The sequence below is a fragment of the Miniopterus natalensis genome, chromosome 7 (genome assembly GCF_054644295.1).
Source record: "Miniopterus natalensis isolate mMinNat1 chromosome 7, mMinNat1.hap1, whole genome shotgun sequence".
In the NCBI taxonomy this organism is placed as follows: Eukaryota; Metazoa; Chordata; class Mammalia; order Chiroptera; family Miniopteridae; genus Miniopterus; species Miniopterus natalensis.
The window spans coordinates 16,106,395-16,177,277 of record NC_142087.1 but is presented as its reverse complement, the minus strand read 5'-3'; the positions used below and the strand labels follow the sequence as shown (position 1 = coordinate 16,177,277).

The 70,883-nt window shown below is 47.2% G+C and overlaps 2 protein-coding genes and 1 pseudogene across 3 annotated transcripts; 2 read left to right on the top strand and 1 right to left on the bottom strand.

Moving 5' to 3' along the window:
* The first annotated feature begins 28,122 nt into the window (after positions 1 to 28,122).
* On the top strand, positions 28,123 to 41,297 carry LOC107539329 (signal-regulatory protein beta-1-like). The gene is made up of 7 exons (XM_087818571.1): positions 28,123 to 28,186; positions 30,258 to 30,569; positions 31,661 to 31,978; positions 33,717 to 34,022; positions 37,657 to 37,983; positions 39,042 to 39,151; positions 39,765 to 41,297. The coding sequence occupies exons 1-7, from the start codon at positions 28,123 to 28,125 to the stop codon at positions 39,780 to 39,782; spliced, it is 1,455 nt and encodes a 484-aa protein (XP_087674697.1). The 3' UTR covers positions 39,783 to 41,297.
* A 1,469-nt stretch (positions 41,298 to 42,766) lies between these two features.
* On the top strand, positions 42,767 to 64,739 carry LOC107539327 (signal-regulatory protein beta-1). 2 transcript variants are annotated; one of them, XM_087818568.1, is made up of 6 exons: positions 42,767 to 42,836; positions 49,637 to 49,996; positions 56,809 to 57,129; positions 57,684 to 58,016; positions 60,741 to 60,773; positions 64,654 to 64,739. In XM_087818568.1, exons 1-6 carry the CDS (start codon positions 42,767 to 42,769, stop codon positions 64,737 to 64,739), a joined length of 1,203 nt encoding a protein of 400 aa, XP_087674694.1. The 2 variants fall into 2 exon arrangements, with proteins under 2 accessions (XP_087674694.1, XP_087674693.1); XM_087818567.1 differs by lacking the exon at positions 60,741 to 60,773 and having other exon boundaries at positions 64,633 to 64,739.
* Positions 46,402 to 49,426, bottom strand: LOC107539328 (L-aminoadipate-semialdehyde dehydrogenase-phosphopantetheinyl transferase pseudogene; annotated as a pseudogene).
* Positions 64,740 to 70,883: the final 6,144 nt, after the last annotated feature.

The window sequence follows — 70,883 nt, the reverse complement described above, 5'->3', positions numbered from 1 at the left end:
GATAGATGGGCTGGGGCAAGTGTGCAGAGACACAGAGCCCGGGGATTAAAGGAGACAGAGGATATGGAGAGGGACAGGAGCTCGCAGACACACAGAGAAAGAGAAGACATGGGAACAGAGAAAGTGGGAGGGTTAGGGGAGGCGACAGGGAGCCAGAGGCAGAAAATGATGCAGAGAGAGAGGCCCACGGAATGGAGACGACACAGATTGACAGGTGGGGTAGAAAAGAGCCATGGGGAGAGACACAGCAGACAGTGACACACAGCAGGGGAGTGGAAGAGATGACAAGGAGACCGAAAGGGCCCGTGCGCTCTCAGGCTGGAGGCCAGCTTGTGCTGGGGATGAATATGTGACTCATGTATGGATGGCATCTGATGCAGGGAACTTACTCATTCCTGGCTCCTCTGGCACCTGCCTCAGTGCATGACTCAGGTCCAGCACTGTTCACCCCTGATATATAAAGGAGGGGTAGGGGCAGAGGGGAGAGGTTGACAGGAGCTAGGCTTAGAGGACATGAGGACCCATGTTCAAGCATCAGCTCTGCCAGTCACTGCTGTGTTACCCTAGGCTCGTTAGGAGCCTTGGTTTTCTCATCTGAAAAATGGGGATAATGATCCCTACATCATGGGGCTGTGCCACCTCCATGAGGCCCACCTGGAAGGAAGGGGCTTGGCACAGCGCCTAGTGATAGTATGCCCTTCACCTCACATGAGTCAGTTGATGTTGCCCATCCTGGAGTCTCTGCTCAACTCCAATCCTGTGATCTTAGAACTGACCAGTGCTGACCTTGCAGACCTGGAGGGAAAAGCTCTACCCCATAGGCATCTCAAAAGGGGAAATCTACCGGAGGAAGGGGTCAGGAGAACAGGAAGACTTTGTGTCTGGAAGAGTTCCTGAGAAGGCTTTCCCAGACAGCAGGGAAAGGTGGGTGCAAGAGGAAGGGGGGGAGGGGGTGGGTGCACATTACTGGCCTCTTACTCCCTGAAGGGGACCTGATAAGGAAGGTAATGCACCGGCCTGTGGCTCCCTGAGTGACCTTGAGTCCTCCAGGGCTTCTGTTTGCCTGTCTGACCAAAAGGGCATCACACTCCAAGCTCTATAGGACCTTGAGACTCTAACATTTAGGGGTTCTGAAAGTGTATGTTTGTAAGCAGCCCGGCCTGGGGTGGGGGTGGGGAGGGTGTCCCCTGTCCCTTTCCCACCTCCCAAAAAAACCTGCAACAGGAACAGAGGCCTGTCGCCTTCTAAAGGATCTGTCACAAAGCGCTGTAGTTGGATACCGGTTACCACATAAGCCAAGCCTTGATCTGCCGTGTTTGAGGAAACCCTTTGTTCCTTTCAAGTCTCTATTCTCTCGGCTGGAGCTGGTGCAGAGACCGAGGCAGTGAGTTTTCTCTTTCCTCCTTTTCTTTTTGGATTTTTAAAAATAACTGGCTTGTGCATGCAGGCAGTGTTCCAGAATTGGGTTCCCAGGATGAGGTTCAGGGCGAGAGACTCCAGCACCCCTTAGTCCCGGGAAGGCTGGCAGAAGGGAAAGCTGAAGGGCTGGGTGGAGGGGAAGGGTACTAAACCTGTGCCCGAGAGAGGCTCAGGCTGGGGAGCACAAACAGAATGGCAGGGGTTCTCATCTTGGCGGCAGCGCCCCCACGCTGGCTGACTCGGTGCCCTTCCATCCCCTTATGACCTCAGTTTTGTTAAGTGTAAGATTAGAGGCCAGAGCAGAGATGCTGGGTCCATGCCAGACATTGCTAATTGATCACCCTTCCCCAGGGAGCTTGGATGAGCCTTGAGAAGCCTTTCAACACAATGCTCTGGGTGTTTACTATAATTGGATTAGGGGTGCAGAATGAGGCCGACCTCCCATCCTGGACAAGATCATCTCCAGGGGGACATTCAAATATTTGTTGGATGCATGAATTTCTTCTTTTTTTTTTAATCCTTACTACATGTCAGGCATTGTTCTAAGCACTTTCTAAACAGTGAGCAAAACAGAGTTCCTGACCTCAATCCAATGTGTGGGGGAGGCAGGCAATCAGCAAGTAAGCAGAGAAATGCATCAGATGTCGGGTGGTGATCAGTGCCAGAGTAAAACAATGGAGAGTGACAGAGTGTGGGTGAGGTGGGGGGCACATTGTAGATAAGGTCACCAGAGAAGGTCTTCTGAGAAGGTGGTATGGGAGCAAAGAACTCAACCAAGTGAGATACCATCAAGATGCCATCACACTAAGACTCTGAGTCTAACCTGGTTTGACCCTAAGGTTCTATTTTCTGTTGCATAAGATTCTAGAATCCCATGAATCTGGGAACCTGTAACAAAAATTACAGATTTTTACTGCTCTAACATTCCACGACAATGAATCTAGAATTGTGTGACTCTGAAATTCTAGGATTCACTGAAGCATCTTTTTGCTTGAATAGGCCAGGATTCATTGCCTACCCTCTTCCCGATACCCCTAGGAAACTGAGCTGAAAATAGAAACCATCAAAACAACAAGCCATTCCCGCTCTGAGTGCCATAGTAAACAAATGGTCCAATGTTGCTCTGATGGTTTAATTGCAGCAGTTCCAAACAAGCTCATTCATGAAGAATCTTCAATTGATGGAGAGGGGGAGTGAGCCCTGGGGGGAGGGTAGCTTGTAGCTAGCCCTGGAGGGAGGTCCTTACCACCAGCCCAATTGAGACTAATGAGATGCTGTGGGGAACCCTTTGGAATTTAACAGCCAAACCCCTGGTTGGCTGGATCAAGCCCCCTTTGCCTTTGAAGATCAAGATGGTAGATATTTTAACTAGGAAGGTAAAGAAAGACCTCTGAGAAGGTGACATTAGAGCTGGACCTAAATACTAAGGGGACGTTAGGTTCACAGACAGCCAAGGGAAGTGAGTCCCAGGCCATTCAAAGGTCCTGAGATCAGAGAGAGCTTGGCTGGTTCCCAAAACAGTTGGATCATAGGAAAATTAGGAGATAAGATCAGAAGGGCAGGAAGGGTCTCAGTCCAATAGGGGTTTGTAAGCTAGGGTTAGGACTGTGGAAGCTACTGGAAGGTTTTAAATAGAGGAGTGACATAATGCAATTCCATATTTAAAAGATTCCTGAGCGCTCTAAATAGAATGGACTATTGAGGGCAAGAATAAAAGATACAAGACAGTAAGAGACTGTGGCATTTGTCTCAGTGAGAAATGATGGTGGCTTGGATTTAGATGGTGGCAGTGGATCCATCTGTTTATCTATTCCTTCTTTCTTCCCTCCCTTCCTTCCCTTCATTTCTCCATTCTTCATCCACCCATCCATCCATCCATCAATCCATTATCCATCCATCCATCCATCCATCCATCCATCCATCCATCCATCCATCCATCCATCCATCCATCCATCATCTATGGGAGTCTGGCACAATGCTGGGATTGCAAGGACGAATTAAATATGGTTCCCAACCATAAGGAGCTCATGAAATGGCACAGTTCACGACACTGCAATGTAATCATATGAATGCTCCAGTCAAGGGACGCATAAAGTACTATGTGAGTTCATGGGAGGAAACTCACTGAGCCTGGGAAGCTAGAAAAGGCCTTATGGAAGAGATGTTGATGTTTGAGTTGGGCCTTCTGAGACATGGAGGAGTTGGTCAGGCAGGAGAATCATGTTCCTGGCAGGGTCACAGCTTGAGCAAGGGCAAGGGGTGAGCATGAGTGAGCACGGTGTACCCCGGAAGTGTGAAGATGTCCAGGTTGGTGGGATCTACAGGTGTGTGGAGGGACACTGCGGAGGGGAGTTTGGGTCAACTTGGGGAGAGGTGGAATACATGCTTGTGACGGGGCCTGCCCCTTTCTGCTCAGCTCCACTTGTCCCAAGCAGAACTGAGTAATTTAATTAAGTACCAGCTCTTAAACAAGATGCAGCTGTTTAGCAGATGTTGCCTTCCACCCCAGATGGAGGTGCATCTTGGCGGCAGGCACAGCATTTCCAGGGTGTCTAATTTGTGAGGCTGCAGAGAGGAAAGAAATTCAAGATGCTGCCGTTATTATTTAATGACCATCATTTATTAAGCACCCTCCTCCCCCTAAGTGCCACTACCACATGTCACGCACTCCTGTTGGCTTGGCCTGGAGATAGAAGGGCGGGCTGGCAGGTGGGCTGGGGAGTTTGACTTGCTGGTTCCCGCTCAGAAAACAAGAGAAAAGTAAGTGAATGGCAAAGTCACCAACCCACAGAGCCCTCAAGAACTTTGATGATGGTGGAAAATGACTTCACCCCCATTTTTCATGAAAGGGGCGCAGATAATAACTGCTACCTGCAGAGCCAGGCGCTGTGCCAGGTGCTTCCCATACCTTGTCTCTGCTTCTCTAATCCTCCCAACAGCTACGCCAGGTCCTGCCTCAGGGCCTTTGCCTTGCTTTCTCCTCTGGCTGGAAATGTTCTTCCTCCAGATGACCACAGGGCTAAGCCCCCAAGTCCATCAGGCCTCGGATTGTGTCACCTCTTCAGAGAGGCCTTCCCTGACTGCCCTACACAAAAAAACTCTCTTCTCCATCATTCTTTACCCCTTTTACCTTTCTTCGTCACCCAATATGTGTATATTCACTGTCCCTTTCTTTCCTCCAGAGTTCAAGCTCCCAGGGGCAAGGATTTTTGTCTGATTTATTCATTGCAGCTTCCCCAGCACTCGGAGGAATGCTTGACTCAAGACAGAACTCTGTAAATATTTGTTCAATGGGTGGCTGAATGATCAATGGATCTCATTGAAAATATGAGAAGAGTGTCAGGGAGATAAAATCACTTTTCCAAGAGTTATACAGCCAGCCAAGGATGATCTGGGATTTGGCTTCAGGTGGGACTCTAGAGCTCTGTCCCGTGCATTAAGGGCATCTTTTCCTTTTCCACACGTGTTTCACCACTTATTTGTGACTCATCTGTGCGTGTGTTTGGTGTCTGCCTCCCCCACCAGAATGGCAGCTCCACTGAGAGCAGAGTTCATCTGTTTTGCACATAGCTGACTCCTCAGCACCAAACAGTGCCCAGCACCCATGAAACACTTCATAAATATATACTGAGTGAGGGCAGGAAGGGCTGGGGACCAGAGGCTGGGGCTCTCCACACCCTGGCTGTGCCTCCAGTTGGGTGGGAGGCTGGGGAGCTCCAAGATGTTTTTCTACTTTCCTGACTCCTCCCACATACATACTTCTTTAATCTTGGAAGCAACTGGGCATTTTACCAAGGGGGAAATTGAGGCTCAGAGAACCGATTTGCATTGCCCAAGGTCATCTGTCTAGTGAGCGAAGAGCTGGGATTTGAACCCAAGCTTCCGGGGACCCCCATTTAACACTTGCTGGCTCTGTCACCCAAACAGTTAGAAGCTGAGCAACCAACCAGGGCCTGTGTTTCCCCCTCAAGGTCAACAGTATCAGGGTCAATGTGAAACTTACCCTTAATTCACAACTCCCTAGTTTTGTCCATTTAAATGAAAACTTTGATGTTATTTTAACCCAAATCCCCTGCGGACTTCAATGGAAGCTTTGAATCCAGGAGGAACATCAGACAGTTTTTGGAGGTGGCACAGGCACCCCCTGGAAATCACATTAGCATACTCATTCTCATCAGGGCCCTTTTAATGTGTTTTCTAGCTGTTCCTTTAAAGTGACTCAGTGACAATGGGTCCTTTCTGTTCCTGGGCCTGAAGCTGGCTGTGGTCAACTGCTGTGTGCTTCTCTGCATTTTCCAAATGGTTACATGACCCATGTTGCGTAGGGTGATGGAAGGAACCTCATCCACCAGGCACGTGGTGTGAATGGAACAGTCTCTGGGTTTGGAAGAAATAACTCCTCAAGTCACGTAGGAGGTGCAATGAGACCTCAGGAGGTGGGCTCAGGTAAAAAATGTTCCTAAACTACCTCCCGAGGAAGCCAGACCCTGTAAATAGGAGGCCCCTGAGTCCAGCAAAGTCAGGGATGAGTCCAGGTTGACTCAACTCTGGAAAGTGCCAGAATCACCTGGGAAACATTTACCAACACTCAGCACCCACACCCCTACATGAGACCATTTGGCTCCAAATCTTGGGGGGACAACTGGGCACCACAGGTTTTTAAGTATGCCCACATGGCTCCAGTATGCCAACAAGCAGCTCGTGAGGGGGCCTAAACTGCTAAACTAAACTGCTCTCTGGTCAAACCAGAACCAGAGGGGAAAAGAGAAGCTGTGGGATGCGTGGTGAGGGGGGGCAATAGGAAGTCCTTTGGGGATGTGTGGGGGAGAAGGAACTTCAGAGAAAACACTTTTTTTTTATAAAGGAAAATTTCAAAATACAGAGAAGTGGTGAGAACAGTACAATGACCCTCTTACCCTGTACCAGCCTCATCAGTTACCAGCATGGAGTCCTTCCCATGGGTGGGGGTGGGGGTGGTTAAGGTGTGGGCCACAGGGAGGTGAGGTGCCCCAGTGTCCCTGGAAACCTCCTGTGAAGCCCACACTGCTCAGTGGTGACTCGGTGACATTGGATCCTTGGCGGGAACACAGAGAGCCAGTGCCAAGCTCTCAGGGTAGGACAAGCTTTGACAGGAGAGCCAACAGCTGGGACACAAGGACTTTTGTATTAAGGGGAAAAAAGTTATATTTAAAAAGAAATCCCCACCTATTGGGACCAATGCCTCCTTGCCTAGTCTCCTTCGTTCTCATGTGTCAGGACAGGGCCTTGGGCTTACCCCTAAAAGGGAACACCCAGGGGTGGTGGCTGGGCTGGTGTGTCTCCAGGAAGTCAAGTCCTCTACGCACCTCTTTTGTCATCTGACAGAGCTTTCCTGTGCACCTACCATGTGCCTGGCATTGTGTTCTAGGTATGGGGACACTGTGTAAACCCAGTGGCTGAAAATGCTCCCCCCCTCGCAGCTTACACTCTAGTGCCCGAGATGGACACTAAAGAGGAAGTGAGATCTATAGTGTGTCAGATAACGTTAAGCTCTACAGAGAAAAATAAAGCAGAGGAGACGGCGGGGGGGGGGGGGGTGCCAGTTAATAATAAGGCGCTCAAGACAGGCCTCTCTGCTGAGGTGACCCAACCCAGGAGAGGGAGAGGCCTGCGGGAGGAGCGCTCCAGGCCGAGGGGACAGCAAATGCAAAGGCCTGGGGGTGAGAGCTCCTTCCAGCAACAGCAAGCGCTTTGTGTGGCTGGAGCAGAGGGGCTGTGGGGGCCAGAGCTGGCAGGTGAGGTCAGGGAGGAGGGTCTGTGAGGAAAACTGGTGAGACCAGAGGGTAAGACCTCGAAGCCCTTCGTGAAGACCTTTGTTTTTCCTCTGAGAAGGGGAGCGATTGGTGGGTTCTGAGCTAGAGCAGTGACTTCCAACCCTTTTCGTCTCATGGCACATATAAACCAATTACTGAAATTCTGCAGCACACCAAAAAATACATTATTTTTTGCCAATCTGACAAAAAAATAGGTATAATTTTTGTTCATTCATACCAGATAGCTACTGTTGTGTTGACCGTTATCATTTTTTATTTTATTTGACAATCTAAGGGAAAAGAGGTCCGTGCCCCTGACTAACTAGTCAGGTGTTGCACGTTTTAAAAATTCTTGCAGCACACCACTGGGCTAGAAGATTGAAAGAACTGGTTTATGTTTTAACAGAACCCCTCTGGCTGCTTGTTGAGCGCAGAACAATGGTAGGAGGTGAAGACAGAAGCAGGAGAAAGCTGCTGCAGTCATCCCAGGTGACAGGATGGCAGCTCAGACCAGGGCGGTCATGCATGGTCAGATGTGGTCATTAATGGATATGTTAGGAAGGTAGAGCCAACAGGATTTGGTGGCTGGAAGAATGTTGGAGCATGAGAGGGGGAGAGAGGTCAGGAATGACACCAAGAGGTTTGATCTCAGCAGTTAGCATGTGGGCTGGCATTTCCTGGAATGGAAATCCTGCAGGAGGGGTGGGTTTTGGAGGGATGGTTGGGAATTCTGTTTTGAGATGCCTGGGCAACACAAAATGCAAATGTCAAGTCATCCACTGGGCAGAAGAGTCTGGAGGGCAGGACAGAGGCCTGGCCTAGAGCCATCCCAGGTGGTCATGAAATCACTAAGGGTGTGATCATAGATGGAGAAGTGGATCGAGGACTGACCTGGGGTCCTGGTGTAGGAGGAATGCAGCCAGGCTGTTTCTCCTGGCCTCCTCCAGCCAGTGGTCAGGCCTGGGGCTTGCTTGGAGGGTCCCAGTGCTATTCCCCCCTTCATTTACCACTTTCAATTCTCAGCATTTACCCCAAGGTGAAAGCTGAGAGCTGAGCTAGCCTCATTTTAATTGAAAAGAGCAGAAACTCTCAGGTTAACTTGAGCCATAGGGATTGTAGTAAAGCTACAGGCGGGATCAGAAGGCAAGAATTTTGACCACACCCTACAGAGTGCAGTTTAACCACCGGGAAATCATTCAGGGCCGATGCTCCAGGGACTGTTAGATCAGGCCGGCTCAGTGCAAGGGTATTCATTCACCTCCTCTAGCTGCTCATTCTCTCTGCCCCCTGAGGTTTTGGCTCACTCATTGCCCCTGCGCCTCCACATTGTCTTTGCGTTATCTGGTCTTGTTAGGTCTTTCAGCTTTGATGCATTTCATGTCCCAACTCTCTGTGATCCAAATTCAGACTGGCAGCCCTGATTGGTGATGATTAGTTTAGCTAATTGCACTCAGCACTGCTGGGTGGAGCTTTTGCACCAGGCAAGCTCACTGGCTGCTGGCCAGCCTATATCTTTGCAGCCCTTGGGTCAGGTGACTTCTACTCCCATCAGCTATTGCCGCAGTTGTGGAGGTGCTATTGGGTAGGGACGATAAGGTCCATCATAGTGGTGGGCAGCAGTAATAAAGACAGCGTGGCATATTGATTAAGGTGGCTGTGAATCAGACAGCCTGGGCTCAGGTTCAAACCCAGCCTCCGCCACTGACTGTGACCTTGGGCAGCTTACTCAACCTAACTGGGCCTCCACCTCTCCGTCTCTAAGTGGAGAACAATCATTAACCGCATCTTAGTGTTGTGATAACGGGTCTAGAAGCTAATCAGTGACACATTTATAGCACAATATTTAATTAGAGCTCACAAAATGTTAACTCTTATTGTGCTATCAGTTGGACAGTTCATCTCACTAATGAGGGACTTTTAAGGCACATTCTCATTCAGTTCTTCACAAAAGGCCGATGACATAGGTTTTCTGTCCCATCATACAGATGTGGAAATGAATGTACAGAGGTTACCTTGCTTGTCCAAGAACCCTCAGCTAGTAAGAGACGGAGTTGGGATTCAGACATAGGTTTGTCTGGCTCCAGAACCATTGTTCTGAATCACTATGGCCTTGACAGGGCACCTATGTGTAAATGTGCACCTTGGGCCACTTCCCCTGTGAGACTGTGGGCAGGAGCCCCCCAGGAGGTGCAGCACTCCCCCTGCCCTTCTCCCTGGCTCTCCCTACCTAACAAAGGGATACTGCCTAGTTCCCTAATACAGTCTGCTGGAGCGGGACTGTGTGCCTCACCGGCTCTGGTCTACAAAGGCAGTTCCTCCCTTGTCCTCGGTGGATAAGTTGGCAGAGTACGGCTTATTCCTCCCATTTGACAGATGCAGAAACTGAGGCTCAATGAAAAGATAGAACCAGGATTTGAATCCAAGTATCTGTCCCTTTCCCCAACTCTAACCCCATCCCTTTGTGAGGCAAAATTGAACCCCAGGGAATCTAGGAGCCCCTAAAGGTACTCAAACAGAGTGAAGTAAAGGCCAGAAGAATCTGGGGTCAGAACAGAGAACCTCAGATCTAGAAGGCACCTCATTTAAGGCCAAGAGTCACTGGGCCTCACTCTGACCACTGCTTAGTAATGTAGGCAGTTTTGCAAAGTCTCCTACTCATGGCCCGAGCTTCCTTCATGGTTTACAGGAAATGAAGTGACATGAATTCTGGGTGTTGGTTTAATTTCATGAAACATGCCTGTCTGACCCTGGGGCTTACGCAGGGTTCCCGACTGAAGGAGCACAGGGAGCACAGAGCATCTGCGGGCTCTTGGCTCACACTTGCCTCTTCTAATACACACCGTGCAGGGCCTTGCCCATGCTCCAGGGCAACAACTAGTAACAGTCCCTGGGCTTCACATGTGGGTGCCTCAGCACATCCCTGGAATCTGACAGATAAAGATTTGAATCTCCACCTTGCACCTACTCACTGTGTGGCTTGGGGCAAGTCACTTAACCTCTCTGGGCTTCCGTTTCCTCATGGGTGATCCTCTTTCATGGAGTTACTGTGAAGGTGGAGTAAGATATGTTCACATAGTGCTTGTTGCAGAGCCTGGCGTATGGCAAATGCTACTATTGTTATTTTAGGCATTAAAATCCCATGGCCCCATACAAAAAACTTCACACACTTGCTGTTGGCATGGGAATGACTAAAATAATCACCTTTTAGGAACATAAAAAATAATTAGAAGGAAAGATTATTTTGGTGACAGTGTGGAGGATGCATGAGAAGGGACACAATTGGAAATAAAACATGTCCATTAGGAATATGTTTCGCTGTTGGTAGCAAAATAATTCAACCGTGGAACAGATTTCTAGTTGTTCCTTAATATCCACTCTCCTCTTCTTTCTTAGTCAATAGAACCCCTAAATTTCAGCTGGGTGCATGGCAGCCTGTAAGGAAGCTGTTCCCTCCTACATCTTAGGTATGGCCATGTGAGTTCTTGCCAACAAGAAATATTTTGTATGACTTCTAGAAAATGCCTAAAGGGGAGAGGGGTGTACACTTTACTTCTCTCTTTCTCCTTGCTGGCTGGAACTGAGATGTGATGACTGGATCTCAAGCAGCCATCTTGGACCATGGGGTAAATTTAAGATGGGTGCTGATTCTCTGACTCTCCTTCCTTTGAGAGGAAGAGTCTATTTGAAAGAGTCTGTTTCCCCTCCAGTTGAAGTTGGACTGGCCTGTGACTTCTTGGACCAATAGAGTATAGTAAAAATAATGCTCTGCCAATTCTGGGCCTAGCCCTTAAGAGGACTGGCAGCTTCTGCCATGGCCTCTTGGATCCATGAGCTGCCGTGGAAAAGGTGAAACCACTCTGCTGGAGAGACCACCTGGAGAGGCCCTGAGACTACATGGAGAGGGAGACGAACCTGTTTGAGCTCAGCACTGCAGTCATCCCCACCACAGCGCAGAGTGCCCCAGGATAGCCACCTTGATCCTCCAGAGGAGCCCAGTCTGAATACAATCAGGTGACTCAATGCCTGTGATCAATCGGAAGGATCCCCAGCTTAGACCTGTCCAAATTTCTGATCCACAAAATTGTAGAAAATAATAAAATGGTGGTTGTTTTGGGGTGGTTTGTTATGTAGCAATAAATAACCAGAACTGACCATAAGGAAGAAGCTGTTTGCTGAGGATGTTGCAACAATCATACCAGCTCTGATCTGGCACTTCTAGATTTCTTGTTATATGAGAAAAGCAGACCCTATTTGTTTGGGCCTTGATGATACCTTGGGCTACTGCTTAGGGCCTCAGTTTCCTCACAATTGTTAAGTGGAACATTAGCTCCTGCCCTATTACCTCCCAAAGTGTCTGAGAGGACAGAGTAAGAATTAAAAAGAGAAGGCCTTTCTTGTGTAATATAAAGAGTACTTATATCCAAAGAGACTGAATGACATGCTCAAGCTGTTATAATATATTTAATGTGTTCATAATGGTTGTGAACTGTCATGAGACAATTGTAAAGGATTTTGGAATCAGATACATTAGGGCTCAAGGCTCATCTCTGTTACTTTCTAATGTGACAAATTGGGTCAGTCACTAAATCTCTCCAAGCCTTAGTTTCCTCATCAATAAAACACGGACGACGCTATTTCCCTTGTAGAGTCTGCACGAGGATTAAATTAAATGAGATTAATTCATCTAAAAGATAAATATCTCTCATGTGCTTGTCCAGACCTGCTCCTGATATTTGTGGGACCCCAGGGCCACTCATACCCCAGATCTAAATATTTTAAAGCTAATACATTGTTTTTAAAATGTCCTGTCGTTCTCTTCAGTGCATGTAACTTCAGAATGACCTGGAAGGCCAGGTTCAATTTTGAAACCTAAGACTCTTCAGACAGCTTTGCTGACATGGAGAGTGGTGGTGGGGAGAGCTGCCCTCATCCACCCCCACCCCCACCCCCACCCCCAGCCTGCTCCCTTCCCTTATCCTCGGCTCTGCCCACACTGTATGGATCCCACATGCAGGTGTGTGGACACCTCAGGCTGCCTGTCCAACTTCCTTTCATCCCAGGCTCCCCACTGCCCTTTGGCTGCATCCTGGGCCCAGTGTTTTACCTCCAGAGAATAGGCCCTGGAAGCAGGCTCGGGACCTTTGGGCAAGGAATGCAGGGATCCTGGGGACCTGAAGTATGCCTAGACAGGGTGCAAAGATGGGGGGTATGGCCTCCTGGCCTTGTGCAGAAGGTATGCAGCTGGAGGAGGGCCAGAGAGAGGCCCTTTGAAGCATGGGACCAGGACCAGGGCAGGGTCCCCCTTGCCTGGATCTAAGGGTGGGCCTAAGCAGGCCTGTGCTGGGGTGGGCGGGTACATCACTGAATAAAGCAGACACCATCCCTGCTTCCTCAATAGAAGGGACTCACTCCTTCAGGCTGGACCTCAGTCTGACTCCCGTCCGTAAGATAAGGGCTTAGCTGGTGGACATCTCCAAGTCTGTGTTGGAGACCAAAGGCTGGGACTGCAAATAAATTTCCTAGATGCCAAGAGATCAGATGGGAGGGGGCATATTTAAGACCTGAGTCACAAACTTCCTCCTCCAACCCAAGCCTGGCACAGCTGAAAGGGCCTCCGCTATCTAGTCCAACCCATTCAGCCACACAACACCTTCAGCTGTCACAACAACAACATGACTTCCCATTGCGCCCGGAATTCAAAGCTCCATGCCAAGCCTGCCCCACCAGCCTCTGATCATCTCCACTCTCCTCGCCCATCACTCTAGCCGTTGCTCACTGAGCTCCTGCCCCCTTGACCCTCCTTGTGTTTATGAAATACTCGGAGTCCGTGCATGCCACCCACCTCAAGGCCTTGCTCTTGCTGTTCCCTTTGCCTGGAGCACCCAACTCTTTGCATGGCTGGATCCTCTCCTCATTCAAGCCTCAGCTTAAATGACCCTATGGCATAGAGAAGGTCACAGACACTCCCTTGAGAATAACTCTCCTCTAGGCCCAGCGCTCTCTTCATAATGTCACCATTTTATGTCTTTCTTAGCACCGACAGAAGTGGTAGAGTTGGAGTAATTAGGAGGCCTCAGTTGGAGCCCAATTGTCTGAGTCCAAATTTGGTCTCCTCCATTGGCCGGACACTCGAGTAACTTGTACAACCCATCTTCCCATGAACACAGATACTCCTGGACTTACAACGAGCTTACATCCTGGTAAGTATTGGAAGTCGAAAATGCATTTAACATATCTGAACTACAGAGCACCACAGCTTAGCCCCGGCTACCTTGAACATGCTCAGAACGCTTAGGTTAGCCTAGAGTTGGGCAATTGTGTTGAGTTTCATCTAATTGCCTTCATCTCACCAGAAGCAGGAGACACAGATGGGCATTTTGTAGACTTGATGGGATGTGAAAACAAAACACAATATCCAAAACACGCTGGCACACGGTGGACGGCAGAGTATCTGTTGTTTACCCTCATGATCGGGTGCTAACCCGGAGCAGAGAGTATCATCCCTGGCCTGGGAAAAACATCAAATTCAAAATTCAAAGTGTGGTTCCTAATGATTGTGTATCACTTTCGCACCATCCTAAGGCAACCCACCAGATGTAAGTAGGGCCGGCTGCAGATTATTCAACTTCTCACCTCCCTTGAATAGATGATTCAGCCTCCATTTTTCCATCTGAGAAAGGGGGTGATAATTATCTCTTAGGTTTATTGTGAGCTTAAAAGATCCAACGCACATATTTCAAGCATTTGGAACAGAGCCCGGCACAGGCGGTACATTTGTTTGCCGTTATATTAACACTCGTAATTTGAAATTATCTTGTCTGCTTATTTCGCTTCTTGTTTGTTGTGCCCTTTCTGTCTCTGAAAGGCAAACTCCCCACAGCAGCCTCTTTGTCTGCCCTGCTCCCCAAGCCTCCCACGGTGCCCGGAGAAACGAATTCCAGCGAGGAGCTGGCACTGGGCTGAATCCTCATACACATAGCCCCGTGCAGACGGGGAAACGGAGGCAGGGCGGAGTGGGCCGGGGCCGGGGAGGGGGTGCTGCGTGAACCGCGCGGCCCCGGGCAGGGCCCCGGCCGCTGCCTCCCACCGGCGGCCCGCGGTGGCGCTCCGAGGCCGACTCGGGGCGCCGGGGCGTTTTTGCTCCCGCGCTTTGTCTTTCTGCGCCGCGGCAGAAGCGGAGGCGGCGAAGCGTCCGCAGCCCGCGGCAGCTGCGGCGTCGCCCCGCAGCCCGGGTGCGCGAACAAAGGCATTTGCATGAAAACAGGAACTCCGCTCGCAGGAAGGCCCCCTCGGGGCGCGCCGCGCGCTCCGGCGCCCCACAGCTGTGCGCCCCTCCCGGCCGGGGGGCAGCGGGGCGGGGGACGCGGCCCCCGCGCGGCCCGCACCGCCCCCTCCCGGACGGGCGGGCGGAGACGGCTCTCTGGGCGCGCTCTGCCGACTCATCGCACTATCCGCGGAGGCCTGGGCGCGGGCCCCGGGACGCCGGGCGCTGGGCTGCAGCCGCGCCACCGGCCGGGCCGCGGCGGCTCCGGGTCTCGGCCCAGCCCGCCCTCCTCCGCAGCGAGGACCCCTATCCCGGCACCTGTCCGATGGGGGCGCGTGACTGTCACCAGGCGCGTCTCCCCTGGAAAACAGCTTCTCTGACGGGTGCGTGCCTGGCACGGAGCAGGGGTCGTGAATGTGGGCTTCGCTGCCCCTTTCCAGCGCTTTTCCCCAGCCGGCCCCCTTTTGGAACCCCTCCCAGCAACCACTGGAGGCGGGATAGTGGTAAGAGAGGGGGCTCAGGAGCCAGGAAAACCTGGATTCAAATCCTGCTCCGCCGCCTGCCAGCTGCGTAGCCACAACCAAGCGACTGCCTCTTGAGGCCTCAGCTTCCACATCTGCAAAATGGGGATGAGAACAGCCCATAAGGTGCTGGGCTTCGTCAGTGTCGCAGATGAAGTGCTCCGTTTGTGCTTGCAGCCACCACGCCAGTTCACAGGCGCGAAACAGGCTCGAGGCGGGAGGGACTTTCTCGAGACCGCAGAGGGTCGATGGCAAACCCTCCAGCCTCCTGAGTATAAGCACCGCTAGTCTTCAGCAGCCTGAAGGGTGAATTCCCCAAATAGTTTTGCAGAGCCCAGGAGGGGTGAGGGGCAAGGAGCTAATACTCACCTCTCCCCTTTCCCCCGCGCTCCCCCCACCCCAAGCCCCAGAAGGGGCCCAAGTTTTCCTGGGGACCGAAAGGGTAATGGCTGGCCGCTCTAGGGCCCGGAACGGGGTTCTGGGATAAGCTTTTCTCCCAAGTTGAAACCCTTTATTTTTTTATTTTAACCTTAATTTCAGCAATGTTAAATACAGAAAGCCCAGGTCCCTGCTGCGGGAGCCAGGCGCCGCTCAGGGCCGCCGCACTCCCCGCAGTCCTCGGCCGGAAGGAAGGCTCGCGCTGCCCCCCAGCGGCCAGGCTGTGCGCCGGAGCAGCTGCGAGCGGGGACCGGCGGGAGCCGAGCTCCGACGGGGCGGGGCGCCTGGGGGGCGCTAGTCCCCGCCCTGCCCCCGCGCTGCGGTGCGGTGCAGGTGGATCGTGGGGCTCCTGGGAATGGAGAATAATAGGCTGAATTTGAAAGGCGCAGCAGTTTTTTCATTCTGCTTTTATTTATTTCTGAATAGATAACACTTTACACGATTCAAAAGATTAAAAAGATGGTAGAGTGAAAAGGAAGTCTCCCTTCCAACCTCGTTCCCCAGCCACCCAGCTCCCCTTCCTAGGCAGAGGCAGCCATTGTCCTCCGTTTCCTGTACCCCCTCCAGCAGGAGGTTTAGGCAAATAAAAATGTTTTACAGGATCGGTAGTTCCCTCTATGAACTCTTGTGCATGCCGCTGTTTCACTTACAAATGTATCGTGAAATTTGTTCCATGTTGATTCACATCGAGCTGACTCATTCTTTTGAACAGCTGCATAATATTCTATTAGATGAACCTCATAATTATTTGGTCGGCCTTCTATGGATGAGCTTTTAGGTGGTTCCACATCTTTTGTAATCATAATGTTAACAACAAATAACCTTGTACATCCACTCTTATGCCCAGGTAGGAGTGATTCACTTAGCTATTGTTGTATAGTGAACAAAAGGCTTTGAACAAAAAGCTTTTGTTATTGCTCACGTGACCCGCTGGTGACCCTGCCGACCTGGGCCAGGCTGGGCTCTTTTCGCCCTGGCTCCTTGTGCCTGGATCAGAGGGCAGGGCAGCTGGGGGCTGGCTTGTCAAGGAAGAGGGAGTTGATCATGTGTCTGGGAGTTGGCTGGCTATTGGCTGGGGTAAGAAGGTGCCTGGTCCATGTCTCTCATCATCTCACAACATGCAAGGCCTCTTGAAATTCCATGACTGGCATCAAGTTTCATCACATTCTGATGGCCCAAGCGAGGAATGAGCTAGCCAAGATTCAAGACGGGGGGACATGGAAAAACCCCTCTCCTAAGGACTGGCAAAGACATACTGCAAAGGGCATGATGCAGGGAACATGAACTATTGTGGTCATTAAAAAATACATTTAAACAATGTTTTTATTTTCTAATAGATTTATAGAAAGGACTGTACAGAGGTCCTATATAGCCTAGCACCCAGTTTCCCTCATTGCTATTTTATATTACTGAGATACATTTGACACAACTAAAGAACCAACAGTGATACCTTACTGTTAGCTAAACTCCATAGTTTATTCATTCGTTTTTCCTTAATGCCTTTTCTCTGTTCCAGGATCCCGTCCGGAATACCACATTGCATTTAATCATCAGGATCCCATCCAGAATATAATATATTACATTTAATCACCATAGCTCCTTAGGCTGCTGTGACAGTTTCTTAATTCCCTTGTTTTTTTGACAACGCTGACAGATGACCTGCACTCCTCAAATAATCAGGTTTTCTGTAGAAGGCCCATCAATTTGGGTTTGTCCAGTGTTTTTCTCATGATGAGTCCGGAGTTATGAGTTTTGAGGAAGACCACAGAGGTAAAGTGTCATTGTCAACACATCATATCGAGAGAACATGCCATCAACACCACTTATCATTACTGATGTTAACCTCAAACACCTAGCTAAGGTGGTGCTTGCCGGGTTCCTCCAGTGGCATGATTTCCCCCCCCTTCCCATCTTGTTCCTTGTGCAGAGCCCACGCTGGAGACGGAGAGCTGGATGCCACCTCCCTGAGGAGGCAGGAGCTGCATAAGTTATTTGGAATTCCTCTGGGTTTTGTTTATTCTATCATTTATTATATCAATGTGGACTCATGGATATTTGTTTTATATTTTATATTTTGCATCATAATCTAAATACTATGTAATCTATTTTGTTGCCCAAATTGTCCCAGTTTTGACTATTGGGACAAATGCTGGCTCCTGTATCTTCATCAATTCCTTGCTTTCTGGCACTTATCAGATGCTCCAAGCTCATCTAGTATATTTTCTGCCCCAGTCCTAGAATCAGACATTTCTCTCTCATTCCTTTCTTTGGAGAATGGTATCAGAAACCAAGATCTGGGTGCTGGGTATGCTCATTGCCACTGGGGTCCAGTCTCAGGGGACAGAACTAGGAATTATGCATATGTATACTAGCCTGCATGTACACATGACTATCTTTATTTCTATATATAGACATAGACAGACATATATATATGGATAGATATATATATGGATATATATACACACACATATAAAGCTAAACATGAGCTCATGCCAATGCCTTTGACTCAAATCCATTCACACAGTTTATTTTCTGTTTCTCCCGTTGCTTATCGATAACCTCCCACTTCACCAGTGAGAACCCGACTTCCACCATTGGCCATCCACTTACGTCATTGTTGAATACCAGTGCACATGTACAGGACTTTCAGAATTGTCCACCCAATTCCTGCGAGATGTCACTATACCAATAGAGTACAGTGCTATTGGTTCTTTTGTCTTCAGTCTTATTGTTTCCAGTTCTTTCATCTTTCTCTTCAAACCCCGGGCCCCCACTGATCTGTTTTTCTTTTCTATAGTTGTACCTTTTCCTTAATCATATAAATGGAATCAAGCAATATGAAGCCCTTTGGAACTGGCTTCTTTCACTTAGCCATATGCATTTAAGAGTCATCCACACTGTTCTGTGGATTAATGGTTTGTTCCTTTTGATCGCTAAATAGTATTCTATAGTGTGGATGTAACATTGTTTATTCATTCACTTATTAAAGGACATCTTAATGGCTACCAGCCTTATTAGGAATATAAAGAAAGTTGCTCTAAGTATTTGTGTTCCGGCTTTTGTGTGGACATAATATTTCTAATCAGTTTAGTAAATACCTAGGAGCACAATGGCTGGGTTGTATGGCAAATCTCTTATTAGTTTTATAAGAAACTGCCAAACTGTTTTATAAAGTAACTACCATTTTTCGTTCCCACTAGCAATGAATAAGAGTTCTTTTTTCTTTGCATCTTCAGCAGCACTTGGTATTGTCACTTTTTTAAAAAAATTGTCCATTTTAATCGGTATGTAGTAGTTGTTTTAATTTACATTTCCCTAATGACAAATGATGAGATTTTTTTCACATGTTTATTTGTATCTGTATATCTTCTTTGTAGAGGTGTCTTTTCATATCTTTTGTCCATTTTTAAATTGGGTTGTTTGTTTTCCTTTTGTTGAGTTTTAAAAGTTCTGTGTATGCCCCAGCTATAATCTTTTACCAGATATGTTATTTGCAAATATTTACTCCCATTTTGAGGTCAGTCTTTTCATTCTCTTAACATTGTTTTTCTAAAACAAAAGTTTAATAAAGTCCATCATCAATTTTTTCTTTCATGGGCTGAAAATCAATTTTTGGTAGTGTATCTAAAACTTATCACCAAACCCAAACTCAAGCAGATTTTCTCCAATCTTCTAGAGTTTTATCGTTTTGTGCTTTACATTTAGGTCTATGAGCTATTTGGAGTTCACTTTAGTTACTTTTCATATAAGGTATAAGGTCTACTTTTCAAATTGTTCTAGCACTAGTTATTAAAATGTTATCTTTTCTCCATATAACTTCAATCTTTTAAAATTTACTAAGACTTGTTTTGTGGCCTACTATATGATATCCTGGAGAATGTTTTTCCATTAGAATCTTTAACATATTGGTTTAAGTTCCTTATCTAATAATTACAACATCAGTGTTATATGTGTGTCTGCTTCTGATGATTGTTTTTTCTCTTAAGTCTATATTTGTTCTTGCCTTTTGGCATGTGTAGAAGGCTAGATAGGGGATCAAGATAGGAAAATTATCCTGGATTATCCAGGTGGATTCTAAATGCAACCACATGTGTCTTTATAAGAGGGAGGCAGAGGGAGATTTGACACACAGACAAGAAGGTAACATGGAGAAAGTGATTGGAGTAATTCAACCACAGCCAAGGAATGCTGGCAGCTCTCAGACGAGGCCAGGAAGGGATTCATCCTCAGAATCCCTTCAGAGGAGTGCAGCCCAGCAGACACTTTGATTTCAGCCTAGTGATATTGACTGATTTTGGATTTCTAAACTCCAGAACAGTAAGAGAATAAATTACTGTTGTTTTAAGCCACCAACCTTTGCAGTAATTTGTCACAATAGCCTCTGGAAACTAGTACAACATGCCTTCTAAATTTTTCTTGAAAGCTGGACATTTTGTATAGGATAATAAATTCTGAGGGAAACAGGCCTTTAACGTGAGGATTGATGCTAATCTTGCTGGGAGTTGGGCTGCATGTAGTGCTTGCTGTGGCTCTAGGTGCCCTGGGCTTTGAATGCCTTTGCATTCTTGTTTTCCCCTCCCTTCTTGGCTCTGGAGTGCCCCTTTGCATTGGTCCTGCCAGCCCGTGTCCTGCACCTCTTTCAGCTGTAATCACTGTTATTACGCTGGAGCTTTACTAGTGTGGTGTTTGAGTGGGGTGGAGGGAGAGGGTCCTCTAACCTTCTAATTAAGGTTCAGGTTTTTAGTGGGTTTGCCTATCATCTCAGGAGTGTGGCCCTTTGGAAGAGTTTCTGTTCCTCTTCCCCGGGTAGAGCTGTGCCTTCCCCGGCTACAACATCCTAGCCTATTTCCTCTATTATCTATGGTTTTTATATTTTTTCCCCTCTTGGGTGAAACAGGAAGTCTGGGGAGGTTCCAGTTCCTTTTGCCTTAGCTGCCAGAAAGTCTCTGCATGGCCCTCTGGAAAAGTCCTAGCTGCTGGAGTTTAGGGAGATGGGTCTGAGAAGGCTTCACCATGGCCTTGCTTTGCCTCTCTCTGCTTGAGTTACATGGGGTCTCTGTTAGATCCTCACATTGGAACTCAGTGAGGTTCCTGGAGGAAAAATCCGCAAAAGTATGAGGTCTTCCCCACTCCTCCATGATTGGGGACCCCAGGGGCTCCTGACTCTTATGCTAGTTCCCACTCAGCCTTCAGCAATTCATCAGAATTACCACTTAAGTGTTCCCACCAATTTATGGCATTGCTACAGGGAAGCCAATCTTGGTGTCATACCTCTTTGGATGCACCTGGCTCCCCTAATTTTTGGGTGGCAGTTTGCCTTGCAACCTCAGTCCTCTGATGGATTCAAGGAAAGTCATTGATTTTCAGCTTGACCAACTTTTTCTTGTAAAAACAGGAGTAATGGCTTTCAAGCTCTTTACATGTTGGAGTTGAAACCAGAAGACCCTATTGTGACCATTTTTATATCAATATACCACAGCAAGCAAGAAATATTAAGGGTCACAAAATCATTGAGCTATAATCTTGGAATCATAAAGACTTTAGCACATAAACTCAGAGTTTTGCAACTGAGAAGTCATAAATTCTAAGAATAAAAATTCCCCAGATTGAAAATCTCCATGGACTCTCCACTTCTTCCAGGCTGACATGACGTTAAACATTTTTCATTATCTGTCCCATTCCACCTCTCCAGCCTCACTTTCACCACCTATCCCACTTCCCACCAAATCCTGCCCCCCACTCCCGTCTAGGGGACAAACTTGACATCACACTCGGGTTCCAGCCAAGTCTCAAACTAACTGAGATTCCTTGGTGCACCTTGGACATTGTCTAGAACATGGCAAACCCTCAACAATCATTTGTTAATCAGTGAAAAAAATTATAAAGCTTATATCGTAGCATGGATCACACAAAAGTATTAATGGTTGCCAATCTCTATCATGCGCCTAATTTGTGCCTGATACTCTTCTAAGCACTTCATTTATAGTGATTTGTTCTATTTTCATAACTTTATGTGATAGGTACTATTATTTTTCCATTTTAAAGATGAGGAAACCGAGGCATAGAGAGGTTAGCAACTTGCCCAAGGTTACCCAGATGCTATGTGTCAGAGCTGGTCAAACTCAGGGAGCTTCATCGATGGGTTGTAATTTGCCAGGTGCTGTGCTAATGCTAAACGCATTACCTACATGATCTCTAGTCTCATGAGAATTCCCATTTAACACATGAAGAAACAGAGGCCCAGACAGGTTAGGTGAATTTCCCAGGGTTACACCGCTAGTAAAAGCTGAAGCTAAAGTTCAAGTCAGGTCTGCTTGCTCTAAATTCCACACTTTCTCATTTTCAGCATGGCTTCTGGGCTGTCCCTTGAGGAAAGGAATGTTTTAGCCCCCTTGTCAAACCATCAGACTCCTACTCTTCCTTCAAGATATAGTTCAAGGGTTCCTTCTGCTGTGATGCTTTCCCTGTCCTCTCTCACCCCACCCCAGTTGCCCCAGTCAGTCCCTTCCTTCTGGCGACTCCACCCTGCCCTCAGGGGGCCTTGGGTTCAGTGATGGCTCTGCTGGGGGACCTTGATGAACCCTTTGTGTCACCATCTGAGCCACGATTCTTTTGTCATCTGCAAAATGATGCTAAGAAAGTACCTCCCTCATAGGGTTGGATGAAATACGCACCAGTCTTAGCCAAGTGCTTACCGGAGCGCTTACCACACTGTATTATAATTACCTGTTTAAACATCTGCCTCCATCACTCGACTGGAGGGCAGGAACTGATTCTGACCTATATCTTTGCCTTAGCACCTAGTATGGCTTAGAACAAGTATTATATAAATGTGAAGTAAAATGATAAAAAATATGTAAATGAATCTTAGACTCCTACTCTCATAGTTTCATATATAAAATCTAAGAACGTTGCTTCACATAACTGCAAAGTTGGAAGGATCTTAGAGATCAACTTCCCAAGGCTTTCAATCTTTTTGACAACCACCCACAGTTAGTAATACACTTTATATTGTCATGCAGTGTGTGTGCGCACGTGCTCATGCGTGTGCACACGTGCTCGTGCGCACGCACACACTGAAAGTTTAAAAAAAGGGCATTTTCTCTTACTATGTGGGATAAACCCAGACCTTTTCTCCTGTCTTCTCTTACTTCTCTCCTATCTTTTCCATTTTTAAAAAAATGCTGGTTTAGTTTCATTATATTGATATCATGATGCATGATTGTGTTGTGTCCTATGGTTTGAAAAACGCTTCTCTAATCCAACTGCTCAAGTCAGAATCTCTCTCCACCCTCCCTGACAGGAGTCCTATACTTGCACACCCTGGGAAGGAAAGTTCCCCCCTCAGGAGCTAAGAGGTTTCATTACTGGATGGCATTAATTGTCAGAAAGCCCTTCTTTCTGGTGACTTCCCCATCCGTCCCCTCTGGCTTGCTGTTTCTCTGGCTGCATGTTATCAAGCTTACTTTACCTCACTGCGCGTCGCTTTCTTCCCCCTGCTCCCACACATGTGTCCGCCTAAGTGTCTAGAGCCACTCTTTGGGCCTTGGTTTTCTCCTATCACCTCCTAGTATTGCACTTGTTTGCTTTCATGGGGGTGAGGGTCACTGGAGACAATCCATCCTCAGTGGCTGAAGTCTTCAACTCCTGCAACAGCAAAGTTTGTTGGGATTGGGTGGATATCGAAGAGTGAGCAAGGGTGGTGGGAGGGTGGTACTAGTGATATCAGGGACCCAGATGCCACAGAGGGGTCCCGCGAGGGTCTTCCGTCCTGGCACGCAGCAACCTGAGGGGCCTCCTGCCCACCTCCCCACCAGGCTGCCAAGTCATGACTGCTACCTCGGCAGGAGTTTGTCTCCCTCACCTTGGAAGGACAAAGGCAGGTGACAGCACAGACCACATAATGAACAGTGCCCTGTGCAAACTGAGAATGCATGGCCCCTTGTTCAAAACAATTAAGTGTTTCCCGACAGGAACAGCAGAGCGGCAAATTAAGCTTGAGTCCCTCTGAGTGGGCTCTTTGCAACTGCAGGGGCCATGCACCCATGATGCCCACCCTGGCACCCTGCAGGAAGCAGGCTCAGCAGAGGTGAGTGAGTGAGGCCTAGGCCCAGGCTGGGGCCCCCAGCGCAGGATATGAACCCAGGCCAGTGAATATTCCAAGAAGAGAGTCCTCAGGGATCACCTGGCCTCAACTCCTTCATGTTCAGTTGTGGAATCTGAGGCCCAGAAAGATGGCCCAAAGTCACCCTGCAAATTGGTGCCAGAATCCCCTGGGACCCTCCCTCTCTTTCCTGCCATTCTTTCCTGAATTGGTCTCACCCTATGCAGAGCTTTGGGAACCTTTCACATGCTGATGACTTGCAAATGTCTGTCTCTCTCCCCACCTTCCCTGTCTCCTAACCTCCAGACCCCTGTGTCCAGCTGTCTGGGCTGCAGTGGCCTCTTGCTTCCTCTCCTCCCCCTACCTCCTCCCGGACCCTCCTCCAAAGCCACCCCTCAACCACCAGAGTGTGAGTTTTTAATTTGCAAATTGGATCCTGTCACACCTCTGTCCTCAGCCCACTCATGCACTGCACACAAATCGCAATCTAATCTCTTCCTCCGCTCCCCGCCAGGCCTGAGATCAGGCCCTGTGGCTTCTCCCGCGACCCGCCGCCCCCTCTCCCTGTGCCGCCCTCACAGTGACCTTACTGTTGCTCAGCCTACCCAGCTCACACCCGCCCTGCCTGCTGCATCCCTTCTCTGGAGCGCTCCCCAGATCTCCCATCCCTCCCCCCTCCATTCAGGGCTCTGCCCCCTGCCCCTCCCCTGGCAGGTCTTCCTGAGCACCTGTGTCAGACTTGCCCCATCGCTCTCTCCCCTGCCTTCTTGATTTGCCTTTGTACCAGTTAACCCTCCCCGAAACTATATGGCATATTTGTTTCTTTATTTTCTGGCCTCCCCTCTAGAAAGTAGCTCATGTAACTTCGCTGGAGGTGAGGACCTGTCTTGCCCACTGAGCGATGGCTCAGTGCCTTGAATGGTGCCAGGCACACACTGGCACTCTCTCTTAATGAGGAAGCTGATAATGAAATGAATTTGTTTAGCAAATGTGTTCAGAGGCTTTTCTGTGTCAGGTGCTATGCTGGGAACTGAGGACTCAGACTGGAGCAAGTGGACAAGCAACGGTCCCTACCTGCAAGGAGTTGGGCCACTGTTTTAGGGAGACACAGAGCTTTGGAGGAGCAGCAGGGTGACAGGGGTGGCTTGTCCAAGCTGAGTCTGAGCCCTATCTAAGAAGATGGGGTGAGGATGAAAGATAATGGGTTCTTGCAGCAAGTTGGATTTTAGATGTCAATTTGCCATTTGGGGTCTTAACAGCCCCACCCCTAGAAAGTCACATGGGAGGCGTTAACAGGTGGAAGAAGTATGAAGTGGGGGTTGCATTTCTTAGGATCAAAACTCACATTTATTTAGCTCCATTTTAATTCTTAGGACTTAAGACCTTATATGCATAAGACTGAAATAGTCACAGGTAGATATCACTCGCCTCTTGCTGCAGATGAGGAAACTGAGGCCCAGCTTTGACCAAGGGCCTGTGGCTAGTGCAACCACTTCACTGAACTGCGTACGCTTTGCAGGGCTGTCAGCCTGAACTGGTTTTACGTTGATGTCCCTTTTCTGAAAAGCCTATCCCTCTTTGCTCCTCTCAGCCGTTAGGTCAGGGCTGGGATTCACATTCATGACAAGGGCTCCTGGGACCCCAGACACATAAGAGGTTCAGCTTACAGGCTGCGGAGATCCACTTCCTGTTGGCACTGGAATCAGGAAGAAGGCTGGCTGGGCTCCACTCAGAGGAAACCAAGCCTCACCCAGTGGGCATGTGGCCCAGCCTGGGTGAGCCCTGTGGGTACCTTGGCATTCATACCACCTCCCAGAGGATTCCAATCTCCCCACTTCTCTGAGCTTTCTAGCCTCACCCAGCAGGTGACCCACAGCCACCTACCCCCCTTCAGCCCCACCCTGCTGTCACCAGTCTCTCCCTTCTATGTAAATGATGTGGCTGAAGTTTCAGGGGCCCAAAGGCCAAGTCACTGCCTCCAGGAAGCCTTAGAGAAGGCTTTCTCATTGGTAGAGCTTCCTCCTTTCCCCACCCTCAGAGCACCCCATAATTCTTGTTTATTTTTCCAAACACCCATCCATCCAACCCACAAGCATTCATTGAGCACATACAATGCTCCTTCACTTACTCATAGAAACGAGCAAGAGCATGGCCCCTGCCCTCACAGAGCTTACTGTCTATAAGGAAAATTATGCACTAACTGCCAATTAAAATTACATTACAGCTGTGGCCCTGCCATGCGTCAGGGTGGGAAAGAAACACTTCACCCAAGACCATGCTGTCTAGCTTGGCAGCCGCTAGCTTCCTGTGGCCACGGAACACTTGAAACGCAGCCAGTGCCAAGTGGAACTGAATCTTAGATTTTATTAATTTTAATTACTTGAAATCTAAAATTTAAAACTCAAGCAGTATAAAAAATATACGTGGGTCTTGTCGTTAAACACAACTGTGGGATTACATTTCACTTTAGCTGTTGAAAATGTCCAAGGCCAAAAAGAAAAAGAATGAAGGCTGTCACGGTATATTTATATTGTTTACAGGTCGAAATGATACAATTTCAGACATTGGGTTAAATAAAATATATTAGTTAAAATTAATGTCACCTGTTTCTTTTTACTCTTTTAGTTTGGGTACTACGAAATCTAGAACCCTCTGCTTGGCTCCCTCTGTATTTCTAGAGACAGCTTGACAAGAGCAGAAAGTCCTCCAGGGGAGTTAACAGGTGGGAGGAGCGGAAAGGGATGGATGGGGGAGTTGCACTTCTTAGGAGGAAAACACACTCATTTAGCTCCACTTTTATGCTTAGGACTTTAAATCTTATATGCATAACACTCAGTCACAGGTAGATGTCACTCGCCCCTTGCTACAGATGAGGAACCTGAGGTCCAGGTCTGACCAAGGTCGCGTGGCTGGTGTGACTGCTTCATTGAACTGTCTGTACTTTGCAGGAGGCCAACCTGAACTGGTTGTATTTTTCTCTGAAAGCATTTTCAGCTCAGCTCTGTCACATTTCTCCTGCAGAGGGGTCCGGAAGGGGTAGAGACAAGTGGCCTTTTGTTCCTCCTCCTACCTGGGAATTGGGTCCCGGGTGTGGATCTTTTGGGGGGCCCTGTGTCCCTGTGTGTGCAGGAGTGCCCTTGGTGCCGCTCTCTCCTGCATGAGCTGACCCAGCTCCGCAGCTCTGGCCCCTGCAGTCCACGCAGCAGTCTGCTGCTTTAGGGGCCACTTGAGTGGGCTGCCCGCAGGATGCCCTAAGTTTTGCCACACTCCTCCCTGGGGCGTGGGGGGCTCTTTGAGAACCTCAGCCCCCTGCAATTCTGCCCGGGGGAAGTTCAGGCTGCTCCCCTGCCACCCGCCTCTCTGCCTGCCTTTTCTTTTCAGTTCCTTTTTCTCCTGCTCAGGGCAGCAAGTCCACTGTGTGCCTCAGGACACACTTGGAGGAGAAGCCACCTCCTCTTCCCGCAGCACCCCCCCATCTCCAGGAGTTATCTTCTTGGGGTGCCTTGCTTGACTGAGGCGACGGTGGCCTTGTGAGGGGAGAAATTCTATCGCAGCCTCCCCGAGGCTGACCACTCTCACCCTCTACCCCCTCAGGCGAGTGCACAGCGCGTGGGGGAGGTGGGGTGGCTGTGGCAGGGTGGGTGGGGCAGCGCACACGTGGGGCTTTGCTGCTTCTTAACCAGTCCTGAGCACATACCCGGTCCCAAAGGTTCATTCATTATTCTTGAGCACCTACTATGTGTCCAGCACAGTGCTGGGTGCTGGTTACTGATTACTGGAGTGTTTGAAAGACAGCAATCCTCATGGCTAATCATTTTCATTGGAAAACAGATAAAAACCAAAAGTAGGTACCTCGGGGCTAGCCATTGGGAAGCCAGATAGAGTGGGGGGGGGGGGTCAGGAAAAACCAAGGGGTGAAGCCAGGAAATGATTAACATTCTCCTTCCCACAACTTGGAGCCTAGTAGACAATTCTGGGCAACAGGACAAGTCCTGGCCAACACTGTGTGAGTTTAGGGAGGGAGGTGATAGGGCGGGGTTTCAGTTTCACCATCTATGTGGTATATTTGTTTTATTTGGTTGTATATGTCCAGGCTCACTTCACCAGTCCCTCCCAGGCCACATCCTGTCCATTCTGCAGTCCCAGGAGACATCCCTGGGCCTGGCCAGAGCAGGCCCTCAATCACATCTCCAGCAGGCCTTCAATCACTACCTCAGAGGGAACTCTGCAGCAGGAGACAAAGGGAGCCAGGGCAGGAGGTGAGGGGAGCCAGGGCCTTCCTGCTCTGGCTGGCCTGGCATGAAAGAGTCAGCACCCAGGCCCAAGGCAGCAGGTGCCTCCCCAGCTGGAGACCTCAGACCTGAGGGTTTGGGGTTTGGAAGGAAGCCTGGGCCACAGCAACCACTTCTCTCATTGTGGCTCCCACTGCTGCTCCAGGCTGGGGATGGGTGGGTGCTTGGGAGGCGCAGGCCCTACCCAGGCCCTACCCAGGAGAGCAGGCAGTGGTTTCTGGGCTCATGTAGAGAGCCACACTTCTGGAGGTTGGTGCCCAGCACAGACCAGCGACGCTGTGAGCCTCCTGCCATGACTGCCACACTTGGGCAGGCCCTGGGCTCCCTCCTGCCCACTCTTCTGCTGGGACTCACAGGTGAGTTCTGAGTGCTGCCAGCAGGAATCCTCAGATCAGTTAGGGAGGCTTCGAAGATACCAGATCTAGCCACCTCGTGTTGTGAGGGGAGGCAAGGGGGACTGAGGACCAGGCTGAGCCGTGCACCTGCCTCCCAGGGTGCTGTTTTGCATCTTTTCCTCAGTATGGACCCTGTGGGAAACAGAGATGATGGGAGTCTGGGGGTCAGGAAGAGGAAGCTGTGACACGAGGATGAGGGGCTAGGGGTAGTGATCAGAGAGTAAAGAGGACCCCACCTCCCACCCAGTTTCTTCTATGTCAGCTCTGGTCTGGGTGACCACCAGGTCTAAGTTAGAGAGGGTGTGAGGGCGGGAAAGACAGAGGGAGAGACGAACCCCTGAGTGACAGAACCTCTGGCGTTGTGGGAAGAGTGCTGGACCCATAGTCCGATAGACCGGCTTAGTACCCCTCCTTAGCCACCAATAGGCTGTGTGATCTTGAGCCAGTCACTAAAACTCTCTGAGCCTCTGTTTCTTCTTCTGGAGAGTGGGGATGACACCAGCATTCCTCAGTTGGGATATGGCTACAGATGAGCTCGCACACCTGATAGTGTTTTATAAACCACAGGGTGCACTGCACGGATGGAGTGATAATTATCATTAGGGTTTACTCAGAAGAGAGCACTATGCAGAAGGTCCCAGAGCTCACTGCTAAGAGGACATGCTCCTATGGCCCCGGAGCTTCCTTCCATCACCAGTCACCCTTGTGTTATCATTACTGGTTTACTTGCCTCTTTCCACACATACCTGAGCAGATGCTCCTGGGAGCAGGGGTCCTGTCTGACCCACCTCTGTGTCTCCAGCACCCAACTGACATACTGGCTCAGAGCAGGGGCTCAAGGGATGCAGTGAAGACTTGGAGAGGTCTTGGCTCTCAGCTCTCTGCAGATTGTCCTGAGGGGAGAGGGAAGAGTCTAGTTCCTGGGATGACTCTAGGAGACAGATCCTAGGTTAGAAGCAGAAATACTTTGTCACAGTCCTGGCTTTGTGAGGATGGAGGAAGCTGCCTCAGGTGGAGAGAGCTCCCCATCCCTGGAGGCGAGCAAGCGAGGATGGATGCCCATCGAGGCCTCAGGAGACACCTGGAGGAAGAGAAGGGCCAGCTATCCTTGCCTCTGGTGATCCTTGAGTTCACACTTATGTCCAAAATGGAAATCCTGATTCCACACCACGCCTCTCCCATTCCAACTTGGTCCAGCTTTCTCCCTCTCGAAAACTAGCACCACCATCCACACAGATGCTCAAGAGAAAAACCTGGGAGTCACTTATCTATAATTCATGTGTTTCTTATCTCTTACCCAGCCTATCACCAATTCCTGTTGGCTCTATCTCCCAAATGTATCTTGGGTCCCTCCATTTCTCAGGATCCCAGTCCAAGCACCATCGCCTCACCTGATGTCTGCCACAGCCTCCTTGTTGGCCTCCCTGCTCCCAAATGCCACCCTCCTGCCCATTCTCCACACAGCAACCCCAGTTTTCTTCTAAAACATAACAAGATCACCTTGCCCCTCTGCTTAAGATTTCCCATGGCTTCCCATCAGAACAGGATCAAGAACGTCACCATCACCACGTCCCACAAGCATCTTCTCCATGTGTACCTCCGCCCACAATGCTGAAATCCTCCAGACCTCTCAGTTTTTCAAGCTCTCCCTGCCCTAGGTATCCTCACCTATGCTCCCCACTTTCTAGAATGTTATTTTCCTGACCCTTCTCATGCTGGCTCCTATCCATTCCTCAGTTTCAGCTCAAAATGTCACCTCCCTTGGCAATCTTCCTCCTACTCTTCTAGAATTATTCCTCACAGCACTTTCTCTCTCTGTACTCTTTGGGTTCCCCTTAATTCATTGAGCCCCATTTGCAATTATATATTTGCTTGTTTACTTGTTATCATCTGTCTATATGATCCCCGGGGCTAGAACCACACACGGTGCACAGTAGGTCCACAGGGCCTGACAGCAGAGGCGCCTCTGACAGACTGTTGAGAGCTGGATGTGTCCTGCTGTCGGTGTGCAGATAAATGCTCTTTTTCGTAGCTGGGCAGCCCTTCATCACACTGATAGGCCCGGCTCAGAGGGCAGCCCCTGGAAATTCAGTGCCTTTCAACTGCACCGCTGGGGCCTTCAGCTCCCAGGATTTCAATGTCACCTGGATGAAGGACAGGGATGAGCGTCCAGCCTCAGCTCAGCACCTGGTGACTGACGACAAAGGCAATTACTCCGTTACCAGTAAGGTGTGGGTGACACTGGTGCACCAAGATGTCTCATCAAAGATCACCTGTGAAGTCACCCACAAGGACCTGGCAGAGCCCCTGCGTAAGACCATGAACCTCTCCCAAGTGCTCCGAGGTGAGTGGGCAGTAGGGTAGGGGGAGTTGTTTTCCCAGCAGTATTGGTTTCCAAAATCTGCCACCCGAAGCCCCATTTCACTAATGGGCAGCCAGAGTTCCTCAGTGCCACGGCTGGTCACCTAGTATAGCCAGTAAAGGCACAGCTTCCAGAGGCTGACCTTCTGGGTCTAACCCCTGCACCACTTCACAGCTTGTGTGATGTTGAGGAAGCTACTTAAGCTCCGTGTGTGTCAATTTCTTCTTTGAATGGAAATAAAATGAAGACCTACCTCACAAGTTTCACATGAGGATTAAATGACTTATTCCTTCTAAAGCACCTAGAATAGTGCCTGGCACACAGTAAGTTGTTTATGAATGTTTATTATTATTATCTGGCCCAACTTTCTATTGCAAACATATTTGTTCAATTAATATCATTGTTATTATTTATTAATTTTAAATACTTATAATTCATTCAGCAAATGAATATCGACTATGGGCCAGGCACTCTTCTAGGTGCCGAGAATACAACAACGGATACAGTTAAGTCTCTATACTCATGGGCACTATAGTTTAGTAATTATTATTATTAAAATCCTCACTGGAGAATATTTTTTCCATTGCTTTTTAGAGAGGGTAGAAGGGAGGGGTGGAGGGGGAAGGAGAGAGAGAGAGAAACATCAATGTGAGAGAGAGACATGGATTGGTTGCTAGCTGCACAGGCCTGGACCAGGGCTGAGGACTGAACCTGCAGCTGAGGTATGTGCCCTTGACCAGGAATCAAACCCAAGACCCCTTGGTGCACTCCAGCCACTGAGTCACACCAGACAGGGCTATTTTAGTAATTCTTAAAATTATACTTCATGATACGAGGTATTTCAAACGTACAGAAAATAATATCCCAGACACCCATGTGCCTTACCCATATTTAATGACTATTAACACCTGACTCCATTTGCCTTACACTGAGCATACAGGAAAAAAAAATATTTCTTTAAAAAAAATAACTGATGAAAGAGTGAGAGAACTTCTTGTGGTTGGTTCCTAGGAGAGAAAAACATGTGGGCAGGTGTGATGTCAACAGATGTTTCTTTCTGTTCCTCTGTCTAGTTGTCCCCACCGTGAAGATTACTGCCAAGCCCTCTGAGGCATACACCGCCCATCAGAGCGTGAATCTCACTTGCCTCGCCAGCTACTTCTATCCCCCCCACCTGCATCTCACCTGGATGAAGAACAGGCATACCATCCAGACCGTGTTGTCCCCCCAGGCCACGAGAAACTCAGATGGGACCTACTCTCTGGAGCACACGTTGCAGGCAGAGGCCACGGTGGCAGCGACCGAGTTTGCCTGCTGGGTGGTCCAGGATGATCAGCCCCCAGTCCAGGCCAACATCACCCTGCGGGTTCGGGCACGCCACGGGGGCAAAGGTGGGTGTAGCCTGCCGCCCAGCCCCCCTGGGCAGCGTGGCCGAGAGGGTGAGGGTTGAAAACGCGGGCCACCTGCCTGGGGTGCAGACAGTGGTCGGTCAGGGACTCAGGGCAGTGCTGGGTGAACATGAAGGAAGGGCACCTGGGCTGGTGAAAAAACTCACCACTGAAGCCCATTCCCCCCCCGCCCGGCCAGGGAGAGGCGCGGGGCTTCCCCTGCCCAATCCCACGCTCTCTTCAGGTGGCAAGTGCCCGCTTTAACACTCCGCTGCAGGCGCCGACGTCCCTTCTAGGAAGGCTTTTAATCAAGACTGGCTCCGCTGGGAGTTTCTGGAGGCAGACAGGGCGGCTGCCGGTGCCAGGTTCTCACTCTCTCCTGCCCAGTCCGCCTCCTCTTCCTCCTTGCTCTGCCCCCCGCCCCACTCTTCCCCCCCACCCCACTTTCTCCCTCCGCCTCCGGGTCCCCGCTCCGTCTCGCCCATTGCACCCTTTGCGTCCTCCGACGGCTCTGTCCACTAGGGTGCGCTGTCGCCAGCGGCTCAGACCGAACGCGGAGGGCGGCGGTCCCCGCTCCGCGCGCGAGAGCCGGGCACGGGCGGCGGGGCGCGGCGGCGGAGGGAGCGGAGCCGGGGAGGCTGCGGTCGGCCGCCCCGCCAGCCCCCGCCAGCCCCCGCCAGCCCCCGCCAGCCCCCGCCAGCCCCGCGTGGGCGGCAGCTCGCGCGAACCGCCGGGAGCGGGCGGGGAGGGCCGGCGGGCCGGGTGCGGGCCTGGCGGTGCCGCGCGGCCTCCCCGCTGGGGCCCGACCTGCGCCCAGCGCTCCGGCCAGAGTGCGCCTCCTCTGCCCGCTGGAAGGGGGAATGGTCTCTATCGCCATTCGATTTCTACAGGCCCTAGTTTCTTGACAAACGGAAATATGAAAAATGTTCACCCAGAGGGATATTCAGATTTGAATGAAAACTGCGCACTGGTCCTTTCGGATCAGAGCGGGTTACGCTGTGTCTTCACTGACCCGCCCCGCAGGGCCTCGCTCTGAGCCCGCCTCCGGGCGTGTCCTTGCTGCAGGCAGCGTCTGCGGCCCACCGCCGCCAGGTTGCCCCCAGACCGTCGCTCGACCCGACCTGCCCGTGCAGCTGCTCCCAGTGCCCTGTGGTCGGGCGGGGAAGGGCAACTTCTTTTCCTGGCATTTGGTGTTAGCATACCTTTGCAGCTACACCTGCCCAACCTGGCCCAGAAAACCATTCTTCAGCACCCCACCCTGAGGCACTGCCAGCTCTGTGCCTCCGTTCATGTTGGGCTGATGCCCGCAGAGCATTCACTGCTGGGGTCCCCTGTAGTTTCATCCGCTGGCTTCTGATATCAGCTTCAGAAATGAACTCCTTTTAGAACAGGAGTGGGGAACCTTTTTTCTGCCAAGGGTATTTATAACATCATTTGCGGGCCATACAAAATTATCAACTTAAAAGTTAGCCTACTATATTTGGTCAAATATTTAATTAACTCACCCCTGATGTGATGGCTGGAACTGCTTCTCTTTGGTGAGGTCTTGGCAGGGTCAGACCAAATGATTTTGCAGGCTGTGTATGCCCTGTGGGCCGGACATTCCCCACAGTTTTAGAATGTAATCTTTAAACCCAATGACAAGGAGCCAACGAGGCTTCTTGGTAGAGATGCTGAGGATTTGTTCTCACTGGGATTTGGGCACCTTTGCGCCCTCTCACAGGAACATGTCTTCTCGCAGGTAGGGGGGTCTTTCACACCTTGCAAGGCCCCCTTCAGCGATCTGAGCCGGGCACAAGCATCCAGCTGATGTACATGTCCACCAGATTGTCCACACAGCAGGTCACGGTGACCTGGGTGAAAAACAACCACACGCTGCTGAATCCCCAGACCAGTGTCCACCTCAGTGGAGACACCTACAATGTGACCAGCAGTGTGCGCATCCCCCTGCAGGCTGATGATGTGCTCTCCCAGGTCTTCTGCCTCGTCTATCTCGAGTCGAAACTGGTTCTCCAGGAAGCTGTCAATCTGAGCCAGTACCTCCGTGGTAAGGAGTTTCTCTTTGTTCAGCGGGGCTAGTTGGGTTGTGGATGTCTCTGAGCCTCAGTTTCCTCACCTGAAAATTGGCACATCCCTCACTTGTTTATAGCAAAGATTCAATCCAAAGATGCCTGCTGAAGACATGCCTTCCTCATATTAACCATGCAGAAGTAGCAACTGTTTGTTGTTATTTATTATTATTATTACTATTCACATCACCCCTCAGAACTCAGTTATCTCATCTGTATAATGGAGACAAAATACCTTTCAGGAATAAATCATAAATTTAATTTTATTATTATTTTATATGAAGAGGAAATAAAGGGCTTTTAAACTTCTAAATTTAAGGGACTATGATGTCTTCTGCTCATTACTCATACCTGGATAAGAGCCTAATTTTTCATCTGGTATTTTTAGTCGATTTTTCTGGCCTGAACCAATTCTTGACAGGTATGTAAATTCAGTGAGGTCATAACATATCATGCCTGGAAGGATGTTATGTCTTCATGATCATCCCATTCTTAATGACAACTGTAAAGCCCAGAGAAGGCAAGTGAGTGGTCCAAAGTTGCACAGCAGTAAAATTAATTCCTTACATGTATATAGGACTTTAAAGTGTACAAAATATTTTTCTCTTTACTTTGTGAGCTCTTATCATGAAAGTAAACACGTCATTTTACATGGATTAAACTATTGATACTAACGCCTCAAATGAGCACAGCACGTGGTCAGAAAACACATTCGTGGGGGTGACTTATTTACTTATTTACTTATTTACTGCCTGGTACTGTTTGTCCAGTTTGTGGTTTATAGAAGGAAGCTGAAGTTCAAAGTAGGGGCAGCTTCCTGAGTGTATAAAGCTGGGGGAGGGGTATTTGACCTGAACTCTGGCTTCTAACACTGCTGCTTACAAGCTGTGGGATCTCCTGCTAGTTGCTTGAATTCCCTCAGCCTCAGTATCTTTGCCTGTAAAATAGGAAAATGATCATTCGGGTGTCCTCCTGAACTAAGTTTTTATCATACAATTCCCTGAAGTTAGGACAGTTGGGTAGAGAAGCAGAAATCATAGAAAATGCAAGTATTCACAAATGAACTGATTACTTATAAAATGAGCCCCCACTCAAGACCCTTCCTTGCTCAACACTGTGCATCTCAGGTTGGGTTTCCTGTCCCAGAAATGCCTTCGTGGGTGTCTTTATTTGGGTTCCCCTGAAAGCAGAGCCTGCAACCAGGACTTGGGTGCAGGCGGAATGAGGGATGGGGGGAGTGAGACACGGAGGGCCGGACACCCAAGAAAAGGGGAGGTAGTGAACTGGGTGTCCCTATGGATGACTGAGGCTCAGCACCACTGGGGACTCTCTAAGGAACTGTGGAGAGTATTTCTCAGGGTTGTCCCCACAAAGGAGGGGAGGCTGGGATGGGCCTGGGTGAGCTGGGTGGTGCTTCAAGGTTATGAAGGAACCTGGAGCAGAGAGTCAGGGAGGCGTTTCAGGCATTGGAAATGGGGAGTGGCGCCACCCAGCACCACTGCCAAGCGCTAAGACAGTAGCTGGCAGAGGGAGGTGACTGGTGGGGGGAGGCTTGTGGAGCCCCAGAAACCCTCTGCTCCAGGAGGCGGGTCTTGCCTTGATTGACTTGTGGCAAACATCAGACCACACTGCACACACAGAATCCACAGCCGCTGCTAAGTGAAGTCAGAGACCTGGCAAAGGTTATTTCAGAAAGTTGATGCAAACGATGTTGGGGAACTTCTGAGATCACAGGCAAGGCCATGGAGTGCTTAAAGGTGGAAAAATCAAAACAGATCTGTGGTTCCAATGGTCCTGGGGGCACCTCAGAGAGAACATTGATTAAAAAGGGGCCCTGTGAAAACTGACAGAGCACTCGAGTAATTGTTCAAGATTTCCTGTTAATGATTGTGCTGTGGGTGTGAAGTTTAAAGTGAAGGATTTGTTGATGCTGTACTATATGATTTTGCAAAAAAAATTATGCCAACTTCCTCACACTCCCAACCCTTGCTCCTTCTAAGAGTTGTGTTAACACAAGTTAATAAAATTATTTTTTTTATTATTGAAATATTTTCCAGGGTGAAGTTTCAACCAATTCCTTTTTGGCAATTTCAATGAAATTGAGCTCCGATTTTGCATAGGTTCCTTCTATGGGGCTTTTTGTTTTGTTTTCTGATACCAAGTAGCTTTCTGTGTTTATCTCCTTTGGTTTTGTGGAGATTGATAGGATGAGGTAACGCATGCTCACTACCCCGAGCACTGCCATGCAGTGATGGAAGCAGTTACCATCAGTTGTGCCCAGTCTCTACCTTCTCACACTGCCGCGGGCACCGGATGGCCAGGGGAACTCGCTGGTGGCTGCAGTGCGCTGTCTGAGCATCTCCACCCTTTTCTTGGTCCTTGCCACCATCTAGAGCCCATGACGCTCGGCACCACCCCAGTCACCAGGCCTTCGCCCTGGCTTTCTCCTTCTCGGGGTCCTGCTCTTTGCTTGGTATGAATTTCTGCTTGTGTGCTGAAGGGGAAAGACTGAGGATAGATCGTGACCTTTGGGGATGATGTCTTGCTGTGGCTGTCCCACTCATTAGCATCATCATTGATGGAATTTAATAGTGGGCTGAGTATGGAGAAAGGATATTTTGGGGTCAGATACCCTTAGTTCCTTCAAACTGCACAACACAAGGAATTACTCTCTCTACTCTAGACTCAGAGCTGAAGTCTGTCGTCACTAGCCCCGTGAGAGCTGATCTCACCTCAGACAACTTCATAATTTAAGAGTCTTGAAAATAGAGGGGAAGGAAGTGACTTATGCAAGGTCTGGCAGTTGGCTGCGGTGTCAGTGCAGGGACCAGAATCTGTATCTCCCATCCCTTGGTGTACTGTTAGAACTATACCATGCTATGTACTCCTGTGAATTGTACTGAAACATTTCATGTTGTATAGTATTTAAAAATCCTCCAAATTTTTCTCATTGTGAATACATTCTCTTGCACAACTGAAAGTCTGGTTGAAAAAAGTCTGGAAGTCATTAGATCAAAATTTCAGAAGCCAGGAATCTTAAATTCCACAGCCTTAAAGTTTGGGTGTCAGAATAACATAATAGTAAAACATACTGTCTCTGACATAATCCCAACTACTTGTGACCTTGTGCAAGTTGTGACAGGTGTGCTACTTAACCTCTCCTAACCCATGTTCTCTCTTATGTAAAACCTTAGTATCTGAGTCATAAAGATTTGGAGTGTATGAATCTTCAAATCTTAGCATTACCAAGTCATAGATTAGTCAACTGGTTCATAGATTCTTAAATGGAATTCGTACTTCATCGTTTCATCTTTAATGACCAGAATGGAAAAGAGAGGAACAATTAGGATGGCTTTCATCTTTCCCATCTATCCGCCTATCCACCACCCACCCATCCATGCATGCATGCATCCACCCATCCATGCATCCATCCAAGCACGCGTTCGCTCATGCATTCACACTCTCATTCATCACGCATGGACTTACGCATGCATCTGTCACATAAATCCTCCTCTGTGACAGGCCCTTGGAAGATGACCCCATCCTCGAGGAGCTCCCAGGCTCCCACAGTAGACTTCCTAGAGTAATTGTCCGCTTTCTCTGGGCTGTCAGTTTCCCCTACAGTGACAGTTTCCCAGGCTTCACCCGTCTCGGACTTGGCGGCCATTACTTGCCATGTGCGGAGATTCTATCCACAAAGTGTGAATCTTACCTGGCTGGAGAACTGCGATGCATTCAAGGGAGCTGAGCGGTCCACATCCAGGCAGAATAGCGATGGGACCTACACCCTGGAAAGCTTGCGATGGGTGAACGCGTCCGTGCAGGGGTCTGAGAGGGTGCTCACCTGTATGGTGCAGCATGAGGCACGGACTCCCGTCCGGGCCCACCTCATACTGTTCCCAGCAGCCCACGCCACGTACAAGCCCATTGAAAGCCCAGGTAAGCCGACCTCTTCTCCTGTGGGCAGCGGGGCCATCTCCCTCTCCTGAGCGGATTCCAGAAGGCATTGGGAGGGGGGGTAATTGTTAGTCTTGCCCAACTTAAGAGTCTGTGAGTCCTTGAATAACCAGAATGGCTTCTGGCCTGTGTCTTCCCTTAGATGTGGCCATCCTGAAAGGTTCTTTCATTTCTGAGGAGAGACAATCTCCCAGCTCAACCTCCTTGGAAATTCCCGAGAGCTCAGCTTGGGATGCTCACTTACCAGTTATTCTGAGATGGCCTTTAGCAACGATTTCTTGGTAAAATAGTGTCTTTGGGTTATATATGAAGAGACTTGTCTATCAGCCTTACCCTGTGAACCCCATGATGTCTGCTCTAATGACAGCAGGCTTTTTCATTTAATTCTTGTACAGGTACTTAACCTTTCTGTGCTTCAGCTTACTCATCTGGAGAAGAATCTAATGCAGTGTAGATGGGTCAAATGAAGGTTCCTAACTAATAGAGTCCTTATGAGGATTAAGTGAATTAATATATATAAACTCTACATATATGTCTGCAGTAAATGTCAGCTACTATTATTATTTGAATTCCAACAAAATTATTTTAAAGTTTAATTTACAGTAATTATAGCTTTGTAAACTCAGGGAACCAAGTCAATTATCCTCTCAGAGCCTCAGTTTATTAATCTATAAATGGTGCTAATGATACCAACCTCCTAAGATTGTATAAAAGGTTAATTTAAATGACTACACGGCTTTGAGGATGCTGAGCTTTATACCTCTAGAGGTTTGTATCTCTAGACGCTGGCACACTGGCTGGTGTGTGACAGGTGCTCAAAATCAATATTTGTTGAGTCACTTTCAAGGTGAAGCTAAAAGATCAAGGTCATCTCTTATTTCCAAGAAGAAGCTGAGTGTAGAGGAATGAACATGGGCTTAGAATCAGGTAGAAATGGATGCAAATAGTGGTTCTGAAACTTCCTGGCAGTATGACATTGGAGGAGGTACGTAAACTCACAGAGCCCCAGCTGATGTCTCCTTGTGCCCGCTGGTATTTAGGTACAGAGATGACTGCCCTTATCTTTGTGGCTTTTCTCCTGGGCCTCAAGGTGCTGCTGGTGATCAGTTTCACGGTCGTCTACGTCCACAGGTGGTGGGACCTGCGACAGGTAAATTGGGGGCAGGCCTTAGTCCTTAGGGAGGGATGTCAGGGCTGTTGTCAGGGGCTGGCAAGTGGAGTCCAGGGCACTCCCACAAAGTCACATGGTCCCCACAGTGGCGATCCAGCCTCCAGAAACATTTGTGAACACTTATTTTCTTCAGACGTCTCCTGGAATTCTAAGAGCTCTGAACTCGCATGCATTTTTCAGTGCCCTGGAGTTCAAAGGTTTTCAAATTACATTCCTTGGGACCTCAGAGGAGGGAGATCCAAGGTGTACAAGTGGGATGAAGGTCAAACCTTTGAGACCCAAACTCCAAAGAGTCCCTCCATAAATTACTATTTATTTTAGTTTTTATATGATATATGTTTGGGATGAATTAGGAAGTATTGGCAAAATCAACTAATAAATCTTATGTAAGCGACTTTCAGGAGCTGACTAGCCGTGAAGATGAATGTGGCTGTGGAAGAGAGTTCAGAACTCAGAAAGAAGCACTGAAGTGTAGTTTTTAGGGGCTTCATTTCTGATCTGCACCATGAACCCAGGCCAAGCAGAATGCCTGTCACTTAGCAGATGCTCAATAAATATTTGTGAAATGAATAATGAATGATTTTTCCTACAGCTCCTGCCTGCCCTGTGATCCATTGCATCCTGCCTTCCCCAAAAGGCTCAATTGGAGAGAAGAAACTTTACATGTTTTAAATTTTATATAAATGCTATTATACTGTATACAACATTCTGGAACTTAATTTTTATGCTTAACACTGTTTTGTGTGTTTTAATAATGTTGATATATATAGCTATATTTTATTAATTTCCTACTGCTCTACAGTTTTTTCTTGTAAGATATGCTACAATCTATCGATGCTTCTCTAGATGGAACTGAAACTTTATTTAATGTCCTGCTAGTGCACCTTGGCAACACACATTCTATTTTTGTTTCCTTGGCTAAGCCATGAACTCTAAGAGCTCTGAGCTGTCACACATTTTGGGGAGAGTCCCTCTTGTTCCTCTTGTTTGGGCCATAAGCAACAGTGTTGGTATCATTTGGGAGCTTTTGTTATACAAAGATAAGCTTTAAATTTTTTATCAAGTTTTGCTCTTTGATTTATGCCTCTGACCTAGACATGTTTTTCTGGTACCTGTGTCTATGTGTATTATAGGTGGTAGGGATCTTTTCTTTTTCGATTACAGTTGACATTCAGTATTATTTTATATTAGTTTCAGGTGTTCATCATAGTGGTTAGACACTTATATAATTTACACAGTGATCCCCCAGTAATTCTAATACCCACCTGGCACCATTCAGAGTAATTACAATATTATTGACTGTATTATATTCCCTAAGCTGCACTTTACATCCCCACAACCATTTTGTAACTACCAATTTGTGCTTCTTAATCCCTTGACCCTTTTCACCCAGCCCCCCGGGCCCCTCCCATTTGGCAACCACCAGTTGTTCTTTTTCTTCCACAAGGATGAATTCTAATTATCCAGCACTCGGTGACCCACACTGCCACCTTTGCCATATATCAAGTTTCCGTACATATACGATTTTCTTTATGAGCTTTCTGTTGCATTGAGCTACTTGTCCATCTCTCTGTCAGAACAACCCTGTCTTAACGAGGATAGCTTTATAATAATTTTGAACTTCTTTTGGGAAAATCTTCTTGAGCTAGTCTTGACTCAAATGCAGTTTAGAATGACTTTGTCGGGTTTCACGAAAAATCCTCTTAGAATTATTATATAATTGTGTCGAATTTATATATTAATATTGAGTTTTCCCATCCATGGATATAATATACCTCTATTTACTTAGGTTTTTAAAAGACTTTCAATTCACAATTCACATAAATTAATGTTCTTGTGCATCTCTAATTAGAGTTATCTTTGACACTTTCTAGTTTATAGGATCTTTTAAAATCACAATTACTGTTCTCAGTGGGTTTTGGCTACTCTTTAGGATGTTAATTGATTTTGACCAGCAGTCTTACAACCAGCAGCTTATAAAACTCTTACTAGTGTTAATAATAGTCTGGGCATTCTTTTTTTGTGTAACTCTTACAACGTTAATCTAGTTACCTAGAGTTGGTTTCTACCTTTATTAAAGTTACATATGCACACGATTGAAGAGTCAACTGGTTCTACAAGTTCTGCTTGTGAAAACCGGGTCTCCCTAACCTCCCACAATTTTTTGCCTCTCAGAAGCAACCATTTTCAGCTCTTTTAACTAATTATTTTAGCTTTTGCTGCCACATCTCATACAGCATGCTTCTATTTCTCATTTTGATTTCTCACCCTTCGGCATGATTTATGGCCCATCCACTAAGGAAGATGGGACATAAGGTTCTGTCACTCCTGACCTCGTGCCCCACATGCACACAGTCTATTCCACCACCCTACTATCATTGTTATAATTCTGAATAACTGAATAATCAGTGTCTACATTATAATGACCATGAAATTGGCATTTACAGCTGAATTTAGTAACATTCCCTTCTTTGCTATGTTGATCCCTCACGTGTACATTTGTGTACACACCACCATGGCAGGATGCAGACCACAGAGGTCTCCCTGGGCTAGGCCTTTATAGTGACCCCATCCTCGCTGTACCACTCTCAAATGCCAATCTGCTCTTCATTTTATAATTTCCAGAATGTGATATAAGTGAAATCATACAGTCTGTGACACTTTGAGATTGATTTTGTTCACCCAACATAATGTGTTTGAGAAACTTACAGATTGTTGCACATGTAAATAATTCATTCCTTTTCATTGCTGAGTAGTACTTCCTTGTATAGGTGCACCAGTTTGTTTAACTATTCACCTATTATTGGACATTTTCCAGTTTTTTGTTATTATAGAGAAAGCTACTATAAACATCATGCACATATTTTTGTGTGGACATAAGATTTCATGTCTCTGAGATAAATGCTGTGTAATTGCTGGGTCATATGACCTACTTCCCTTCCCTGAAGAAGTCCGGATACTATTCCTTTTGTTGGATGGAGGCACATACCAGTTATGAGGTCCACCTTACACTTACATTTGAGCTAAGTTACACCAATAAAGGGCTGAGATACAGAGTCATTCAGGAGCAGGCCTGGTTCCATCCCAGTGTGGACCAGGCTCAGGTGAGCCCTCTTCCTTCCTCCTGCTGAGTAGCCCTTGCTGAGGCTGGTGTGCATGAGGCCACGAGCCAGCTCCATGCTAGGATCCTGGGGTTGGGGTTTGGGACACAGCCCACAACCAAAGACCCTTCTCGTCCTGGGCTCCCAATGGGGCACCACCATGAAGACCTCAGATGCGCTGAGGGGTCCAGTGGAGAGCAGAGGCCCTAGGCAGGGGGAAGCACAATTTCCTGTAGGCCTGCCCAAGCCTCTCTGAAAACTAAGATGAGCAATTCTCACCCTGTATTTGCCTACTCTGCCTGACTTTATTTCACAACCTAGAAGCAGGAACTGTTCAGAATCTAGAAGCAGCTGCTGTACCACAGCCTTATCACCCCATCCTAGGCTCTTCCTCTTATATCACAGGAGGTGGGGCTTCATTCCTCTCACAGAGCAGGGAGTCCGGGTTCTCCCAGCACACATTTGGACACGGCAGGCTCCCCAGGCCTCCAGGATGCCTGTCCCTGCCTCCTGGCCCCACCCTCCTCCTTGCCTGCTGCTGACTCTACTGCTGGGCCTCACAGGTGAGCACCCCTTGGGGTACACTCCCCTCTCACTCCCCCTCGACCTCTTTCTGCTCCTGAAATTTTAGAGTCTCCAGGAAAACAGGGTGTATGATCCAGGGCTGCACAGAAGGCCAAAGACAGAGCCATACCTGAGAGCATGAAATCAGGGATCTGAGCATTTTCTCTGTGGGTCCAGAGCCTGCACCTGGTTACCAGAGGCGTCAAAACAGATGATGCTTCAGACCACAACAGTGACAACTTTGTGTGTATTAAACTCTCTAATCTTCACAACGTCCCTGTGTGAGGACTATGACTACTACCCCCTATTTGCAGATGGGGAACCTGAGGCAGAGAGATTGACTTGTCCAGTGTCACCTTTGTGAGGCAGTGGTTCAGCAGGGATTCAAGCCCAGGCCGAGCAGCCCCAGAGCTCATTCTTTTAACCATGTTACACAGCTTCGCAGTGGAGGCTGATTGTGGAAAAGCCAGAAAACACAGAGAAGTAAACCGAAGAATCCTCATCACCCATCGGGCCGCTCAGAAACCCGCAGTTCAGATTCTGCTGTTTGCTCAGGAACGTTTGTTAATGTGCTACAGGTTCCTGTGTGCCAAGTGTGTTGCTGAGCTTTTAATGTGTATTATAATTTTACTTAACCCTGAAAGCACCCTGTGTTCCAGCAGGCAAGGCCACACTCTCTATATATTTGTGATGCATGTATCTGTGCGTGTTTGTGTGTGTGTGTGAGTGGGTGTGAGGGAGTTCACACACACACTCACACACATGCGCATGGGACTTGTGAAAAGCTTTTCCTTCTGTTCTCTTCAAATCCTTTCCAGTCCACATGAAATGCACGGGAACAGAGCGTTAGTTCCCTCTGCCTCTCAGGCACTCTCCCTCCTCTCTACTTCTCTCAACTTACCACTTACCCTCCCCAAACCGTCAAGACAAGCAAGCTTCTCTCTTGGTAAAGTGAGTAGAATTTTGTGCCTTATAATCATGGCATCCCTCTTCCGTGATGGATGCAGTGAGGAGGAAAAATGGGATAAAAGATACAGAGACTCCTGCCCCTGTGACCTATCTCTGTAATTATATCCATGTCAACATCTATATCCATGTCTATTTCTATAACTACACCTACACCGACACCTGCATCTGCATCTGCACCTGCATCTGTGTCTATATCCATTTCCTTCTCTATATCCCCTGATGTCTGTTGAGGCATCGAGGCCCCAGGAAGTATAATGAACGGTGACTTTTCAGTTCCTTGACCGCTCCCCACTGGGGACACCGTTGGAAATTCTTGCGTCGTTATCTCATGTCGCCATCATTTCCAAGGAAGGTCCTCTTGTCACCCTGCCCGCAGGAGAGAGAGCAGAGCACAGAGTTCCAAGGCGCTCAGGGGTAAATGGTAGAGCCATTACTGGAACTCAAACAGCCTGACGCTGGAGCTCACTGGTTTCACCTTCTCCCCGTGTCCTGCCCATGAGATTTCTGCCGCTAGTGACCAGGGGTGTGGGGAAGGGTGGGTGCGGTGGGGAGGGTTTGTGGTTGTCTGCTTCCTGCTTATGCACAAGATGCTCCTGGGGTTTTTTGTTGTTTTTGTTTTGTTTTTTCCAAGTCATCTGGTTGGAAAACTCAGTTTCTGACATAATTTCCACAAATTTGCCCACTGGAAATAGGCTTCACTTTTTCGGGGAGCAGTCTGACTGGGCAATTCACACATATAATACACATGTTTTTTGGATACCTACTATGTGCAGGAACCATTATGGGAACTTGGGCTGTGGTGGTGAATAAAAAAGATAAAGTAGCCGTTTTCATGGGGCTTATAATCCCAGTGGGGAAATGACAGTAAACAAGGGGCATAATAAATAAGTAAATAATATAGAATATTAGAAAGTGATAAGTGCTAAAGCAAAAATTAAATGTTGCTGGACAAGAGAGTTGAGGGAATCTGTAAGGTGGGATGTGTTTTAAACAGTGTAGTCTGGGTGGGCATCACGGAGAAGGAGGAGCCTGAGCCAAGGTTAACAGCAGGCTGTGGGAGAGCCATGTGGTCATCTGGGGGATGAGCCTTCCTATGGGAACAGCATGTGCAAAGGCCCTGAGAGTGGAATCTTCCTGCTGTGTTCAGGTACTTAAGCTTCTGCTCTGAGACAAAGGTTACCATTGTAAGGTTTTGAAGAAAGAAGTGACATAATCTGATATAAGTTTTCAGTTATCATAATATTTTCTTGAGGACAGACTACAACTGGACGCAGAGAGAAGAGCATTCGTGCAGTCAGGAAGAAGTGACTTGTACCAGGACAGCAGCCAGTGGAGACGGGAAAGATGGAGAAACTGGGTGCATGCTGAAGGGGAGCTGCAGGATTTCTGAGGCATTAGATTCAGGGTGGGAGAGAAAGACCCCACACGTTCGGGACCTGAGCACTGAAGAATAAAGGTGCCTCAGGCGAGATAGAGAGAGCTGTGGGGGACTCAGGAGTTCACTTTGGACATGTTAACTGTGACATGTTTCTTTCCATCTAAAGAAAAATGTGAGTGGGCAGTTGGACATACAAGTCCAGAGTTCAGAGGAAAGGCCGTGGTCACAGGTGTAAACATGAGAATTACAGATGCACAGATGGCAGAGTTTTTGCTCTTCTCTGTTCCTCACTGACAAAACAGATGTGAGAGGAGAAATAGCCTTTCGTGACTTTTAGATGCCATTTTATGAAGAAGTAAAGCTGGAAGCTACAGCAGCAGTTCTCGTGACCATGAGACAAGCCTAAGGCAAAACAAACTGAGGCTGAGGCAAAAAAGTTTCTTTAATGACACCTCTGAGCTGTGTGTTATGTGAGATAATTAATGCCCTTGGTTGCTTAAGTCAGTTATGTTTGGACATTTATCTGTGATCCAAAGCATCCTAATTGATATTAGCCATGCAACAGAATACTTTAGAGCCATTGAAATTCATGCTACAAAATTATTTATTAACACTGGATGTGCAAGAGGAAAAAAATTACAAAATAGTATGTTCCAAATTTTATTAAAAACAAGTATATTAATATGAATTTATTTGCCAAGAAAAAGTTTTTAGAAATAGTTATCTCTGATATAGTTGTGTCTGAAAGACAGAAATTTAAATGTTTCCTTATTGCATATTTGCATTTTCTGTTTTTTTCTACAAGCATGTTCAGTATGCCTCAGAGATATTGAGGGATCGGTCCCAGATCTCTGTAATAAAATGAGTCATAATCTTTTTGCTGGTGGAGAGTCTCCTTACTTTCCACATGTCAAATACGCAGCCACTGTGACACACAATAAAGCGAAGCACAATAAAATGAGGTCTGAGCGTATCACTCAAGATTCTGCCACCCTTTTCTGTTTCTCTGTCAGTTCAGTGTGATCCTGGGGAGGAATGAAGTGTAAGCATGTGTTTTCCTAAGCTATCTTGAACTGGGAGTATGCTCTTTTAAGAAGAAAAGTTGTATTTTTCTTTTCCAAAGTGTTTTGTGAGATGAAATTGGATAAGACCAGGGATTTATTTTTTTAGTGAATACAGAATATTACAGTTTTCGTTTCCCTTCCTTAGTTATCATATCATGATTTTGTACTATTTCCTATCAGAATTTCCTCTGTGAAGTAAAAACAGTCCCAAAATCAAGGGTCTTCAGGGCTCATGGGAACAGCAGATGATACTAAGTCACCACAGTTAATAGTGAATTGCTCCTGGGTGGTTTAGAATCATCTTGAGATGAAGCATCCTGATGTCTGGACCCATCTGTTTCCTAAGAGCTACTGCAACGAGATCGGGCTCATCTATTTTGCTTTCCTCAAGCACCCATTCTTTTTTGTCTTTTCCATCCAGAGACAAATGTGTTTCTTTATAAAAATGGCCTGTCTCCAGGTTTAACGAGGATATGGCAAATTCAAGCATTTGCAATTCAAACCCTAGTCCAACACCTATGGCTTCTATGAAGCTTTCTTTCAGGGCCCAATTCCTATAACACATATGCAGCCGAGTCCATTCATCCTTAAAGCTTCTGATTGTTTCCCATTCTTTGTTGGTAACCTTTCTTTTCACAATAGGAAAGCATTCTGAAATTGAACCACAACCTGGAAAACTGATTTTATTACAGTCAAACCTCAGTTCTCATATGTCTCCCTTCTTGAACAACGCAGTTCTCTACTGAGCTGTTCAAGGTAAAAACGTCTCGGTTGTCCAACAAAACTTCGGTTTTGGACCTGACAACCCTTTTATGCTGATACCTGCATGATTAGTCACATGTCTCTCAGGAAACAAACAAAGGAGAGAATGCACAAGTACGAGTCATGCTAAACCTTGCGTTGTTAACATCTCAGGAAATTGTGCTGTGAATATTTTTGTGTTTTTTTGGCTTTTGTTGATGCTTATTATTATTAAATATGTATAGTATGTCACCATGGGTCCTAAGAAAGTTAGTGATAGCAGCAAAAGGAAAAGCAAAGTTGTGAGAACAACAATAGAGCTTAAAAAAGAAATAACTGCAAAGTATGATAGAGGTGTTTGAGTGTCTGATCTGGTTACCGAGCATCGCATGGAGAAATCGATGATTAGCCCAATTTTAAAATATAAAGAGGCCATCAGGAGTGCCGATGTTGCTAAGGTTGTGACAGTGCTCATGAAAAAATGACCACAGGCTATTGAAGAAGTAGAAAATTGTTGTTGACTTGGATAAATGAAAAGAAGTTAGCCGGTGATAGCATTTCAGAGGCAACGATATGTGAAAAAGTGAAGATGCTGCATGCTGACCTCCTGAAAGACACCCTTGGAATGAGTGCTGAAAGTGATCCGTTAAAGGTTCGTAGGGGGTGGGGTTCGATAAATTTAAGAAAAGAAGTGACATTCATAGTGTAGTGAGGCCCGGGGAAGCTGCCAGTTCTAACAAAGCAGCTGCTGATCATTTTGTTGACAGAATTTGAACAATACATAAAGGCCAAAGGATTTGTTCCCCAACTAGCGTTCAATTGTGATGAGATAGGCCTCTTCTGGAAGAAAATGCCGAAGAGGACCTACATCAGACAGGAGGAGAAGTCATTGCCAGGACGCAAGCCAATGGAGGGCAGCTGACTTAATTGTTCCTTGGGAATGCAAGTGGGGACTTTAAGTTGAAGCCTCTACTCATCCAACATTCTGAAAATCCGCAAGTTTTCAAGAAAAACAATGTCATGAAAACAAGTTGACTGTGACATGGAGGGCTAATCGCCTGTGTGTTTTGTGGAGGATACTGTGTCCCCGGGCAAGTCCCTGGGCGTGCAGGCGGATGGTGACGGTGTGGAGGAGTTGGTGGGGGACCACAACACCGAGCTGACCACCAAGGAACTCCAAGACCTTCAGAGGGAGCAGCAGCAGATGGCAGCTAAGGGGCTTCAGCGGAGGAGGGAAGGGAGCATGTTCCTACTTCTCTATTCCAGGAAATGCTTGGGAAAAGGGGAGAAATGCAAAGTTTTATTGAGAAGATAGCACCTTGACCAAAAAGGGATAAACTTGTTCAGTCACAATGCAGTGTTTCACTTCAGGCAAGTGTTAAAACACAGGCAAAAAACAAACATCATTGGATAGGTTTTAGTGAGACAGGCCTGGTGAGCCTGAAGCAAGTTCAAGTGGAGCAGAGACAAAAGGGACAAAGAGCTCAGGAGGACAGCTGCCTCAGATTTTTATGGAAGGGAATCCCCTACCGAACAATAACGTCCTTCCATCCCTCCATCCCTCCATCCCTCCATCCTCCATCCCTCCATCCCTCCATCCTCCATCCTCCATCCCTCCATCTCTCCATCCTCCATCCTCCATCCTCCATCCTCCATCCTCCATCCCTCCATCCTCCATCCTCCATCCCTCCATCCCTCCATCCCTCCGTTCTCCATCCCTCCATCCTCCATCCCTCCATCCCTCCATCCCTCCATCCCTCCATCCTCCATCCTCCATCCTCCATCCCTCCTCTCCATAGTCAGTCATCCTTAGCTCTCAACATTAAAGGTAAGTTCTAGTGTGTATACAAATTTTCATTTTTTGCTGTACATTTCCTTTTTGTTAAATTTTCATTTACATTTCATGTCCTTTTTGTTGTTAAAGTATTTATAGATTAAACAGTACATTAGACATGTATTACAGAGAAGAAAGGTTAAAACAGAGAATCATTTGGAGTCTGGAACTGATTCATTCAATTTACATTATTTCTAGTGTGAAAAAAATCATTCGGTTTCGAAAGAAATCACTTCTCTAACAGCCTTCAGAGCAAATTAAGTTTGAGAACTGAGGTTCCACTCTATTTCAATTCCAACCTGTAGCTCAGGTTCAGCAGCAAGTACTGCACAGTCCCTTTAATGAGAGAAGTTAATGTTGAAATTGGGTAAGGATTCAATGAGTCTTTTGCAAGAAGTGGTTTTCCTTTTGCAGTTCCTTACAAACAAATATTAAAGGGATAATCAGTTTCTCTGCAGCTGACTTCCTTGTTCTCAGACAATCAGCCATGGCTGCCTTAGTGTCCCGGGCAAAGAAGACAAACTGGCCCAGAGTGCGCCTTCCATTGCTGGCACCAGCAGAACCGCTTGGTGGGGAAGAACTTAAACCCCCTCTCTGCCACATTATGTTACCTCTCTGTGCCTCAGTTTCCTCATTTGTAATAGTCACATTACAGGCTCGTTGTGAGGGTTACATGTATGACACATGCAATGTGCTGAGCTCAGGCCCGCTCAGGGTGCGCACTCGCCGATGAAAGCGGTTGTTGATAGACACTTGGCAGAGCCCACGGGATCACATGCGATGCATCATTAACTGCTCTGTGCTTCCCTCCAGGAGGGGCAGGTGAGGAGGAGCCGCAGGTGATTCAGCCTCAGGAGCCAGTGTCCGTCGCAGCCGGAGAGACGGCCACTCTGAGATGCACCATGACCTCCATATACCCCGTGGGGCCCGCACAGTGGTTCAGAGGGACAGGGCCAGACCGGGAGTTAATCTACCATTTCAGAGACAGCAGCCGCTTCCCCCGAGTAACAAGTGCTGCAGATGCCACGCAGAGAGACAACCTGGACTTTTCCATCCGCATCAGTAACATCACCCCAGCAGATGCGGGGACCTACTACTGTGTGAAGTTCCGGAGAGGAGCCAGTAATGACACGGAATTCAAGTCTGGAGGCGGCACCCAGCTCACCGTGAGTGGTGAGTACAGTGTGGGATTCCGTGTCCCTGGCATGTGACAACAGTCAATAAAGATGCCCTCAGCTCTGTGAGCAGCAGCTAGGAATCAGTGCGGTGGTGGGTGCTTGTAGTCTTGATCTGATTCATGGGCAGACTTCACCCCTTCTGCAGATCAAGGAAACTCCATTCTCACCCCTCCAACAGGAAGAAATCCATCCAGGGCACAGAGAGGGAGGACGTGGTTATTTTGTCCTCAGAAACATCACATGGGAAGAATTCTTAAGAGGCACAGACTCACTCTTTACTCTGGCAGCCCTGGTGGGAGAAGATGCCCAGAGGTTGAAAAGTCCCTGTGGGTCTGTCCAGAAATTCCTCCTATGATCTAGGGCCCAACTCACACAGTCGCTGAAGTGTCTGAGCATGGCTGGGTGGCCTCAGAATGTCTCTCACCCTGGGCAGAGGTTGCCAAGTGGGCGACATTCCAGGATTCAGGATCCTGAGCATCTTGAGATAGCAAAAGTGCTCATTTAGAGTTTTCTGCAAGATGCTCAGGATCCCCAACCCTGGAATATCATCACACAGGGACCTAGTTCATTTAGCCCAACCCCCCCATTGGACAGGTGGAAGCCTGAGGCTGAGAACTGACAGGGTTCTTGCCCACGGTCACATGGCCAGTGACTGAGGGGATCGTTCCAGAACCTGATCTGACTCCAGGTCAGCTCCGTCCTGCCCTGTAATAGGAACCGCTTTCCATGGAAAATCCTGGTGCATTGTAGGCTCAGAATAAAAGCTCATTACACTGATCCATTGAACAGGGAGTGAGCATTTCTCCTTTTCATTGGCTTCCCTAAAATTCAGATGCTTCTCGCATTCAGATCCTGAGACCCAAGGTGGTTGGGAGCTTCTTCCACCTTCAGCCACATCGCCCCAAATCAAGCATCCATGTCAGCGCCTAGGGCTGCCCCTCGTGCAACAGCTGCCTCACCCCCCAGCGTGTGGAGAGAGCATCGTTCACTGACCACCCCATCACCTGCACATCACACACAGGAAGTGAAAGCTCAGAAGGAAGTGACTTGCTCAAGGTCACATTGCTAGCAGGGGAGTCCAGGCACCTCAGTGCCATCTGTTTCTGGGGGAAGCAAGGACTTCTGGAACCGTGTCTGCAGGGAGCAGAACAGAAGGCAGGGTGGATGGAGAGACCATGCTAAGGGCAAACAACCAGAGGTAGGCAGGCTCAGGGCTGGGGGGCTGCAAGGCGGGTTTGGGAGCCTTGTGATACAACGAAACCTCAAGGGAGGCTGGCGGCACCATGCACTCCAGCCTTCTTGGGACCATCTGCATCCGCCCAACATCCCTGGAACTGCCCCAAGTTCCTGGTTGCCTGCAAGCAATATGTCCCCAGACTCACTTTCCAGGGCAAAGTGAGCCCTATTGTGGAGCCACCTGCTTACACCCACCAAGGGAGTGTTGGGACAGGAACCCATGTCACCCCTGGACTCCCATGCTGGGCACTGTGTCCTGCATGTGTCTGGCACAGAATTCTGCTTGGTTATGGCCACCCATACCTGTGAAGCATCCGCACCACAACAGGAAGATGCAGCCAGGGGACAGGGCTGGAAGAGAGGCGGAGACGAGGGAGCCCATCTCAGGAGCACTGATGGAAGAAGAGCTGACTTTCTACTCTGCCTGTTTTCTTGAACCCTATTTTTTGCCAAAGGTAAGAACAAAACCAGACAGGCGCCACAGATGCTGAAGCACATCCCGCTGAGGCCTACGTGCACGTGGCCAGGGGTAGACAGCAGCCACACAAATGCGCCGAGGTCTGCAGGAGCCCCCTGCTGAGAGCTCGGGTGAGACCCTGTTGAGACAGCAGGGGCGGCTCCTGGCTGTGACCGAATGATACATTCTTGGAATAAGCTATCTTTTCTCAGAAGGGACTGGATTAGGAAAACACTGACGCAAAAGCAGCTGCACACCGATTCCAGACCGGCTCTATGGCCAGCCGAATGCCCAAGGTGTGTCTGGCCCTGCGTGTTGGGGGGAGGGAGTGTTGCGGGCAAGAGTGTTTAAACCCTGGAAATGTCAGGGGAGCGCAGGCGCTACCACCTTCTAGGTTAAAGATGCATCTCCCTTACAATAGAAAATAAATTTTAAAGTTTTGGCAAATCTGAGATTTTTACAGCAAACCCACTAAAATGGAAGGTCCATGAGACAAGGAAGCCTCATCTCCGTTTCATTCTCAGAATCTTAGGATGGTGTGGCCCATGGGATGCACATGACTACTTGTTAAACAAATGAAGAGACCACAGAAGAATCCAAATTGCCAACCAAAATGAAGAACCAGAAAGTCAAGAACCTGAGAACGTGTAATGGACACAGAAGCACCCCAAGCAACAACATGGGCATTATTCCTGTCTCTGCAGACTGAGGATGGGGGTGCATTTCCTAGAGGGCACTCGGGCCCCAAGTGAGCAAGAGTTTATATTCTAGACTCACTTGTCAGGAGCCATTCTTTCATTTATTGCTAGAGGTTCCCCAGGCCTGGGCACTCAGGGGTGACTCCTCCCTACATTGAAGTCAAGGATGTAGACAGAAAGGGGGAAGGCAGTGGTCAGTGTAAGGTCTTTGAAGGTGGGCCCATGCTCTACTGATGGACATGAAAGTTTGGGGACCACGGGAAATACCCTGGGACACAGTGGGAAGGAAGAAGACAGCCCTTTCATTTCTCTCAGCCTCAGCCTTGTCATCTATAAAATTGTGAAAATCATGAACTTTTAAGACAGTTGAAAGTATTTGAGGTTCTCTGTCTGAATCACCCAGCGTAGAGGAGAACCCCCAAATCAATGTATTATATCAAGATTGTAACCCGGTTCACTTTGCTGGGCCTCAGCTTCACCACCTGCAGGAAGTGCGTTATCCCATCAACCTTCGCAGGAGGGTATGAGGATACAGTGACCCTGCTGGGAGAGCAGACCCTCAGTGACCATGGTGCTGTCATCTCAGATCTTGGCCACCTGTTTCCTTGGATTCCTCAGTTTCCCCATCTGTGAAGTGGGGATGGGGTTGTGAGGATAGGAGAGGATGTCTAGGAAGCCCGAGATGTGGTGGTTCAGGGTGTTACTGAGCGTCAGTGCCCAGTGGTTAGACATAGGCCAGCGCCCTGCATGGCCCAGCTCTGCCACCTCCTGGCTCTTCTGTTGAAAAGGCCCCCAGGCCCTGTCTCCACCCTGGGAATTCTGATTTAACTGCTCAATGTGGACCTGGCAGCTGAATTTTTTTAACTACCCAGAAGATGCTAATGCAGAGCCAGGCAGAGAGCCCTGAGCTAGATGTTCTCCAAGGTCACAGAGGAAACCTTGTAATTTCCCCCCTGACAACGGTGGCTCCCCCTGCTGCTGGAGCTGAGAGAACAGCACCTTTAGGGGCACAAGTGCTTCAGAATAGCATGTGCCAGTGACAGCTCATCAGAGGCCCAAGAGAGTGAGCCCTAGGGGAGTGGCAGGGACACCCTCCCACGAGCAGGCCTGGGCTGAGAGTGGCCCCTGCCCTCTCCGCCCCGAGGAGGGGCAGATCCCAGCTCCCTTGCTGGGGACTCCTTCCCATCTCTAAACATGTGTGTGTCTAAACAGGTGCTAGAATTTCCACAATACTCACTGCTCAGCCCCAGAGCCTTTCCTGCCCCAAAACACCAAAATATCACTAATAAAATCTGCACTCCTTTTATTCAAAATGCTTCCATCTTCTGTAATGAGCTAATATGCTACAAAACGCCTGAGATCTTGTGTGTGTGTTTGGAAAACCTGTTGGCCTAATTTATTTCCTGAGGGGATCATTTAAAAAAAGAGGGAGATGACTATCAATTGGTAGTTTCAAGCACTTTTTAAAAAATTGATGGCCAATAGGCATATGAAAAAATGCTCAACGTCACTAATCATCAGAGAAATGCAAATTAAAACCGCAGTGAGATATGACTTCACACCTGTCAGAATGGCACCATCAACAAATCAACAAACTAGTGCTGGCGAGGGTGTGGAGAAAGGGGAACCCTAATGCAATGTTGGTGGAAATGCAGGCTGGTATAGCTACTGTGGAAAACAGTATGGAGTTTCCTCAAAAAATTAAAAATGGAACTGCCATTCGACCTAGTGATCTCACTTCTGGGACTACATCCTGAGAATTCCGAAACACCAGCCAGAAAGAATATATGCGCCCCTATGTTCCTAGCAGCGTTACTTATAACAGCCACGATCTGGAAACAACCCAAGTGCCCATCAGTAGATGAGTGGATAAGAAAATGTGGCACATTCACACCATGGAATACTGTGCAGCTGTAGAAAACAAGGCTCTCTTACTCTTTGGGACAGCTGGATGGACCTGGAGAGTATTATGCTAAGTGAAATAAGCCAGGCAGAGAAAGACAAATACTATATGATCTTACTTATATGTGGACCCTAATGTACAAAATAAACTGAGGAACAAGATAGAAACAGAGATATGGATACATGGAGGAGACTGATAGCTGTCAGAGGGGACGGGGGAGGGGAGAAGATGAAGGGATTAGCCAAAGAACATACATACATGCATAACCCATAGACACACACAACAGCATGGTGATGGCCAGAGGGAAGGGGGGGGTCAGAGGCTGGGTGGAGGTGAGCAAATGGGGGGGGTATGGGGACGTCTGTAATAAGTGTCAACAATAAACATCAAGTTAAAATTGAGGTATAACTGACATATAACATAATATTAGTTTCACACGTACAACATAATGATTTGATATTATATATTATGTGAAATGATCACCACATAAGTATAGTTAATAGTCGTTACCATAAATAGTTATAAACATCTTTTTTCTGTGATGAGCACTTTTAAGATCTACTCTCTTAGCACCTTTCAAATAGGTTCTATAGTATTAGTAACTGTAGTTGCCATACTTTACATTACATCCCCATGAGTTCTTTGTATTATAACTGGAAGTTTGTACTTTTGAACCTCTTTACTAATTTCACCCCACCCCACACCTCCTTCTGGCAACCACTAATGATCCATTCCCTGTATCTATCAGTTTGAATGTGTATTTTTTGTATTATACCTATAAGTGAAATTATAAGGTATTTGCCTCTTTCTCTGACTTATTTCACGTAGCACAGTGACCTCAAGGTCCACCCGTGCTGTTGAAAACAGTAAGATTTCATATTTTCATGGCTGAATAATATCCCATTGCATATGTGTACAGCGCATTTTCTTTATGCATTCATCCATCGGTAGGCATTTAGGTTGTTTTCATATCGTGGCTGTTGTAAATAATGCTGCAGTGAGCATAGGGACGTGTGCATCTCTTTGAGTTCCGTTCCTGTTTTTGTTAGAAAATACCCAGAAGTGGAATTGCTCCATCATATGGTAGTTCTATGTTTAATTTTTTGAGAAACCTTCATGCGGTTTCCCTCGGGCTGTACCAACTTACATTCCCCCCAACAGTAGCGCCTTTTCTGGGCACCCTCTTTGAACTCCTGCTGTTTCTTGTCCTTTGGTAACAGCCAACCTAACAGTGCGAGGTTTCAGCGCTCCTGGAGGTCCCAGCTCATTGCGCTTTCACTTACATTTTCCTGATGATCAGTGATATTGAGCATCTTTTCATGTACCTGTTGGCCAGCGGTATGTCATCTTAGGAAAAATGTCTATTCGTATCTTCTGCCCACTTTTTATTAGATCATTTGGGTTTTTCTTTTTTTGCTATTTAGTTATATAACTTCTTTATATATTTTGGATATTAACCTGTTATCAGATATGTGATTTGCAAATATTTTCTCCCATTTCATGTGTGCCCTTTCATCCTGTTGACAATTTTCTTTGCTGTTTAGAAGCTTTTTAGTTCGGTATAGTCCCACTTATTTATTTTTGCTTTTTCTACCTGTGCTTTTGGTGTCAGTTCAAATAATCATCACCAGACCAAGGTCAATGAGCTTACTGCCAGTGTTTTCTTCTAAGAGTTTTATGGTTCAGGTTTTACAGTCAAGTCTTTAATCAATTTTGTGTTGATTCTTGTATGCTAAAATAGTGGTCAGGTTTCATTCATTGGCATGTGTCTTTTGGTTTTCCCAATACCATTTATTGAAGAGATTGTCCTATCCACAGTGTATATTCTTGGGTCCTTTGTCAGCCTTCTTCATCTGGGTTTTGCACAGCAGCTGTGGGGAGCAAGATTTGAGGCGTTTCTTGGTGTTTCCACTCTGCTTTGAGTTTGCCTTCTTACTGCCTAAAAAACAGATAGTTTCAGAAGTAGTGAGACCAGGTCTTATGATAACAGCCTGATTTAACCCTCACTGCAGTCCGGGAAGGAGAAATGCCCGTTGTCCCATTTCACAGATGGAACCGGGATGTGCCCCGCGACACCTCTCCTCATCTGGCCAACCTGGGTCCAGCTGTCATAGGGGTCCCTTTACCCCACTGCTTCCCTGCCTTTACTTCTGTAAACACTTTCTCTGGGGTTGGGAAGGCTCCAGGAAAGACCAGCTAGGAGAGTTAATAAGAAGAGTGAAACTCATCAGTAATTTTGTTCCTGTGCCCAGGCTGGTGGGAAATCACCGGGCAAGGAAAGAAGGTGGACTTTGAACTCAGGCCTGCAATTGCTTGTCAGCCCTGCCCCCTGCTCAGAGTTCACCTCTGGGGACATGAGTGTCCCCCTCTGTAAGATGAGGATGATGACACGCCCTCCCCGCATTATTGGAAGGATAAAAAACAATAGATGGGAAGGTTTTGACAGTGTCACATGCTTGTCATTAGTGGCAATAACCACAGTCATGTTCTTTGTTTATTATGTTCCTTTAAAGCCAAACCCTCTCCCCCCGAGGTATCGGGCCCCACGGGGAGGTCCACACCTGGGCAGACGGTGAACTTCACCTGCAAGTCCTACGGCTTCTCCCCCAGAAACATCATCCTGAAATGGTTCAAAGATGGGAATGTGCTCCGAGCCTCCCAGACCACCGTGGACCCAGAGGGAGACAGCCCTTCCTACAGCATCTCCAGCACAGCCACGGTGGTGCTGGCCCCGGGGGATGTTCGCTCCCAGGTCATCTGCCAGGTGGCCCACGACACCCTAAAGGGAGACACTCCTCTTCGTGGGACTGCCAACTTGTCTGAGATCATCCGAGGTAGATGCCCCTCACACCCAGCGCCAGCCCACACCTGGCCCCTGCCCTCCAGGCCTGCTCCTCCCCCTGCTCTTTGCTCCAGAGTTTGATTTTCCTGGATTCTAATTCCTGACAGTCCTTCCCCTCACCAGGCACCTGGAAGTACCTGTCACTCACACTGTTTAATGGTAGCTGCCAAGTGAACACCTACCACTGTACTTGGTAGTTTCAGCTACTTTACCAGTAGCAATTCCAATAACTGAGCACCTGCTATCAGCCAAGCTCTTATGTGCTTGGTGATTTCATTTATTTTTCTACAGTTACTATGCTCCAACTGCATACCAGGGCTGTGCTTATTGACTTCACTTATGTTATCCTAATAGCAGCTACCAGTCCTTGAACACCTACTGTGTGCAGGGCACTGTGTTTAGTGATTTCATTCATGTGAAAGAGTACTGTCGGTGTCTGAGCGCCTGTCCTCTGATACCCTTGCAGTGGGGGAGCTAAGTTAGGGAGCGCTCCCCTGTGATCTGTCTGTTCCATGAGGTCAGAGCTTCTGCCCTGTGCTGTTTCAGTTCCGCCCACCGTGGAGGTTACCCAACAACACACAGTGTCAAAGAACCAGGTGAACGTCACCTGCCAGGTGAAGAACTTCTACCCCCAGCGCCTACAGCTGACCTGGTTGGAGAATGGAAACACGTCCCGAACAGAAACGGCCTTGACCCGCATAGCGAACAAGGATGGGACCTTCAACTGGAGGAGCTGGATCCCGGTGAACTTATCTGCCCGCAGGGAGGACGTGACGCTCACCTGTCTGGTGGAGCACGATGGGCAGCCGGCAGTCACCAAAAGCCTCACCCTGAAGGCCTCTGCTCCTGAGAAGAACCAGAGCACAGAGGGATCCTCTGGTGAGGCCTCCACTCCAACTGACCCAGCTCCATTTAAATTGTATCTTTACTTTTGCTGTTATAAGTAGTGATTCATGCTTATTATAGAATAATCTAGAAGTTTATAGATAGAAAGTAGAATTTTAAAGTGAGATCCCCTCCCCCAAACCCCACACACACTCCATAGTCACCACTGGTAAGAGGTTGGTACATATCTTTATAGATATTTGACACCAATATACATTAAACAAAGAAAGAGGGAGGGAGAGAGATCATCCTGCTCACAGTGTCCTGCCTCTTGCTTTCTTCTCCGAACAGTCACTGTGTTCACCATCCCTGCCAGCCCCTCCCTCCTCCTGGCTCTTTCTAGTCTCCTTCTGGTCTGGTCTCTATTCCATCGTAGACTTTCTTTATCTGGACCTGGCACCCAGGTGACTGTGAGTGGTCACAGCATGGACCCTCTTTGCTCTCTGTTTACGACAGTGAACCAGCAGTAGTCACAGTTGTTCATTGAACATTTCCTACATGCAAATTTCAGTTCCTTTAAGGTCTTTTTTCTTGTCAACCACATTGTTGAGTTTGGAGTTTTACAGAAGGGCCTCAGGGAGCAAAGGAAGGGTGTTGGGAAGACTTCTTGTCATAATACCAGGTGACTGGACTAAACTAATCAAGTAATCTGAATCCTTGTGTACAGGGACCTTGTGTACTAATATGTGCTAATTAGAAACATATTCCCCATCAGTTGGGCATTGTCCCAAAGATCTACAGAGTCCCCTTTTCTATGAACAGAATATGTCTTATTTCTCTCTCATGTAACATCAGGAGGGGATTAGGTCAGGTTTCTAGAAGTCTTTACTCCAGAAGAGCTTTCAAAGGGCCATGTTCCTCCCAGCAAGTCCTATGGTGTCCTCATCTGCTGGGTCACCAAGTGCCCATGTCCCTGCCTGCTACAAGAGTAAACATAGGAAGGAAAGGACAATTTCCCTAATGGAAGAGATATATAGAAGTTTCATAAATGTGTCCATTAATAATTTAGTTGTGTTTGCACATTCGGCTGCAAGTAAAGTCCGTAATCTTGTGGTCATATGATCAAAGACATTGGTTTTTCTACAAAACCAATACCTTGCACACAATTAAATTAATCGTTAATTCCCTAATATTATCTAAAGTACAGCATGTATTGAAACTTTCCAAATTTCTTTTATAGCTGCTCTTTTGTGCTCCTAAATTGGTTTCAATTAAAATATAAATGCTTGGTAAAAGTTTCCTGTGTAACCATCTGAGCCTCGAAAATTCTTTTTGGGAATTTATTGTAATTCAACCTCCTTAGTAGCTTAGGGCTATTCGTTTCCTATTGGGTGAATTGTGGTAGGTTGTGCTTTTTGAGGAATGTGATCCATTTTTCATAAGTTGTCAAATGTCTGCGTGAAAAGCTGGCCCTGACATTCCCCCATTAGCCGTTTGATGTCTGTGCGATGTGCAGCGGTGCCGTTTCATTCCTGATACTGGAGATGTGTCATGCCCTCTTATCCTTTGTCAGGCTTGCTACAAGTTTCTCATTTCATCAATCTTTTCCAAGAACTTACTTTTTCTTATATTGATTTTTCTCCATTGGTTCTCTATCTTCAATTTCATAGATTTTATTTCTCTGTTCTGTGTGATTTTTTTTAATTCTACTTGCTTTGTGCTGATTTTGTTCCTCCTTCTCTGGTTTTCTGAGGTAGAAAATCAGATTACTGATTTCAGACTTTTTGATTTTCTAAGCCACACTTGAGTTGCCTTCTGTGCCTGGGAGTTAGGAGAGTGCAACCTGCAATGCCTGATCCCCATGTTCACCCTCCAGTCCTCCGGCCCGAGCCAGGGTGCCTTTCTCTTCCACCTCAGAGTGCTCCTATGCTTGTTCCTGGTGTTATCCTAGGGGTCAGAGTTGTGAACAGGCAGAGCAGGACAGGTGAGTCTTGGTCATCTTGTCTGGACCACCTTGGGTCTGCATTTTAGCTTCTGTCTCCTTTTGAGGCTCAGACCAGGGGTGTTATTACCTGTTGCTTTTGGTGTGTCTGACCCGGCACACCTGCTGAGTCCGAAGGCTGGGAATGGTTTTCAGGTTGTCTAGGCTGACAAGCTGGAGCAAAGGGCAAGATGCCTGTGTGACCCTCAGCACTTGGACGCCACAGCCAATCCTAGCATCTGAGGGTTCAGGCCTCTGCAGACCAGGCCTGTTCCAATGGGCTTGGTTTGAGGATGTAAAACATTTTGGTCATGTTTATGGTACTGGGCTGTTTTACAATAATTAGAGATGAATGAACCTCTCCTCTGTCAGTGTAGCAAAATCCACATGTGTTACTGCAGATTTATGCTGAATGGCTGGTTTCAATAGTGGGAGAAATGTTCTGAGTCCTCAAATTTTTCATTCTCTTTTGTCTTTCAGAACCCTCTCTGCCATTTCCTTTTCCCATTAGCACTCAGTTGCCAAACAGCACTTTTCCTCCTTTTCCCTTTTCCCCACAGAAGCTGTGTATTTGAAATTGTGCCTGTACCTTTGATCTCACCTGTCCTTTTAAAATGTTCCTGCCTCCTTGTGTTAATTTCCTAAGGCCCTGAAACAAGTGACCACAGAGTTAGTGCCTTAAAACAACACAGTTTATTATCTTGCAGCTCTAGAGGTCAGAGGTCTGGGTCGGCAGGACTGGGTTTCCTGTGGAGGCTTTAGGGGAGAATCCCTACCCTTGCTTTTCCAGCCCCTAGAGGCTGCCCTCACCCCTTGGCTAAGGGCCCCACATCGCTCTCAGCTCTGCTTCTGTCATCACATCTCCTTCTCTGCCTCTCCCGCCTCCCTCTTTCACTGAGTGGGATCTTTGTGAGTAGCTTGGCTCCACTAGGAAGATCCAAGATAAAGTTCTCGTTTGAATTCTTAACTTAGTCACTACTAGTTCCTTTTGCCAGGTAAGGTAACATAGTCACAGACTATGGGGATTCTGTGCCAACCTTTCAAACAGGCGTAATTTAAACCTCTCCCTGTGATCTGTGCTCTGATCTGTGGACACTTCATTTCGCCAGGTGGCGGTGGGTTTACTATTGGTGGTGGTGGAATTCCCAAACAGCTCTCGGGCCCCTTGCCAGCTGCCCCTCTCCTTGTGGCTGTGGGACAGCAGCCTCCTGGCAGATTGTGCACTAGGATTTGGTGATTTTTCTGCTTTGATTCTCAGCTATTTTGACTTTTTCTCATTTTCTCTTCAAGTAACACTGAGAGCCAGTTGTGTGCAGGGTTTATTTTCTCTTTTGTGTTTTTTCTTTGGTTTTGAGAAGCCATATTTGGAGATAAGCATCTGTGTGGCTGCCATTGTCTCAGCAGCCCAGAAGGGGGCTGAAGACTGTTGAGTGCTTTGGCCCATAGGCCCCTACCTCAGGGTCCCCTATTTCCCCATCAGGGCCCTATTCTGGCTGAGCAGGCCCATTGAAGTGGAGAATTCAACCTCCTCTGAGGCTCTGTTACTCTAGAATTATGTCCTTGGCCTAAATCTCAACTTTGTATGTTCTCTGGCTCTAGAAGAATACAATCTGTAATGCTATCAAGAAGTCTGTGGCTCACACTTAACCTTTACCTTGTACTTAATCACTCTTAGCTTTTTTTTGTTTTTCTCCAAATTTATGATGTCCCAGCAACAGCCATCCAATCTTATAGTTCTTATAATTACCATTGCCAACTCTTTTTTAAATTCTTAATGCCCAAGTATTCCCTTCCTCTGTTTATACCATCCCAGTGAAAATTTTAACAATTGCACCACTAGGCTAAGTGGGGCTGAGCCCTGCTCTACCTCCCACCAGTGCTCATGAGTGATCCTGTCTCTAAATTGCATTTCAGAGGGGTTTTTTTTAATTGTGAAAATGTTATAGTTAACAATGTATATACAAGGATATGAATTCTAAGAATCAATAAGGAATAGTCAGGATGTTTTATGGAATCATTTTTTTCCTGACAAAATTGTTTGATGGTGTAATATGATATTTTTCTTTTCATATTTTAATTTTGCATGTTATAAAGAGCACCATCTTTGTAAAAATATTTATGGATTCACCAATTTTACCAAAGCCTTCTCTAAAACTATTTTTTTCCCTTTTACCTAATAGATTTATATATTTTTTAAATTAAGTATAGCTGATATACAGTATTATATTGGTTACATTAATTTCAGGTGCATTGATATAGTGATCCAACATTTTTCTACTTTACAATGTGATTACCCTACTAATTCTAGTAATTATCTGTCACCATGCAAACTTATCACAATATTATGTACTATATTTCCCTTCACCTTTTTCACCCATTCCCTCCACCCACTCCTTTCTGGTAACCTTCCCTTTGGTCTCTGTTTCTATGAGTCTGTTTTTGTTTTGTTTTTTGAATACATATATAAGTGAAATCATATGGCATTTATCTTCCTCTGTGTGACTTATTTCACTTAGCATAATATCCTCTAGATCCATCCAAGCTGTAGAAAATGGCAAGATTTCATTCCTTTTTATTGCTGTGTAATATTCTATTCTATATATATGGCACATCTTCTTAATCCATTAATTTATCCACCAACACCTACGTAGCTTCCATATCTTGGCTATTGTAAATAAAATGCTGCAGTGAACATAGTGATGCATATATGCTTTCAAATTAGTGCTCTTGGGAGGTTTGGGGGGGATAAATACCTAGAAGTGGAATTGCCGGTTCATATGGTATATCTATTTTTAGTTTTTTTGAGGACTCTCCATGTTGTTTTCCATGGGGGCTGCACCAGTTTGTAGTCCCAACAAGTACAAGGATCCCCTTTCACCCACATCCTCTCCAACGTATGTTATTTGCTTACTTTTTCGTAATAGCCATTCCGACTTGGGTGAGTTGGAATCTCATTGTGGTTTTTATTTGTATTTCCCTGATGATTAGTGATATTGAACCTCTTTTCATATGGCTGTTGGCCATCTGTATGTCCTGTTTGGATAAATGTGTTTTTGTGTCTTCTGCCCATTTTTGGATCAGATTTTTAATTCTTTTGTTATTGAGTTGTATGGGTTTCTTATATATTTTGGATATCAATCCCTTGTCAGATATGTCATTTGTGCATATGTGTTGTCTCAGTCAGTAGGTTGCCTTTTTGTTTTGTTGAAGATTTTCTTTCCTGTGCAGAAGCTTTTTAGTTTGATGTAGTCCCATTTGTCAATTTTTTCTTTTGTTTCCCTTGTTCGAGGAAGGTGTCCAAAAAGATATCACTCAGACTGATGTCAGCTAGTTCACTTCCTATGTTTTCTTCTAAGAGATTCATGGTTTCAGGGCTTATATTTAAGTACTTTACCCATTTTGAGTTTATTTTTGTAGATGGTGTAAGAGAGTGGTCCAGTTTGCTTTCCAGATCACACCCAGTTGAACTCCCATAGGTCAGTTTCCTGGGAAGCAGACTCTAAATGTCTATAAGAATGTAGGGAGCTTACTGGGGGGAGCTGTCAGGGTCCACATGTCTGAGGGCATGAGAGAGCAGGACTGGCAGAGGGAGCTGCTGACCCACAATGCAGGCACCAGACTTGGCCAACAGAGAAATGGACAGAACAGTCTTTGAGAGCTGTATAAATGGAGGGGAGGGTGCTGAGCCTTTATACTCCAAGTCTAGCCAGTAATTTGATGGGGGCTGCCCGTTAGGAGGAAATGCAAACTTGGCAATGAAACTCTCTTCAATTGACAGAGTGTCCCAAAGAGCCTCTCAGCTGACAACTGCCATCCTTCAACACCCTACAGGAAATATGGCGTGGCGTCCAGTTCTACTTTAAGGATTATTTATTTTTGAGAAACTGTTGTAATATCATTATTTTTTTATTTTAAAAACAAAAACTGCTTGTTGTAAATCTGCAAATCTGTATTTCTGTGTCTAAGAGAAAGATTTCAGCTGACATCAGGACTGGGTTCAGGGTGGGCTGGATGGTGGTGTTTGAGTCTCTCCCAAGCTTGTGACCCCATTTCCTTGACTTACCAGGGATTTTTTGAGCCAGCAGGTCTGCTGAGGTCAGGCCACTGTGAGTTCTCCCTCAGCTCCTGAGAACATGAGGTCACCCAGCCTTGTCTGTGGCTCCAACCAGATCTGCCCTGCGACTCTCTCACTGTGAAGATTGTCTCTGCTCCTCTCCAATGCCCTGTTCACTTTCATTGCTATGACTCTGTGGGGTTGGACTTGTCCTTATCAATAAAGAAAAGTCTCAGTGTCATTCTATGGAAGAAAATGTATTTCTTTAGGTTTGAATTCTGTTAATCTGTACCCCTCCTAACTCTCTGAGCCTCAGTTTCCTCATCAGAATGAAGATAATACTACCTGCCCCACAGGGGTGTGAGGACCAAGTCGGTAAGCCAGGTGCCACACTTACGGGTCCCTGACTGCACACTCTGTCCACTCCCTCCCTCAAAGACGACAACTCTGGCAGCCTGCTGGCGGGGTGAATGCGGATGAAGAACCTCTTTACCCTGGTTTCTGCCCCAAGTGCGAGCCCACAGGAAGCTTCGGAGCTTCAGAGGGTTCGTGGGTGCAGGTAGCCTCGGATGGAGTGAGCGAAGGACCCTGGGAAGGGTCTCCTCTAATGGCCCCTCCTGCCCCTTGATTTGCAGGCCCGGTACTATCCATTCAACTCCTCGCAGCTGTCCTCCTAAGCTTCAAGGTGCTGCTGGCGGTTGGTGCCTCTGCCATCTACGTCCACAAGAAGCGGACGGCCTGACTGTAAGTTGTGGGGCAGGGAGGGCAAGGCAAAGTCTGTCCCAGAAGGGACAAGGTCAAGAGGAGCGGTCAGTCCACAGGGTCAGGGCCCCGGTGGAACTTAGACAAGGTGACGCACCTCTATGAATACTCCCAGGAAATTTTTGGGGTCCTGTTTGGGGCGGCTGACCCAGTGGTTTTTGAAGGGTATCAACAGAGTCCTAGGGCTTCTGTGGAAGAAGTCTGCAGAGGGAGCTGAATGAGGCAGCTGAGTGGGTGGTTTCCTTGGAGACCATCTCTAGATTATGTGATTATGGGGGCTCCTTGGGAAAAAGGAATCCACATTTACAGTAATGTTGAGAAGTCCCAGGTCAGCTGCTCTGATGGCTACTCCCAGCCTAACCCTCTGCGTAACAGAGTGGAAAGGATGGGGGAGGATCGGGACCTGGGGGTAGGACTAAAGGGGCAGAGGCCTAGGCCAGGGGCTGCATGCCCTCTCATGACGGGCATTCCTGGAGGGAGACAGCCCAGGACATAGGAGACATGCAGGGAACTTTTCTTGAAGGATGAGCAGATAATTAAATGTGGACACGTTTCCCACAGCTCCTTCTTTTCTCCCCTGTTACATGTCCCTCTCAGTTTCTGCTCCCTCCTTCTTTCCATGAGTGACCCAGACAAAGAAAAAAGTTGACTAGAAGCTTCTACAGACTCTGCTCCAAATGCCTCCCCCGACCCAGACCTGCTGCCCACAGGCTTCTGCTCCCCCTCACAGTCCTTGACGCCCAGGGCTGGGTCTTCATACAAGCTCCTCTCAGAAACACACACAGAATCCCAAATTATCAGCTGTGCCATCATCCCGGACACATGATGGAAAGGTGATAGGAGGGGGAAATGGGTGCTGGGAACGGAGGGCATTGGAGAGACCGTGACGTTAAGTGCAATCGGGCCTTTACCAGTCCCCATTGACCTAGTAGTTGGAGGAGAGAAAGCAATACTAGGACCACGTTCCACAGTTTGATACAGTATCTTAGCCACGTTAACCTTGCCATTGGTTTAATCACGGATGTGCCTTTTTAAAAAATCTTTTTGGCTGCTCTTTAAGGATGCTATGTAGCTCAGGTACAGTACTTCCACATAAGTTGAGAATTCCTAAAATAGTTCAGCTGGGAGCTGGGGCATGAGGCAGCCCTGTGTTCTGGCTGTACCACTCTGAGGTTTTTCTGGTCGAGCTCAAGGGGGAAGAGGCAAGAGGATCTTCACTCAAATACCACACACTGTCACTTCTCATGTCTACTTTAGTAGATTTTCTTAGTAAGTTTCCTCCCAGGAACACACACACACACAGAATTCCAAATTACCAATGTTTAGGATTATTTAGAGAGATTTTAAGTAATTTTTCATAATAGATACTCAATATATCTTGATTGATTTAAAAAATGAATTATTTTCTCTCTGGTTTTCCTGGTATTAAAATACTCTTACTTCTGTGCAGTGGTATTTACATTAGCTGGTAGGTGATTTGAAAATTATTTTTCTTGAAAAAATATGGTATATAATTGTTTTTCAAAAATTTTGTTTACCTACTAAGTGTAGAATCTCTGGACCAGATGATCCATTAAAGATCACACAGCCCTGTGATCCATCAGAGACTGAACCAGATGTGTACAAAGTCCTTTAGATGAATCTCAGTGGAGATGTTGCCCTCTCGAGTCCTGTAGGCAGAGACAGCTGGGTTCAGATACTGGAAAACACATACCAGCTCTGTGACCTTGGGCAACCCACTAACACTCTCTGAGCCAACTTCCTCATCTCTAAAATGGGAATCCAGCTACCTCAAAAACTTGTGGGAGCTTTAAGGAGAAAGCAGTGTATGAAGCACACAGGGTCTGGAGCAAGGTTGTGTATGATATGGTCCCTTTTCTTTCTTGGCTTATTGAGGAACTTATACCATCTGTGTTTTGCCAGCACTATGAAGTAATGACGTTGAAAGCTTTTCCAAATATATCAAGATATATTAATTGAGTATCTATTATGAAAAACTACTTAAAATCTCTGTAAATAATCCTAAACACTGGTAATTTGGAATTCATGCCTGGCTGCCTGAAGATGTGGTCACACTTTTCTGGGGAAAATTTCCCCACTTGTAGGCTGGCACCTGGATGCAAGAATCTCTTTGAGGACAGCAAGATCAACATTCGCTTCAAAGTTGGGCACACACTTCCTAGCATGAGGGGAAACTGGAACAAATCCTAATGCAACTGAAAGCCAGCTCTATCACTGAAACTAGAGCTAATATTTTGTTTCTTTTCCTTTCAGGCGATAACAGCAAGCCTCCTCACAGTGCCTATGGACCGCCCAGTCAGACTGGTCCCAGAGGCTTACAGCCAATTAATGAACTCCCACTAACCCCAACAGATGGCTGCAACCAAAATCTGCCCTTAGCCAGAAACCGTGTGCAGATCCAGTCCTCTCAGGCAGTATTCAGAAGCGATGGGGCCCAGGAATTTGCGTTTGGCCAGGCACCTAGATCCCACCCAACCAGACCCTACCCACTTAGAATGCCTTTATACCTTCTCTCACCCTTCCCATTCCTTACCTTCGATGACTTAGTTTCAAGGTTGTCCAATCAAGACCCCCAATTAGAATTAATAAATATATATAGTTTCTCCTTTCCATTAAATTTGCTCTAACTCTTTATTCCAGGGTGTGGGAGAGACAGATCTGAGCCCTGTCTCTGGTCTCCTGGTTGGGCAGCTGGACGAGTAAATCTTTTCTCTATGAAACCCTGTTGCATCAGACTTTGGCTTCTCTGTGAGCCTTGGGTATCAAACTTAGTGACTTTGTTGGCTACATAATGACTTGAGAAAAATAAGGTGTTTTTCTTCAAATTCCTTTAGACCAGTTTGGTTCAAGACAGTGACTTAGGAGGTACCTAAACTCACCTTTGCCCAAATACTTGCTGAAACTACAGCTGCTAACAGAACAATTCCCTGAGAAAGAAATCCAGAAACTAGCTGAATGACTCCCAGACATTGGACACACAAGAAAACAACAACACATCTAATCAAATAAAAAAGATGAGACACAATCTCAGGCTATTACCTGACACAATCTCCACATAAACTCCAAACCCAGCATAGTGACACACAATCGGGAGAGACTCACAATTCCCAGCTTCCCCCCGAGGAGCAGGATTTGGACCCAACATCGAGCACCCCAAATATTAAACTTCCCCATGAGAGATGAGCCTCCAAATCAAGTATCTCTAGCCCTTGCTTACTTTTGACCTCTTCTGGAACTCCTATGATGCAAATATTGTTACATTTCATGTTGTCCCACAGCTTCTATAGACTGTCCTGTTTTTTAATTGTTTTTTCTCTGATTGAGTGATTTTTTTTTCCTACTCTGTCTTCTAATTTGCTGATCCAATCCTCAGCTTCCTCTAATCTGCTGTTTTTTCCTTCCAGTGTGTTCTTTATTTCTGCTATGTCTTTCTTCATTTCTGAGTGGTCATTTTTCATACTTTCCATATCTTTTTTCATGCTGTTGAGCATCCTTACAATCAGTATTCTGAACTCTATATCTGAGAGATTGCTTATCTCCATTTCATTTAGCTCTTTTTATGGAGACTTCACTTGTTCTTTCATTTGGGGTTTGTTTTTTGTCTCCCCATTTTGGCTGCCTATTTGGGTTTACTTCTATGTATTAGGTAGGCCTGCTAGGACCCTCAGTCTTTTTGGAAGGTCTCTGGAGGAGGCCAATGTCAGATGCTGTTAGTGACTGGCCTTGAGTACCCTGTGTGGAGCTATCAACAAGCCACAGCTTCAGGTCCCCTCTGTTGGGACTGGGTGCATTTGGACAGGACCAAGATGCACACCAAAGTCTGCTTTTCCAAGGCCCAGGTCCAGAAGCAAATGAGGCAGAAACTCAAAGCACTCTGAGGTCTGCCTCTGCCTGCAGGCTGATTAATCTGATTCTCTTAATGAGCCTCAGGCTGTAGAAGCTCCACAGGGTGGGGCCGCTGATTGTTATCAGCCTCTTAATGAGCCTCAGGCTGTAGAAACTCCACAAGGAGAGGTTTTCCAGCAGGGTGGGGCAATTGCTTCCTCCTCAAGCAAAAGCTGCTTGGAAGGTAAATGTCTGCCTGTGAAAGATGCCCTCTGCAGTATGGGGGAATAAGTCGGCACAGGAATCCAGAGAGGTGCCCTTTGAGCTCTATTTCCAGAGCCCACAACCCTACTAGATTCTCCTCACACAACTCCAGTCCACTCTGCCCTCCCTCTGCTGGAGCCCAAGGTGAGTGGCTACACATGAAACTTTGTGTGTTGGCTCTTTAAAAGGGTGCCTTCATTTCTAGCCATCTCTCCCTGGCAATCAGAAACCTGTCTGCTTTTCACAGCCAGATGTTCTGTGGGCACCTTTCTCAGTTCTGGTGCTCTGGGCTAGGGAGCCCTGCCAGGGGTTTAGGCCACAGAGTCCTCAGTGGGAACCCCCACAGCTGAGATCTCCCTCCGGACCTTCAGCTGCTGCCTGTGGGAGCCCACCCAGTCCTCTCGTGCCTCCGCACTTCCTACCAGCCTCTATGCGGTCTCCCCTTTTCCTCCTTGGTTATGAGGGTGCTCTCCAGCTCGTCTTCAGTTGCAGTTGATTATTCAGGATGGTTTTCTATATTTTAATTGTAATTCCAGTTTGGTCCAGGGAGAATGTCAGTGTAGCTTCCACTCAGTCCGCCGCCTTGTTTAATCTCCAGAGCCTTAACTCTTCTCTTTTTTTTTAATTCTCACGCGAGGATATATTTTCCCATTGCTTTTCAGAGAGAGTGGAAGGGGGAAAGAGAGACAGTGAGAGAAAGAGATAGATAATTGATAGATTATAGATGATAGATAGATAGATAGATAGATAGATAGATAGATAGATAGATAGATGATAGATAGATGATAGATAGATAGATAGATAGATAGATGATAGATAGATAGATAGATAGATAGATAGATAGATAGATAGATAGATATAGATATAGATAGATAGATGATAGATAGATAGATAAGAGATAGAGAGAAACATCAATGTGAAAGAGGCACATCAATTGGTTGCCTCCTGCACGCACACCAACCAGGGCAGGGATCAAGCCTACAACTGAAGTATGTGGCCTTGGCCAGAATCAAACCTGGAACCCTTCAGTCCACGTGCTGACCCTCTAACCACTGAGCCAAATGGGCTAGGGTTAGAACTTTGACTCTTGTGACTGCTGCTCAGGGAATCCAAGCATTGATCCCCTGGCTCTGGTGGCCACTGGGGCTTGTGTTAATGGGTCCCTTAGAATTGTAGAAAACAAAAAAACAGTTCTTAACTGGCTATTTCTGAAAGGCTTAGCTCAGAGATTGTACTCAGAAACACCCACCTCCCAGCCTTTCCTTGACTGAGGTCTGAATTCATACTTTAAAAGCTGCTGCCTGAGGATCCAGCTTCCAATCAGCCTGCAAGTAGGTGCAGACTGAGATCCTCCCCTTGGGACACTGAAATGTCACCTCAACAATTGGGAGCCACAAAGAACAAAGGCAGCTTGAACAATCACCAAGTTTTGAGAGACAAACAAGGGATAGAACAGCGCTGAATTACAGGATTCATCATCTACAACAGACCACTCCAAAATTGGAAGAGGTGCTTCTTTTATCTAATGCACAGAAACCAACACAAAGAGTCAAGAAAAACAAAGAAATGGAGGAATATATACCAAACAAAAGAATAAAATAAAACTCTGGAAATGCACCTTAGTGGAATGGAGATAATGATTTACCTGATAGGGTTTTATAAATGCCCATAGTGATGCTCACCTGCCCAGGAGAACAACACTGCACAATGTGAGAATTTCAACTCAGAGATAGAAAATATGAGAAAGAACCAAATAGAAATCACAGAGGTGAAGGATACACTTACTGAACTGAAAAATTCAATAGGAGGGGTCAACATCAGACTAGATGAAGAAGTAAGGATCCAGGAGCTCAAAAAGAGGGTGTGAAATTCATGCAACCAGAGGTTTGGTGCAGCCACTACAGAAAACAGTACTGAGGGTCCTCAAAAAATTAACAGAACTACCATATGACCAGCAATTCCACCTCTGGGTCCAGATCCAAAGAAAATGAAATCCTTATCTTGAAGAGGCATC

Excerpts from the sequence above, each read along its gene's own strand:
- LOC107539329 (XM_087818571.1), top strand. The coding sequence starts at position 28,123 with ATGACTGCCACACTTGGGCAGGCCCTGGGCTCCCTCCTGCCCACTCTT. Across the intron at positions 28,187-30,257 it reads TCTTCTGCTGGGACTCACAG|CTGGGCAGCCCTTCATCACA; the intron begins GTGAGTTCTGAG and ends TCTTTTTCGTAG. Across the intron at positions 31,979-33,716 it reads GGCACGCCACGGGGGCAAAG|GTAGGGGGGTCTTTCACACC; the intron begins GTGGGTGTAGCC and ends GTCTTCTCGCAG.
- LOC107539327 (XM_087818568.1), top strand. The coding sequence starts at position 42,767 with ATGCCTGTCCCTGCCTCCTGGCCCCACCCTCCTCCTTGCCTGCTGCTG. Across the intron at positions 42,837-49,636 it reads TCTACTGCTGGGCCTCACAG|GAGGGGCAGGTGAGGAGGAG; the intron begins GTGAGCACCCCT and ends GCTTCCCTCCAG. Across the intron at positions 60,774-64,653 it reads CCCTTGGCTAAGGGCCCCAC|TCCTCGCAGCTGTCCTCCTA; the intron begins ATCGCTCTCAGC and ends TATCCATTCAAC.